At 40.6% G+C, this 72,089-nt stretch overlaps 2 protein-coding genes across 4 annotated transcripts in view; one reads left to right on the forward strand and one right to left on the reverse strand.

Annotated features, from left to right (window-relative positions):
• Nucleotides 1-12,027: 12,027 nt before the first annotated feature.
• Nucleotides 12,028-33,421, reverse strand: LOC147331931 (carbonic anhydrase-related protein-like). Of its 3 annotated transcripts, none has more exons than XM_086288264.1 (9): nt 33,094-33,421; nt 25,448-25,633; nt 25,071-25,195; nt 23,819-23,914; nt 22,354-22,416; nt 22,197-22,245; nt 21,845-21,957; nt 18,173-18,367; nt 12,028-13,998 (listed from the first exon to the last, which is right to left on the reverse strand). In XM_086288264.1, exons 1-8 carry the CDS (start codon nt 33,164-33,166, stop codon nt 18,233-18,235), a joined length of 840 nt encoding a protein of 279 aa, XP_086144390.1. In that variant the 5' UTR covers nt 33,167-33,421; the 3' UTR covers nt 12,028-13,998; nt 18,173-18,232. The 3 variants fall into 3 exon arrangements, with proteins under 3 accessions (XP_086144390.1, XP_086144389.1, XP_086144387.1); XM_086288263.1 differs by having other exon boundaries at nt 18,159-18,367; nt 25,448-25,639; XM_086288261.1 differs by having other exon boundaries at nt 25,448-25,639; nt 33,094-33,420.
• Nucleotides 33,422-47,265: 13,844 nt separating this feature from the next.
• LOC147331932 (ras-related protein Rab-2A) overlaps nt 47,266-72,089 on the forward strand; it is a 32,239-nt gene continuing 7,415 nt past the window's right edge. The window contains exons 1-7 of the mRNA XM_086288265.1: nt 47,266-47,462; nt 58,777-58,848; nt 60,470-60,537; nt 62,242-62,324; nt 64,283-64,375; nt 65,721-65,832; nt 71,860-71,928. Of these exons, the coding sequence (XP_086144391.1) occupies nt 47,417-47,462; nt 58,777-58,848; nt 60,470-60,537; nt 62,242-62,324; nt 64,283-64,375; nt 65,721-65,832; nt 71,860-71,928 (543 nt within the window). The 5' untranslated portion in view covers nt 47,266-47,416. The remainder of the gene's footprint in view (nt 47,463-58,776; nt 58,849-60,469; nt 60,538-62,241; nt 62,325-64,282; nt 64,376-65,720; nt 65,833-71,859; nt 71,929-72,089) is intronic.

The following is a 72,089-nucleotide window of genomic DNA, read 5'->3' on the forward strand; positions in this document are numbered from 1 at the left end:
GGCAGAGTGGACATACCTGGGCACACAGCTGAACAGAATCAGACTGTCAAAATAAAACAGGAAGTAACATGCACATAATGAGATTCAGATTAAGACACCTGGGCTTGATACCTGGACTGGGGATAAACAGACATGGAGACATGACCAGGGAGACTGAAGAAAAAAAATACGGAGAGGAGACTAGGACAGGCATGAACATACCAAAAACTATAATTACAAACACAGAGGGTGTGGAAAGTAACATGCTCAGGAACTAGAATATAATTAACTTATACTTTCTAAGAAGTTAATAACAAGTCCAAAACAAAACTCACAAACTGAGTCTGTCAGGACCATGACAGAGCATGCATCGTGATACTCTCCAAAACACATTTCTTTGCCCTTATAAACATGAAGTATGTGCATTTTAAAACAAAAAAATATTCAAATGTCACCAAAATGAACTTCTGTTTAAAAAACAGTCAGTATTTATTTATTTTTTTTGCAGTTTTGACTATACAAAGCGATCGTGGCTCAAGAGTTGGCAGTTTGTCTTGTATTTAGAAGGTTGCCAGTTCGAGCCCCAGCTCCGACAGTCTCGGTTGTTGTGTCCTTGGGCAAGACACTTCACCCATTGCCTACTGGTGGTGATCAGAGGGCCCGGTAGCGTCAGTGTCCGGCAGCCTCGCCTCTGTCAGTGCAGCTGTGGCTGCAATGTAGCATGCCATCACCAGTCTGTGGATGGGTGGATGACTGAATGTAGTGTAAAGTGCTATACAAATACAGGCCATTTAAATACATCATTTTAATTTGCCTGGTATTAATGGCATAGAAACAGGATTGCTTTGTTCTAAACCTCCTGTTCAGTGGAGCTGCATTGTATCCTACACAGATTATTATTACTAATTTAATCAAAATAATATATTCAAGGTTACATGATATTAGACTGTGATCAGCACCAGCTGGAGCCTTGATAACAGAACATGTAAAGCAAGTGGAAAGCTGGTGAATCAAACAAATTCCGCAGCATTCCATGTGCAGCAGACTGAACTACAAAATACTAAAATGCCTTGATGGATGACATTTAGCTAAGTTTAGGATGATGGGGGGACTCTGTCTTTCTCTTACTGTCTCTATCTATCTGGCTGTCTCTCTGCATTTTCTGGGTCTTTGCTCTGACACAATTACAGTTCAGCTCCTATCAACTCCCTGGATGCACCACTGCACTGCAGGAATGGATGGACACGCACACACACTCTTTTTGCTAGACATACTAGGGTGCAATTTACAGTTGATTTTTTAAACATTATATTCTTAAGCCTGAAAATGACATAAAATAAACGTAGGAAAGCTTAAATCATTTAAAAAATCTATTTTTATAGTATTTGTCAAATACGTACGAAGCAATGAATCCTTTCTGAATAACTACCTTCAGCATTTAAATTTATACCCCAGGCTGCTGTCTTCAAGACAAGACACATCGGGTTCATGAGTATGGTATTTAGACCCAATAACCAAATAGCACCCATATAAATATAAATGGGTGCTTGTTTTCTTTTTCCAAATTTCAGTGCTAGCAACTTCTTATAATACCATTAGTTGCCTTTACCTAACCAGTCCTCTAACTGCAGCAGATCTGAAAAGCTCTCATGATGAAAGAGCCAAATGAAACCAGTGAAAATGCTGTTCAAATACCCATTTTTATAAAGAACTTGTTCTTGCACATATATATGTATCTATATGTAAGCTGGCTGATTCAGATAACAGTTCAAGTAAAAAACACCAGCTAGTAGCATTGCTAATTGCCTTCAGTTTTCAGGCCCCTCTTCTGTGGAACCAGCTTCCAGTTTGGATTCGGGAGACAGACACTATCTCTACTTTTAAGATTAGGCTTAAAACTTTCCTTTTTTCTAAAGCATATAGTTAGGGCTGGACCAGGTGACCCTGAATCCTCCCTTTGTTATGCTGCAATAGATGTAGGCTGCCGGGGGATTCCCATGATGCATTGAGTTTTTCCTTTCCAGTCACCTTTCTCACTCACTATGTATTAATAGACCTCTCTGCATTGAATCATATCTGTTATTAACCTCTGTCTCTCTTCCACAGCATGTCTTTATCCTGTCTTCCTTCTCTCACCCCAACCGGTCGCAGCAGATGGCCGCCCCTCCCTGAGCCTGGTTCTGCCGGAGGTTTCTTCCTGTTAAAAGGGAGTTTTTCCTTCCCACTGTCGCCAAAGTGCTTGCTCATAGGGGGTCATATGATTGTTGGGTTTTTCTCTGTATCTATGAAGCGCCTTGAGGCGACTTTTGTTGTGATTTGGCGCTATATAAATAAAATTGAATTGAATTGAATTGAATAATGATAACCTAGACCCGCAACCCAAAATGTGTAGCCTATGAAACTTTTTCAGTAATAAAATGTTGGATGAAAGCATTTGGAATTTCAAGTTCAAATGTGCAATTCCAGTTGAACTTTCATTTCCCTGTTTTCCCCATATACATTAAAAGCGTGGCATGCAGGTACTTGTACAGAAAGGATAGCTGAGACTATAGCTCCCCCACCCAGCAACCTCCAAAAAAGACGAGCTTAAACTTCTAAAATAAAGTATTTATTCTTTAGAGAAATATTCCTCAATAGTGTTATGTGGTTCAAAGTAGTACTAACATTGATGGATAATGTTGAGCTTATTTTAAACACTTTATATCTTGTGTAATTTACAGTGATTTATCATAGTCTATAAAATCATATCTTTGTAGTTCAAGTTCAAGTTCAAATTTTATTTGCCACATGCAGTGGCAGGTTGCCCTGCAGTGGAATGAACCCGCCCCCCATACACACACAACACAGACATCGCATGGGGATACAAGTCAGAGAACAGTTGCATTACAGAAAAAACACTGAAATGTACACTACAATGGGAAAGTACAAGAGGAAAAAAAGAGACCTCTACTCATGCTGGGCTATAGGAGGACAGCATGAGAACAGGAAACAAAAAAAACTCCTCTGCACAGAAAGCACATAAATGTCCACAGTACAACATTATACAGCACGTGACCAGGGTTGGGTAGGGGATGAGGAGTAATCCCAGGCAACACAGCAGCCATCCTGCCACTGCGCCGACTCTCCAGCGCGGGCCGAGACCCGCCTCGTGTTCCCAGGAGGCAACAAGCATCGAAGGCATTGGAAGGGGAGGGGGGATGTGTGAGTGCTTATCAGTGTAAGTGTATGTGTGTGCGTGTCCATAGTTCAGCTGAGACGGTGTCCTCCGCCCTATCAGGCTAAGTAAACAGTCTACCAGCCAACCCAGGTGGCCTTGCATAGAGTGAATAGTGGATGTCCTGTGAGGACCACAACAGCTGCTGCCCTCTGGGCATGACAAGCCATTGTTAACAGGATAGTGACACGGCCATGAAAATGCTTGCTCATACAGATCCAGTGGCTCCACTGTCAAGCTGCGTTAATTCTGCTTCCAGAGACAATAGCTAACTGCAACCACTAGATGGCAGTGAAGTAAAGGATGGATGCAAGACAGATCGTTTTTATGACAGACTGGTGTTTGAGATGAAAGGTGAGAGATGACTTTACTTTGTATATTTTAATTGATGTCTGTTTTTATTTATGCAATCACTACCTTGCTTCCCCTTAAACAATTTCACTGATTATGAAACAATATAAACAATAATAAACGGGCCAGATCTAAGCCTGTGCTACACTGGCTGAATCTGTCATGTATTAGTATAGAGGACAAGAGTCCTAAAAGCAATTAATTTGTCATTCTACTTCTGTGCACTTAAATAGGGAATGTGACCTGGGTTTAAACCATTGTGAGAAAGGTTAGTTTTACCCCGCTGATGATGATGGCAAGGACTCCAGACCATCACAGACTACAGGACCACCAAACCCTCCCCCGCATCCTCTGATGTCTCCTTCCTCAACGAGCTCAACAACTTTTATGCTCGTTTTGAGCGAGGGAACCCCACAACCACAACCAAAGCAGACGTGACGCCAGACCACCAACCTCTGACTCTCTCCCCCACCGATGTAGGAGCGGTGCTGAGCAGGATCAATGTCCACAAGGCTGCAGGTCCTGATGGCATCCCCGGGCGTGTTCTCAGAGCGTGTTCTGGGGAGCTTGCAGGAGTGCTCACAGACATATTCAACCTGTCCTTGGCCCACGCTGTGGTACCGGCCTGCTTCAAATCCACCTCCATCGTCCCGATACTCAAAAACTCCAACCCATCTTGCCTCAATGACTACCGCCCAGTAGCACTCACCCCCATTATCACTAAGTGCTTAGAGCAGCTGGTCCTAGCACACTTCAAATCCTGTCTCCCCCCCACCCTGGACCCCCACCAATTCGCATACCGCCAGAACAGGAGCACAGAGGATGCGGTCTCCATCGCACTGCACTCTGTCCTCTCACACCTGGACAACGACACCACCTACGCCAGAATGCTGTTTATAGACTTCAGTTCAGCATTCAATACAATCCACCCCTCACAACTCATCAGGAAACTGACAGACCTGGGCATCAGTTCCCTCATCTGCAAATGGTTACTGGACTTCCTGACCAACCGCCCCCAACATGTCCGGCTGGATAACCACTGCTCATCTACCATCACAATGAACACCGGTGTACCACAAGGCTGTGTGATGAGCCCTTTCCTCTACTCCCTCTTCACCCACGACTGCAGACCTGCTGATGGTTCCAACACCATCATTAAGTTTGCAGATGACACCACGGTGATTGGCCTCATCAGTGACAACGATGAGGCCGCCTACAGGGAGGAGGTGGATCGTCTGGCTGAGTGGTGCGACACAAACAACCTGCTGCTTAACACCGAGAAGACCAAGGAGCTCATCGTGGACTACAGGAGGAATGCTGACCCACATCCACCCATCCACATTAAGGGGACGGCTGTGGAGCGTGTGAGCAGCTTCAAGTTCCTGGGAGTCCACATCTCCGAGGATCTCACCTGGACGACCAACTGCTCCAAGCTGGTCAAGAAGGCTCACCAGCGCCTCTTCTTCTTGAGGACTCTGAGGAAGAACCACCTGTCCTCAGACATCCTGGTGAACGTCTATCGTTGCACCATCGAGAGCATCCGGACCAACTGTACAACAGTCTGGTACGGGAACTGCTCTGCCTCGGACCGGAAGGCGTTGCAGAGGGTCGTGAAAACTGCCCAGCGCATCGCCGGAGCACCACTTCCTGCCATAAAAGACATCTACAGGAAGCGGTGTCTGAAAAGGGCTGGGAAAATCATCAGAAACCCCAGTCACCCATCACATGGACTCTTCACCCTCCTGCCCTCTGGGAGGCGCTACAGGAGCCTCCGGACTAAGACCACCAGGTACCGGAACAGCTTCTTCCCCACAGCTGTCAGACTCCTGAACTCTGCCTCCTGATATCTGACCCACGTTAACACATGGACTGAACATACACACACCCACAATGGACAACTGTACCCTCAAACACAATAATAACATGGACTGAACCGCCACTCACAACCACTAGCACTTTATATAGCCTCTGTAGAAATTATCCACATATCTCACTTATCTTAACTGCACTACTGTATAGCTCTGTAAATAATCATTCTGTACATACGATAATTTTTAACCCCACAACTGTTTACAACTTGCATAGTTCCCATTTCTGTATAGCTGTATATCTCAGATTTCTGTAAAGTTATTTATTTCATATTCTGTATAGTTTTTCATATTTATATCCTGTTCATATCCTGTACATAGCTTGTACTCACTACAGCCTGTACATACCTATAGTTATTGTCACGGCGAGTGAAAAGAGCCGTGTAGAAAAGGAAAAGGAGGATCCAAACGCAGGCAGTCGTGAAGGTGTAAAGGTGATTTATTGAACACAAAAAGAGAGGCAAACAGCAAAACGGAGAACTAAACTATACTGGGACAACTAAACTACTGAGCCCGAACACGAACCTGAACATAAAGGAAGGAAGACAATGGTACATGATGATGACGGCAGGGAACACACGGATGAAACATGGTGGATACGCAGACGGACCAGCAACTACAATGACAGAGGACATGACTTAAATACACACAGAGAAACACAGGGGAATTACACACAGGTGGTGGACACAGCTGGGAATAATCAACAAGACGAGACAGAGGTAAAACTGAACACACTCACATGAGACACAGACCTTCACAATAAAACAGGAACAAGAAACCATCACACTAAGACGCAGACTCGACATAGAGAGACAGACAGAAAATGACACATGAAACTAAACCCACACAAAACATGAGGGCACAAATCTTAAACCCAAATAAACAGAAACATGGAACTCTAACAATAATAATAACTGCATAACTGAGAGTTGACTGTTAAATTACTTCATATTTTTCATTACTTTTGTAATTTATGCCGTTTCAAGCACAAAAAACAGTTTGAAACTGATAAACCTATAACATCACATATCAGTTTGTTTTCTACTGTTTTCCTGCAAAAGCATCCTACCAGTGGCTCAGAAACCTGCCTGTACATTTGGACTGGATCCATCTCTAGGACAAAACTTGTTAAAAGTTTTAAAAATAAGATCAAATTATGATCATTATCACTCCATGTGATTACATGGTGTGTCTCTTGTTTCTAAAAGTCCCTCCCCTCTTGTCTATTCCAACACATCTCCAGTTCCTCTCCCTCCGCATCCATCCTTATCTGTTATGCTTTGGTGTAATGGTTTGTTCTAATGTGATCTAGGCCATAGTAACAACAACAACACACACACACACAGACACACAGATAAACACACGCACGGATAGTATCAGTAGTGCAAAGGTCAGACAGATGGTCAAGCTAACAAACAGCAGGGGAACAACAATGTGTAAATGCCATACACACAATATGCACATTACACTGAGATGATTAATGAATATCTCTCACAGTGTTCCTATTGTATTTCTTGTACAATAAATGTCATTCTTTGGCATCCTTGAGTATTTTACCACAATTTTAATCCACTGTCTTCTTCCTGGAATCTTTTTACAGTATTGCAAGTAGTCTTCACTGATAGAGTTTGCGCTTTCATCATTCAAATCACGTTATCATTTTATCACTTGAGATCATGTCAGCTCCAGAACACTGTGAAGTGGATGATTTTATGCATTGTTCTTTGCACTTTGATGGGTGGCTGTAGCTCAGGTGGTAGAGCAGGTCAGCTGCTAACCAGAAGGTTGGTGGTTTGATCCCAGTCTGCATGCCAAATTTTCTTGGGCAAGATACTAACCCCATGTTGCTCTCCAATGTGTATGAATGCTAGATAGAGCACTTAAGAGCTTAGAAGAAGTGAATGGGTAAGCGCTTTAAGTGCTCAGACAGAGTAGAAGAGAGCTATATAAGATTATTTTATTTATTTGTATTTATTATTACTCTTAATTGGTTCTGTGAAGGACTTTGGCATACCTCTGGTTTTTATATGTGCTATATAAATAGGACTGTATTGTATTGTATTTTTATACTCCTATTCATGAAAGCCAAAGCAGTGGTATAAGAGACTTTCATCAAATAACCTAGAATCAGTTTGAGGACATTAACAGAAAAAGAAATGACAAATGACTCAACAAAAGTTATGTCATTTTCTGACATTACAAGCAGGGTTTGTTCCACACACTACGCTGAACAGCATGTTTTCCATCCAAATTCAACCCCAATCATAAATCTAAACAATACTGTCCAGGAGCAGAAGAAGGTCTCACTCTGACAAATCAGAGGACAGGAAACTGACTCCTCAGCAATTTTTGTTAGCTGAACTTTGTCTTCAGTTTTCAAACCCTTTCAAAATGCAGAGACGTTTCTCTCCTCACAACCCTGCAGCTCTACGCAATTCTCTTACGTCATTACAGAGCCCCCTGCTGTCCACCACGGGAACTGCTACTGGCTGCACACACTGACAGGAGACTATTCACTCACATTATAGTGCTTTAAATGGTTACCTCGTGTGGTATCGCAATTCATAAAGTCTGCTAACCAAAGAAGAATGAAAAGAAAGAGTAATTATGTGTGAAATTAGTGAATATATGCTTGAATATATTTTGGTCTGAAAATAAACATAAAAATATGCCATCATCTCCAAAATCAACGATAGACTCTAAAAATGACATATAACATATAAACTGATAAATTCACAGTGTGGGTCTTTAAAAGTGAACCTCGAATGGCAGTGATGTGAAAACAACGCGAGCTTTATTTAATCAAGAAACATTTGAAGACAAATGTTTCTTGATTAAGAAACAACCCACCCACGGTGGGTTGTGATGCCTCTTTCTAACAGGAGGGGGCAGGAGAGTTTCATATTGATCCTTTAAGTCAACTCTCAAGCCTCAAGACTGTTCATTAAAAACCTGTTCAGTTTTGACACCCCGTTTAAAATCACTCACAGGCATTTAAAATGACATTGTTATATAATGAATTTATGTTACGTTTTAATTGAATGTTAATACTACAGATAGAAGAAAATCAATTATTTCACTTTTATGAGATTTTCAAGGTTTTAAAAGAAAGTCAATTCAAGTCAAAGTCTATTTATGTAGGGGGGAAAACTATTCCAGTATATATGATTTTAAAATAAATAAATAAATAATCCCTGAATCCCCAAATGAACAAAGAACGTACTGCCAACATTGTTCAAGGTTTTTCTCCTGTTATACTGCAAACTTTAAAAAAAAAAAGTTTTACAGTTTTTGTCCAGTGCACTCTTTTCTTGGACACTATCTTTCACAGTGCCCAAGTCTTGATAGATAACCCTCGTGAAAAGTCAGAGGAAGAGTACTGTATGTTTTTTTTTCAATGCAAGGTTGTGTAAACAGTAACATAGGGTTAGGGTCTTATCATTTATCAAGGGCATCCGTTATTGATGTTTCACGTTGTTGATGGTCTGACTCTTCCACGAAGTCCTAACTGCAGCTGCAGCCATGTTTCAGCTTACACACAGTAGCACTTCATTTTTTGCTAAAGACCTTCAGTTTGGTTTCTTACTTGTTCAGGTAGTTCCTTACATTTGTAACCATGTTACACTGGACACAAGCCGGGCCAAAACTTTTCACCCAAATTGCATGAAAACGCTGTACAAGATAAACAGGAACTTAATCAGTTTTAAACATTTTTATGGAAGATGATTAAGCCTTGAGGATTAACAACTACTAGTGTTGCTACACTCAGGAGTAGGTGTAGCAACACTAGTAGCTGCTACTGAAGTCTGATGAATTTCCCAAAGTGATATCAACTGAGTTTGCATCAGTTTAAGTTTCAGAGAAATATATGTATTTAAACTACATGGTCACAACTAATGTTGGATGGCCTCCAGTCAACACTGCACTAAAAACAACATGACAAAATCACAGCGTGGGCTCAGGAACAATACACAAATCCAAATTTACATTTTAGCATGCTATAAATATAAATGAGATTCAGAAATGGTGTTGGTTTCTCATTTAACATGTGGTGTCACTGTGTCTTCTGGGCTAAAGAGGATTGTATTTCTGTGAAACAACACCAGATCACATTCTACTCATATTCTGACGACATGGCTCCACAGGTAAAGAGTCCAGATACTAATATTGTCTGCCTGCAGTTCATACTTGTCATCAGCGGAAAATATTTTCCAATGTGAAACCAAAAATAAAGGATACAGAGGTTCCAAATCTGTTGTGTAGTCAAATTCAAAATGAGTGGATTTTTTTTTAACAAGTATTAAAAAATTGTAGTATTGTAACAAAAGCTTGGGTCCTCTACCAGAATCCTGGAAGCTTGAAGGTCCTGTGTAGTATTGTTCTTGTTCTTAGGACTGCACCCTTCTGAACTTCTGATCTTCTCAGATTAGGTTCCTGGGATCTTGCCACTTGCCCAGCTCGAGGGTCACTGCCTCGAGTGTTCCGATTAACACTGGGGCCATTGTTGTCTTCAAACTCCACATCTTCTCCAGCTCTTTTCTCAGCCCTTGGTATTTCTCGAGCCTGATGTTGCTATCAGTTGGTATAGCTACATCTATCTGCTTGTCCACCACTACAATGTCTGGTTGGTTAGCCATCACCAGTTTGTCCGTCTGTATCTGGAAGTCCCAAAGGATCTTAGCTCGGTCATTCTCAACTGCCCTTTGACCTCGGGACTTCTAGGCCATATTCGGCACAGATGTTCCTGTATACGATGGATGCCACTTGGTTATGTCGCTCCATGTATACCCTGCCTGCTAGCATCTTGCACCCTGCTGTTACGTGATGGATTGTCTCAGGGGCATCTTTACACAGCCTGCACCTGGGGTCTTGCCTGGTGTGATAGACCCCAGCCTCTACTGATCTTATACTTAGAGCTTGTTCCTTTGCTGCCATGATTAGTGCCTTTTCTTTGAGTCCAGCTTTGTCCAGCCACTGGTAGGATTTTTTGATGTCAGCCACTTCTATCATGCAGGGGCCTATCCTACCTTGATGGTTCCTCTTCTTGCTGCTCTTCCTTCTTTCTAAAATAGCCCTGTAAGCTGTGCCTCTCCATGGTGTGACCATCTTGCACTTAACTGAGCAGACACAGCTGGCTGAACAGAATGCATATTCAAATCTGTCAATGCTCTACAGTATATTTACTCAAAGGATAAGGTATGGCTGATTTAGTTTTGCTTGTTCTTTTAAGCACACCATGAAAGGACCAAGTCAACCGTGTGCTAATCCACGTGTCAATGCTTGCAAACTTCACTATCATGAAATTTGATTTGCTTTTGGACCATTTGTGATTTAAGCAGGATGGTTGGTGCTAGCTATACAATGTGTATTTAGGGTGAAAAGAAATGCACTGCCCAGAGAAATAGTGTGGCTCTTTGATGTGTTTTTGGACAACAAAGGAAGAAAAAAAGACAAAAATTGACATTATAGATACCACTGGATAATGAATTAAAGGGAAAACTACACAAAACACTTAAGAGCAGCTTCGGTGTCTGGAGCTCTGAATAGAACACCATTCATTTAAAAGGTATTCCCTAATTTAGTGTTTTGATGTTGGTGACCTAACACGTCTGTATAAACTCTCCCATAGCTGATGGGATGTGAAGTTAAAAACAGATGATTCGTATCATATGCATGGGACTATTGTAATCTTAAATAAAACCAGTCATGTCAGGACAGAGATTCCTCATTGTGGGATTAAGGCGGTCATTCTGAATAGTTTTAATTAGCACTCTTAGCCACCTGAATGATCACAACATGCTCAGCATCAGAATCATGAAATCTGATGATCACAAAAATTGGTGGTTGTCTTTTGACTGCAGGAAATATTTTTGCATCCACCAACTGATTGTAACCAGTCACATCAACCAACTGTTGGCCCAGAGGTTAAGCATCCGACACCTTCAACCTTTGCTTGGCTTTTTTTTTTGATTGCACAACGTGACCTGTCTCCAGGCAGGAGTTTGCAAATGACTGCTATCTAATTTATAGAGACAGACAGATTCAAGCAGACTGAAATTTCCGAGTGGGTATATGCTGATGGGCGCAACTCATCTGTGTCTCTTTACGATAAGGGACTCAACTGGTTCACAGTGGTTCTGGTTGTATTCCTATATCAGAGCACAGTTTCTTAAAGCCTACATCATATTTTCTGTGCACATTTACATTTCTGTAAATGTTTGCAAAAGATTAACACAGTTAATTGTTGTATTATCACAAACAGATTATATGTAATTGCCAGCTTGACCCTATTTAACTGCAAACTGATAGCAAGCTCATAGCAGACTTACTCTTATTGCCACCTTATCACTATCATGGCGTGCCAAAGTTGCTATGGCGGTGACAACTGACTGCACGATCAGTTCCAGTCTGCAAAGCAACCATTCCAGAAGCAACAGGTTCATAGTACACAGTTGCAATAATTGTCTCCGTATTTCTTAAGGTTCTTTCCTAAAATAATTAATTAATCTTTATATCATACTGGATACACAAACCGTGTTTATTTTCCTTGTTTGATTTGTCTTTTTTTCATGACGCTTGGTTAGATATGGCTCATTGTCAAGAAAAACACAGTTTCCATTTCAGAGTTTTAGTAAGTCAGCGTGTCAGGTTTATTGTTGCTTTACAGTAATAGTCATCAGTTCTCACAGTTTATGCCAGATCAGTTAGTCACATACAGTGAGGCCAGGCATTCAAACACACAAATACACTGACACATACACAAATTTAAAAAAAAAAACAGTGCTAGTAACACATAAGTTGTGGTAGTGGCTGCAGTGTCCCACTGATGAATGGGATTTGAAAGTTCAGTAGGAACACTGATATCCAGTATTAAAGCTGTTGATTGTGTGAAGACATCCAGCATAATACTGTTTTATTCAGAATTGCTGGTTCATGATGGGCTGTATAGTTTTTTAGTTTGTGTTAGTTTGGTCAGAAATGTATCTAAACGATAAGGTGGACTGACTGTGCTTTGCCCTGGTTTTCAGGAACATAGTCTCAATGCTGGACATTCATATTAAGGTTCAAATAATGAGGTCAGTGTATGTACAAGTAACCCCTGTGAGTTCAGGCATCAAACATTTTTTTAACTCTAAACTTTTTATGATGTCAGAGAGAGAGAATATCCCTAATATGGTCATCTCAGGCACCTAGTTTCACCCACCTGCTGTTCAAACCTGTTTGTCGAGAGAGGTGGTCAAAAATACAAAACAAAATACAAGCTGAGATGCTCGCCTTGCAGTGCGTTGGCTCACCGCCCACATCTGTGCACACAGCATCGTTGCATCATGTTTATGCTTTGCAGGGAGTAATCCAGGTCATAAGCGAAGATGACTTGACTATAGGCTCAATGACATTAACATAAATTGCTTTGCCAAAATAAAAAGTTGATGGTGCCGTTTTGATGCTCAAAAAGTTAATCAACTCATTTTTTTTTTATTTTACTTACTTTACTTGTCATGTAAAAATGCACAAGAATATAAATTTGCGCAAATTAATTTTTTCCCTTGTTATTAGGATGTTCTGGATATTATTTGTTAGCCTCAGAAATATTGAGAATTTTCAGGATGCATGTAAAAATTGATGTTTTACCCTTAAACATAGTTGTTTCACTAACTGGTGCAGCATTGTGGTAGTGGCATGGAGAGCAACACCTTGTAAATATGGATTATTTTGAACCTTTAAACAATGTTAGTCCCAGAATTCAAATATTGAGTTGGAAAATAAGCAAAATACACTGGATTGAAGGGTTAACCTACAAAATGAGCCCAACCTCCAGAGTGCGGATGTGAAAATGCATCAGGTACAGGAAGCTGATGGAAATAATGGAAAATTATTCAGTTCAAAGATTCCTTCAGTGCTTAATTTCCAATAATATTCAGCCAGTACACCTGCCTTCACCTGTCTCTCTCCAGCCCTTTGGGGGACATTTAATAAAGAAATACTAACAATGGAGATTTGCTAAAAAGATTCAAACAGAGGCTGTATAGAAACATGATTTCTTTTAAGATCTTGCTGGATGCTTGATTTAATACACGTGTATATTTTCTTTGTGTGACTTCATTTGAAATTTAGCTTCAAATAAGCTCATAAACTTTGTGTAAAATGTGTACAGTCTTGCATAATTAACGTCCTGTATTCACGTAATGTACAAAGGATGTGTGTGTGTGTGTGTGTGTGTGTGTGTGTGTGTGTGTGTGTGTGTGTACGCGCACGGATGTGTCTAGGTACCACATCTGTGGTTCAAGCTTCCTTTTGTTTTGACAGCAGAGATTGGCTGATTATAAGCCTCCTGTCACCAGGACAGACACAGCAGATTAACACAATACCACACTACAGTACACAAACAGAGGGGGATTTTACATATGTTAAAAGGGAGGGGCAGGAGGGTGTAGAGACTACACTTAAGCACACACACACACACGCACACTGTAAAGGGGTGTAATCAATAGCTTCTTTGTCCACCTTCACTCTTAATCTGCGGCTGATCTAGAACCACATCCTTGCACTGCTGCTACTCTCTTCACGCCTCTTCTTTCTTCTCTCCTGTAAGAAAAGACAAATATGGATGTGATTAGGAGAATGAGAAAAACCAGATGTGTCCAGCAGCTAAACTGTAACACACAGATGGAAATGCTAGGTTTGTACTTTTACAACCAATTACTTTAAACTGGAGAAAGAAACTCCAGCAAAACTGAGGTGTTTTAGAAGGAGGTGTTAAAAAGCCTCTGTAAAAGTTCATTATTTTTTCCTTCGAAGGTACCACATAAAGTCACATATATGTGAGCTGAGCTAGTGAGCCAAAAAGAGGCACATGTTGCAGCAGGGTGGGAAGAAAGTACATTGCCAAAGAGAATTCAGAACAACTTCATAGTGTTGGTCAAAAAAGAAAGAAATCTGGCTGCTAAAAGAGAACAAACAAACAAAATCATCTCTTGGTAGTCGAACATCAGTTTCAGAATGATATGAAATCGGTTGTTTGGTAGCGGATATGTACTATTGTCTTAACTCAGCTCCAGGGTTGCTTTGTTTTCACTGTTCTGACAAATGAAGTCAACTCAGAAGTTTGAAAATAATATTGTTCATGTCGCCCCAAAATCAGTTCAATTAAATTTTATCTACATAGCACCAAATCACAACAACAGCTGCCTCAAGGCGCTTCATATTTCAAGGTAACGACTGTACTGTTATTATTTAGTCTGATCCCCTACTATTTTCCTAAGATAGACAGGCTGCAAGGCAGGATCTTTATTTGCTCAACTAAATCTATTAAATACTTACTCCCATGCTGGTTCAGCATTGGTCTCTGTTTGCGTAGCTCTTTGATCACACAACTGAACAAAAATAACACAAACACAAAGAAGAGGAGGAATTCTGGCCCACTCGTTTTTGCAGAATTGTTTTGATTCTGCCACCTTGGAGCGTTTTTAGCATTGAAGGCCTGCTTAAAGTCATGCCAAAGTATCTCAATCTGGTGTGAGTCTGAACTTGACCGCAGAATTCCAAAACCTTCCTTTTTAGGCTCCTATATGACTCTCAGACCTGTCCAAGTATCCACTCCCTTGTGTTTATTTTACCTTTACCTGTCTCTGTCAAGCTGGTCTGGCTGATTCAAATTTTCACCCTCCGGACCTAACGGGCGATCGTGGCTCAAGAGTTGGGCGTTCGCCTTGTAATCGGAAGGTTGCCGGTTCGAGCCCCGGCTTGGACAGTCTCGGTCGTTGTGTCCTTGGGCAAGACACTTCACCCGTTGCCTACTGGTGGTGGTCAGAGGGCCCGGTGGCGCCAGTGTCCGGCAGCCTCGCCTCTGTCAGTGCACCCCAGGGTGGCTGTGGCTACAATGTAGCTTGCCATCACCAGTGTGTGAATGTGTGTGTGAATGGGTGGATGACTGGATATGTAAAGCGCTTTGGGGTCCTTAGGGACTAGTAAAGCGCTATATAAATACAGGCCATTTACCATTTACCTGCCTGCTCAGCCTCCCATTGATCAAATTTGAACAGCTCTGACCATTGGCTCCCCCACAGTTTGCTCGTCAACTCACAGCTGAAGAAATTACAACTCAATTGTAAATCAAAAACTCAAATCACCACTGCGCCACTCATCCATGCACCCATACTAAATTCCCTTGGAGAAACCTCCCTTTGTAACAATAAAACCTGTCAACTTTGAGCCGTTGTATCCCGTGAGCTTCTTTGGAGTCTGTTTCATGCTTACAGCTGTCATGGTGATAACAGAAGCACAATGACCACAGCTTCTGCACCAAAAATGCTGTTCCAGATGGTTCAGACCAACTCTAACCTCAACGCATACTCCTATGAATTATGCATGCATATGCATATGTTTTAGCCTCTTTCCTCTCTTTGCTTGTCGATGCTTAAAGACACATAGTGACATGAAACACAATGAACTTGAAGAAAGAAGCCTGTTTTGAGTACAGATATTTGTGTAGTAAAAATGCATAGATTAAAAGCAAAAAGTCATCAAAAAAATAAAAACCCAAGTACAGATACCTGAAAATCCTACTTACGTATAACACTTCATACAAATATTTTTTTAACTCCACCTCTGAGGCTCTATTTCCCCCAGGGGTTGTCTTTCCCATAGTCTGAACTCTTGTCTTAGGTGTGTTTTGCTGGTGGGACCAGATCAGTATCTGTTTACACCATAGACAATAGTCCTCTGTTGTTTCTTTCCATTTTCTTCCCTCTGCTCGCTCACTCCTCTTTCATCCCTCTGGCATTTTTACCTCCTTTCACCAAGTTACCCCTCTACTTCCTCGCTCTCAACAAGCCCTCACTTTTTTGTCCTCTGCTTCAGTTTTTACTCCGTCTGTTACTCTCGTCTGTGTCCTTTGACTTTGGCCTAAGTGGACGTCAGTTCAGATCTTCCACAGCATTCTATGGTATCACAGGGCTATAAGAGTTATATGACCCTGAAGAGCTCTACCGTGTAGCCTTCAGAGCGTAAACACTAGCTGGGAGTTCACTGTTAAGCTGTTACATCTGCAAAAATAGCTGTTTTGGGCAAAATGACTCAGTTCAAATGAAACCAGTAAACTGACAGTTTTACTCATTATGTGATCACAATTCCCAAAACACCATGACTACATGGAAACACTCAGTTTTCCTCTGGACATTTAACGTGACACACCACTGATTTTACAGGTTAGCTCATGTAGAACTCTCTGTAGTATCATTCCATGTGGTTCTGCAGAAGGTTTTTCTGGCATTTCTTGGCTCGGCTTACAGGCTTTCTGTAAGCTGAGCCAAGCCCGGGACGTGGGCATGAGTCTTATCCATTCATGTAGGACTAACAAAAGTTGGAAGCTATTTAGCGGCATTATAATGTGGCACGCATGTGGCAAAGCATTACCCAGACTATGAACTCAAATTCAGCATGTTTTACTTTCTGATTTAAAAAGTTACAGACGCTACATCGATGTCAGATGAGATAATTTACTGCAAGGCAGACACTGTGTTCCTGTCCCTGACATTATGTTGCAAAAGGCTAACTGATAGTGTAGAGATGTGAGAAAAGGTTACTGCTTCTGCCCACCGTTGCTCATTTGTATTTAACACGAGGCACTTGTGCTCTTACCTTTAACACTGAGCCAGAATGAGGTCTGAAAAGCTACAAATATTCCTCTTTCTTCTTCTTCACAACTTCAAAACAGCGTAGAAACACCATAAGAATGAAGGAATGCAGACTCATAACCAATAACGCAAAAATGTTTATCTTCGAAAGTGAAGCATTTGTTTTGATCTAAACAGTACTAGGTGACCTCATCTGTAATTATGCAATGTTTGGGGAAAGTGACGTACCTGCTTAATATTCGTGTTTATTTCACATCAGCACATAAAAAATAGTAAACAAGGTTGTTTGTTTTAGCCTTACATTTTTACAGTCGTCGCATTTTTAAGCGTCCTGCTCTGTTCTGATGTCCTAAAGTTCTGCCCTGCCTTCCTCCTGCAGTGCTGCTGAGCTAAATCTGGGATCTCTCCATGCACTTTGTGCTGTATATAGGTTGGTCCCACATTAGTAACTAAACTGGGTTAGTTCTTCCAGGGCCTGATCTATTATGTGCCATGGATTCTGAGGGCCCAAATACCTCAGGGACAGTATGCCTAGTTCATTAAAATTCTGTCCCTCATGAGGAAATGTGCTGAACTGACTAAAAATACAAAGTGTTTGGTGGTAAGTAGAGCAAGTGATAGTTACTTTTTCAAATATCAGTCATCACATCTACAGATAATTATTGATTCCCCATCTACAGTGAGCTAAACAGCATTTTAGAGCTGTTCAGCTCACTGTTTCTGAGTTTAGTTACATCAGATTTGCTGTTGTAGTTTGATCTCACTGAGGGCATCAACAGCTGTTTGTCAGGGTTTTTTTACAGCAGTAGGGAGTTGTCAGAAAAATTCACTGTACAACAACACGCTCAGAGGCTCAGAGTTACAATGAGCGTAAATATCATCTTAAACCATCTTGATTAAAAAAAATTCCTAATAATACTTTGTATTTGCTATTGTACTGTCACTGTTTCCTAACAAACTGCTATTATCTGTCTTGAACCCTCTGCAAGAAAGGTGTACGATACCAGGCATGCGTTCCATTAATAGGTTTGACCTTATATGAAAAGACAAACCCTTTTCCTCAAAGTAGGACGTGACCACCTCAGAACACTGTATTGAAGTGTAACTCACTGTGACAATGCTACCTTCTTTGATTGTATCTGTAGATCCCACAGTTTGTCTGAGATGGCGGTGGAAAGTGGGAGTCACTGGAAGGCAGCGCGAACTGTCCGGTCACTGAGCGGCTGGGTGGGACGGAAGTTGTCCCCCAGCATCCCATCATTCCCTTCTGGCAGCTCCGCACCTTTGACGTGGGACCGTAGTCTCCGAAACTCCTCAATCTGCAATGACAAAGATGTTTACACAGAAACTGAGGGAGTCTGTTGAGGTCTTGGAGACGCAGGGCTACTTTTTCACCAGAAAATCCTCCTTTCTGAATTTTAGAATTATCATTATTTACTTTAATTTAATTTAAAATGTTCTGATGTCTTACCCTGTAGTAGAATAGCAATCTTCTTTTTTTTCCTTCTTTTTACCACAACAAGAGGAGCACTGTGGTGATTGTGGGTTTAGGTTCCACTGTGCCTTCACTTTATATTGCATTGTGTCGCTGCAGGTATTTATTCATGTCTAAGGAAAAGAATCTGACAAACTGTCAGCTGTATAAAGTCTTCAGAGCCTCACTTTCACCTTCCTAAAAACAAGCTTGTGGGTATAAAAAGGAAGGACTAAAGTTATGTGTGATTCCTCATAACAGAGAAAGTGGAGGGGTTATTTCTGGTGATTTCACTATTTGCTTTGGTTTAGCATGTCAGATGGACAAACGAACCATTTTTACTCATCTCTGAATATAAAAGCTCGACAGGTCATCTACAAAAAAGAGCATTCTGGGCTTTTTATAATTCTCAGATCAGAATAATCTTTCACCTGACTTCCTGTTCATGAGAAAATGCTGCAAGTGCAGATATGATCTACACACACATACTGTGCAGGGGGTAGCAATATCAGGCAAAACAAATATGAGGCTTTTTATGCAGCCGTGCAGCTGTGTCACAGAGGAAAGCTTTATAGCACGCTGTCAAAGTGCATTACAACATACTAACAACATAGTAGGCATAGTAACTGCCTGATATGTATACACATTCACTGAGCACACACACACACACGCACGCACGCACGCACGCACGCACACACACACACACACACACACACACACACACACAGAGTCAATAATAGCCGGATGTTTGAGGTGTGTATTCTAGGTAAGAAGGACCTGCTGTTTTAAAATACTTGCTGTGGTTACAGAACATGTTACAGAAAGAAGAACAGTAAAGTGCAGCACAGTACATGAGTAGGCATAAAAAACAGCATACAGGTCAGTGTGCTGGAGTTAACTGTGTTTTTTTACACTTTGCTTTTTTACTTTAAAGGGATGTAGAGAGAAGTGTAATGGAAAGGGTGGCAGGCAGAAGGTCGCATGTATAGCATTGTTAAAGGACTATATTATTCTAGTGTAACCCACTGCTTGGGCCTGCTTATCAACTGGTGAGAAACTAGAGCTGCTGTCTGAACTGCCTAACACTTGGCAGGTTTTATACTTACGCCCCTCATAAAACCAGAACCCAACTGAAGATTTTTCTGTTTTAGTGTTTGCTTTTAGGACTTCTATTTGTACGCTGCAAACAAGAAGCACTAATAGTTGCGGAAGGAGCCATAAAAATGGCTTAACTTAAAACTTTAAACACATACTATATACCACCTGTTTGCAGGATTGGCTTTGTTATCATCTAAAAATAAGAAAATTTATCATCTTTAACCCATTGATACTTTCCAGCTTTTATTATTCACAATAGGGCATGGCCTGAGGGAGCCTGAAGTCATCCTTTCTGTTGGCATTTCTGCAGGTTCAATGGAGCAGAAAGCAGGGAACATGAAAGCCTGAATTAAATGTCAGATGGTTACTGTCATCATCCTTTACATCAGGCTGCTGGAGTAAAGCATGAGAGACCCAAAGGCTAAATTCAAATAAAAATGTATCAAAAGAAACTCGACAGACTTATTGATTGGTAGTGAGTGTAAAGGTTTCCTGTACTGTGAGTAACTGCTAGAGAGCTGTGGACTAGCATTACTGTGCAATTTAAAAATACATACAGGGCTGACATATTGATCATATAAGACAGGATGTAGAAAATGAGAAACCCCCTCAAACATGAACAATACAGACACTGAACGCAGTAGAAGAGCCACGCCAGTAAAAGCAATGTAACTGATTGGCTTACACTTGCCATGGGTAGCCGTTACCATGTATGATTCATGGCCTATAATTTTGCTGATGTCTACTTTATTTTACTGCTGCAGCAGATATCTACAAGTTGTTTCATAAGAGAAATAAAATGTGTTTTGCCAATAAACAGACTATTCACTAGTAACAGAAATTTTGTATATCAGTGTTAGGCTAATATTCTTAATATTCACCACTTAATAGATCTTGATGCATGTTCAGCCATCCAGGTAAGGAAATACTAACAAGTTGATTCTGTTTATCTAGATGTGAAATTTTCAGTGAAAAATAAAAAATAAAAAAAAAAGACAGGTTAGCCTTGTTAGACTGTGAGATTTCCATCAGTAATGGGGGACATTTAAAAGTTGGTGTGTACCGTAAACCTACGAATACAGATCAGTATTTAAGGTTTCATCATCCACTGCTGCACAAACTGGGTGTCATCAGGACGCTGCAACATAGAGGGAACACCATCCCAACAGACTCAGCAGCCAGCGAAGCAGAAGAACAGCGCTTCAAGAAGGCCCTGAGTAAATGTGGTTATCCCAGCTGGACATTTGTTAGAGCACCTAAAGAAAGCTCCAGCTGATCCAGGAGAGAAGGGCAACCGCTGCTTAAGCGAAAACCTGTGGTCATCCTGTATGTGTCAGGAGTATCGGAACAGCTGAGACGCATTTTCTCTAAACACTGCATCCGTGGCTTTTAAACCCCAAAACACGCTGAGCCAAAAATTGGTCCACCCCAAGGATCAGGTCCCCTGACACAAACAGAGTAATATACTGTACGCTGTTAAGGAGGATTGCCAGGATTTATACATTGGAGAAGCCAAACAACCTCTGGCTAAGATGGCACAACACAGAATAAGTAACTCGTCAGGCAAGGTCATTGATCAGTGGTTGTTGATCAATGGTCATGACAATTTGCTTACTAATGATCAAGAAACAGACCTCACAGCCCATTGTTCATTCAGTGGTGCTAGTTTAAGTCATTATGCAAATCTACTGTATATAAGGTTGGAAACCTGCAGTCAGCTGAGACTGAAGAAGTCACTTGGATCAGTGGCGAAACATTTCTCTCACTGAAAACGCTACGTCCAGATGACCAGAATCAACTTTTTGGGACCACTTTATAAAGTTCCTGAAATGCTTTTATTGTGAAATAGCAGCAGGGTTTTGCGGTTTTGCAGCTTTCTGCATCTAGGGTTTTTTTTCTTTTCTTCTTATTATGAAAGATTGACAATTATACATTAACCCTTTACTGTATTCACCATTATATTCTCCACTGATTTCTGGCAAAATATATCCGTCTCATCAGCAGCTAAACACTCCACTACCATCAGCAGCTGATGCTGTAGCTTCTTCTGAGAAAACAGCTGCCTGAGGACTTTGCCTGTCAGGAACCCAAAACACTGAGCTGAAAGGGCCTTTAAGGCTGAGATAATAATTCTGGGATTAAACAGAAGAAGAAAAATAAATAAAACAAAAAAAACCTTAAAAAGGCAGAGGATGCTTTACTTTGCCTGCTTTATTTGTTTTACCTGTAACTGTGAGATGGTGAGAGGGTAACGATAGAGAATCCAGGTCACATTCTCACTACAAGGTGGTGTAGTCAGAGATCCTTCATACACCCAGTAGTCTCTCAGTAATGGATCTGTGGGCAGGTTTTGTGGAAAAAGCAAACATCAGTTATAGTTTGATGATATTGTTTCAGCTCTCAAGGCTGAACAAAAAACAATTTCTTCATCCCATCATGCAGTTGACTTTCTGAAATGAGGACATGATCTGCATTTTTTTTTCAACTTTATCTCACACCCACACAAAAATCGTATGGGTGTTATCAGGAGGCAATAGCTACAAATCTGCATCGGTGCTCAAGACATCCTTGCTTACCCGGTAACAGAGTGTTGGGATTAAAGCAGGGGATTATCTTGCTCTTCCCCTGGTGGCATTAACACAAAGATAATTATTCTCATTGTACATGCATCCTACAAATCCAGCATTTTAAAATGCTTTCATCTGCTCAGATTTTTTTTTAATTCAGTCACACCTTGTACTGCAGGTCCTGGAGAACTTCAGTGATGGCCTTCAGTCCCAGATGCTCTTTACCAATCTGATAAAAAAGTAAGCATGTTTGGTTTCACAACTGACAAAGTAGTCCTTATTTCAGCTTGAACTAGTTGATAACGATAATGCTACCAGTGATTGTGTTTAAGCAGGACTTTTATACTTTTATGTCTGCAGGAAGTAAACAGGGAATGAAGTAAGAATTCTGTTGAGAACAGGATGTGTGTAGTGTTAGGTCTGAGGTCAGGAATGTTTTGGGTTGAAGAAAGAGTGAGATAGCCACTGTTTTTTGTCAAGGTTTTTGAGCAGGTTTCTCAGCAGACTAGCTTTTCAAGAGGTCTACTGAGAGTTCTTGAAAACCCGGTCTCATTTCATGAGCTGAGGATTATTCCTTATGGAGTGCATTAAGCATGTAAATCAGGGGAATTTCACAGGAACGTGGCAAACAATACATTCCAAACTGACTCATTCTCAGGCCACACCAAGCATATCTAGAATTTATCTGATCAGTCATTTAGGAAAACAGCTTTTACAATGCTAGGAAGGAAAGTACATTAGGGCTGATAAAAGCAAATGTTTATAAAAATGCATGTCAAGACTAGACTTAAAACGGGCATTGTGGCTCAGTCCCAGTTTAGGGAGCCAGCATATAACTTAGAACTCCACAGAAAGACAGCACCTTTTACTTTGTGTTTAACTGAGCATTCACAGGCTGCATAAGATGTCACCAAACACTCTGTAGCTGGATCATATACATGGAAAATGGGACAGCCTTCTTAAATGGCACTTCCCCTGAGCTGCACTTAACAGGGAGAAATGGTGTGTTTAAGTGTCTTTTTTTAAGCATGGAGAAAAAAATGCATCTGTTTTATGAAGAAATGTATTTAAATTTATGTTATTTTTTGGGGGGGGGGGGGGGGGTATCTGTATTTCTTTCTTTCTTTTAAAGTTCTTCAGTGGAAGCTTTACAGACATTTTCAAACATTTAAAAAATGCAATATATCAAGCAATAACTAGTTTTGACAATGTCTGTCACACTGGGGACAGTGTGATGATTTTCTGCTGGTAAGCCTCAGTTGCATTCATGTAGATGTTGCTTTGACCTGCCTAAACATTACTGCAGAACACGTATTTCTCTGTGGAGAAAGTATTCATTAATGCCACTGGTCTTTTTCAGTAGGATAATACACACAACACTTGACAAAGAGTTCAAAGTATTGGGCCCCCAGATTTCCCAGTTCACAATAACAAGTGTATGTGGAATGTGCAGGAAAAACAACTTCATTCCATGAATGCTCCACCTCCTAACTTCCAGGACTGAAAAGACACTGACTTTAACGATGTTTCTGACTGACATAGAAAATAGTTTCTTGGCTATGAATAAACAGACATTGTAAATCAATCCTTTATCAGGTCACTTTGCCAGCCTTCTGGCTCTGGATGCTTACCTGCACAAAAAGAGCTATGATAAGTACTCCATTCTTCTTCCCTAGAGCATCCTCCAATGTGTTAAACAGAGTGCTGTTCCAGTGAATCAGATGAAGCTGCACACAAAGAAACAACACATTACACATTACAACATTTGCTGTAGAGAGGACACGTTGTGAGTGAGTGAGAAACCATCAGCTTGTGGTGACTGAAGGCTTTTTGTAAGGGCTTTCACATAAACAAAGGGACGTGTACAAAGCTTCGACCCTGAAAGCAGTAAATACAAGACCAGACTGAAGTTACATACATGATAAGACTTACAGCTGCCATGCTATGTGTCTTATTATAACAGACAGTGGAAAAAACATTAATGTATAATATCTTTGTGATCTCTGAGCTGCCTGTTTCATTATCAATAGCCTTCTGCACTGAGAACTGATAATGTGTTTTGTAAAAGGAAACATAAGCTATCGTAAAAGGGTAGTTCTGCTGCTACAAACAGGAATGGAAAGAGACACTGAGCTATACTGAGAATAATATCTGCAGTAGATTGAGCTCAGTACAATCGGCACAGTAAACTGTATTTACCACTGTCTTCAAATAAGCCAAGCTCTCTTCACACAATTTTCCCTTGTTGACTACGGACAAACACTAAAAATGGGAAAATGGGACATTTGTAGACCAGCAAGTCCAATGTTCTGTTGTCAGATTCATATATTTTTGGTGTCCTAATAATTAGGAATTTATTAGGTATTTACCTTGAGGTCCAGTAAAATGCCAGATATTATATTGTGCAGGAACGTTATCTAAGAAAGTTCACCAGAATTTATAACATTAGTGTTTGAAGATGGAGTCCAGTTTTGGGAAATGCAAAGTTGTTGTAGATGACAAGATAAAAATGGGATTGACCTAACGTGGAGTAAAAACCAAAGTAGAAACAGCTCACACATTTGTAAACAAAAAAAAAAATGAAAATATAAATGTAGGTTTTTGGATGGAGTGGTACAGTTTCTTGATGAACTGTCAGAGAACGCACCGTAAAGATTTCACAGACACACGGAGTCACAGAATGTTTGATTATGACTGTGGAACAATGCTATTGATATCAAAGCAGATACTTTTCAAAGAAAAAAAAGATTTTGTCTTCAAGGACTCATCAAACTACAGTGTTAGCTGAAGACAAGTCTAAACAAATCAGTGCATTTCTTTGGTGTTTGGGGTGTGCTTCATGGTTATGGCCTTGCTTTTTTCTCTTTTTTCTCCTTGGTTTACCTCCATAGGGAAAGCCTTGAAGTTGACCGTGTGCTCCGATCCTCTTTGGTTCTCTTTGCCCCAGTGGAATCGAACCTCATGAAGCTCATACTCGTGATCGCTTGGCAGTGGACCTCCAGTAACCACTGTCACAGGAAACCAGAGGGTTTATGATCAAGCACGTACAGGAAGAAGGCTAAATAGGTCAGAATAATAGTCGGTGTGAGAGAAAGGGGTCATTTGTGATGCGATGCAACTTTTTTGCTTTTCCCTTGTGAGAAAAATATACATTAATCACCTCCTACCAAATCTCAAAAACTATTCATACATCCTGTTTCAAAGCAGTTTAGTCAACAATTTGTGTTTGCTGATATGATGTCATGGCTGCTGGGAGTTACCTGACTTGGACCTGAGAATAATACGGACAGTGTGTCCATCATTGATGACCTCGCAGTCTCGACACACCACGTAGTTTGGTGACAATCCAACATCCAGGAGTGACGGATCGTAGTGAGCCTCCCTGGAGTTTAGATTAATGGGAGACTGGTACTCGCCATTGGCTGCTGGGAAATGAAGTCCCCATTCTACACCTTTATGAGCAAAAATAGGCATAAAAATGCACATGAAATAGAGCATACATTCAGATTATTGTTGTAACATATAGGCTTACTAAGAACATGACCATTAAAAATGGTTGCACAGTTTTAAGTGTTCTGCCAAGTCACACTTAAAAGTAAAGGGAACTGTTGCACCAGCTGTTTCAAAGTTCAAACTTTGACTAGCTGTAATATGTTACCAAAGTCATCATCTACACTTAATTTAAACAATATACACCACATAAAACAGCTCTTATGAAGGGCTTGGTCATTGCTAAATAGGCGTCCATCCTGTGCCTCAAATCAAGTACTTCCCTAAGTACCATTTGAGGTAAATAATGGCTTTCACTGACAGCTTTATTCAGAGCAGTCATAAGCAGCATCAAATATTGTTTAAGGGTCAAAAAAATGAAAGCAGCATGGAAGTGGCTTAATCTGCATGCCATATGAAGGGTACGAGGTTGCAATAAGCCCTGCAACAGACTGGCGTCCAGGGTGTACCCTGCCTCTCAGATGAATGGATGGATGGATTGGATAGATATCTATGGTTACAAAAAGACTTCCGGTGAAGTCTAGAGGGAAAATCTGTAAAAACTTCCCAAATGAGTTCATGGAATCGGTCATAAAAATAGCAACACTATTTTTCTTCTTCGCTCAATGACATCAGTTTCTAACTTTCTGCAGTTTTGCTTCTGGATTTTTGGTGAAAGTTTGTACAATATGTGATCAGATGCTGACAGCAGGCAGAAATCCAATCACAGTCAAAGGTTTCAAATGCCATACTCACAACTCAGGTTTTAATTGGTGAACATGCAATCAGTCTAAATTCATGTAGGAAGGAAATATGTTGTGTACTTAATGTTGTGTGCCAGTAACACAAGTATCCAAATTAAGATACACCTTTAGAGATTTATTTTACCAACAGCTGGTCCAACCCAATCACTGACCCTGAAACTTAACCATCAATTCAGCTGTCATTCACTTTGGTCTTTTTCCCATACCAGAAAAAATCCCATTCATGTTGTTAGCCATGCTAACAAAGCTCACTTGCATGGCTAGTGCTTGCTCACTAGCCTCGCAAGTGAGCAAACATGTACTAGACAGGGAATTGTATGTTTAGAGTACAGTTACCAGTTAAGATTTCAACAAGTCATCCAACTTGACTGGTCATTTGCTCTTCCTACTGGAGGAACGTGGGGGGGGGCTGTTTTATATAAGAGGGGAGTCAGAAATGTTTTTTTATTAGCAAGTCTACAAGCAGTAAAGTCATAACCTGTAATTATTATAATAAATATGGCAATGGTAGCCTAGTAACAATGAAAGCACATTTTATGGTACCATAAGTGGCACAACACAGACAACTGTTTGATTAGTATGAAGATGGATGGATAGTTATTTACTGGAGTTTGCTGCTATATATATATATATATATATATATATATATATATATACTCCAACTACCGACCAATAACCTGCCTCAGTACTACATGGAAGCTCCTGTCAGGCATCATATCGGCTAAGATGAACAGGCACATGGGTCAATACATGAGCGGGACACAGAAAGGAATTGGCAAGAATACCAGAGGCGCAAAACACCAGCTACTGGTAGACAGAACATGAAGAGGCCGCTAGAAAAGCTGCAACCACCAAGTACCTGCAGAGGGTCAGGCAAGTCCTGAGGAGTCAGCTGAATGGTAAGAACAAGATCCGGGCCATCAACACGTACGCCCTGCCCGTGATCAGGTACCCTGCTGGGGTAATAGGCTGGCCAAAGGAGGAGATAGAAGCCACTGACATAAAGACAAGAAAGCTCCTTACCATGCATGGAGGGTTTCACCCCAAATCCAGCACCCTGAGGCTGTACGCTAAGCGGAAGGAAGGGGGCCGGGGACTGGTGAGTGTCAGCACCACAGTCCAGGATGAGACAACGAACATCCAAGAATACATTAGGAAGATGGCCCCAACTGACCGAGTGCTCAGTGAATACCTCAGGCAGCAGAAACCCAAGAAAGAGGAGGGAGACGAGGAACCATCATAGAAGGACAGGCCCCTGCACGGTATGTACCACCGGCAGATAGAGGAGGTGGCTGATATCCAGAAATCCTACCAGTGGCTGGACAAAGCTGGACTGAAAGACAGCACAGAGGCACTAATCATGGCAGCACAAGAACAAGCTCTGAGCACAAGATCCATAGAGGCTGGGGTCTATCACACCAGGCAAGACCCCAGGTGCAGGCTGTGTAAAGATGCCCCAGAGACAATCCAGCACATAACAGCAGGGTGCAAGATGCTAGCAGGCAAGGCATACATGGAACGCCATAACCAAGTGGCCGGCATAGTGTACAGGAACATCTGTGCCGAGTATAACCTGGAAGTCCCGAGGTCAAAATGGGAGATGCCCCCAAGGGTGGTGGAGAATGACCGAGCTAAGATCCTGTGGGACTTCCAGATACAGACGGACAAAATGGTGGTGGCTAACCAACCGGACATAGTGGTGGTAGACAAACAGAAGAAGATGGCCGTAGTGATCGATGTAGCGGTTCCGAATGACAGCAATATCAGGAAGAAGGAACACGAGAAGCTGGAGAAATACCAAGGGCTCAGAGAAGAGCTCGAGAGGATGTGGAGGGTGAAGGTAACGGTGGTCCCCGTGGTAATCGGAGCACTAGGTGCGGTGACTCCCAAGCTAGGCGAGTGGCTCCAGCAGATCCCAGGAACAACATCGGAGATCTCTGTCCAGAAGAGTGCAGTCCTGGGAACAGCTAAGATACTGCGCAGGACCCTCAAGCTCCCAGGCCTCTGGTAGAGGACCCGAGCTTGAAGGATAAACCGCCCGCAGGGGCGTGCTGGGTGTTTTTATTTATATATATATATATATATATATATATATATATATATATATATATATATATATATATATATATATATATATATATATCAAAGTCAAATGATATCCCCTGAAGTGATATAAACAGATCTGGGTGTGTGCTTGAGAGGAAAACGGTGGTTTCAGAGTACAGTTACTCTTAGTACCATTGATGTTAAGTTAGACTCTTTTTCTCTAATTGATCTTTCTGAGTTAACTTCAATAATTACTTCCTCCAAACCATCAACGTGTCTTTTAGACCCCATTCCTACAAAACTGCTCAAAGAAGTCCTGCCATTAATTAATTCTTTGATCTTAAATATGATCAACCTATCTCTAATAATCGGCTATGTACCACAGGCCTTCAAGCTGGCTGTAGTTAAACCTTTACTCAAAAAGCCATCTCTAGACCCAGCAGTCTTAGCTAATTATAGGCCAATCTCCAACCTTCCTTTCATATCAAAAATCCTTGAAAGAGTAGTTGTCAAACAGCTAACAGATCATCTGCAGAGGAATGGTTTATTTGAAGAGTTTCAGTCAGGTTTCAGAGCTCAGCACAGCACAGAAACAGCTTTAGTGAAGGTTACAAATGATCTTCTTATGGCCTCTGACAGTGGACTCATCTCTGTGCTTGTCCTGCTAGACCTCAGTGCAGCGTTCGATACTGTTGATCATAATATCCTATTAGAGCGATTAGAACATGCTGTAGGTATTACAGGTACTGCACTGCAGTGGTTTGTATCATATCTATCTAATAGACTCCAATTCGTGCATGTAAATGGAGAGTCCTCTTCACACACTGAGGTTAATTATGGAGTTCCACAGGGTTCAGTGCTAGGACCAATTCTGTTTACATTATACATGCTTCCCTTAGGCAGTATCATTAGAAGACATAGCATACATTTTCACTGCTATGCAGATGACACCCAGCTCTATCTGTCCATGAAGCCAGATAACACACACCAATTAGTTAAACTGCAGGAATGTCTTAAAGACATAAAGACCTGGATGGCCGCTAACTTTCTGCTTCTTAATTCAGATAAAACTGAGGTTATTGTACTCGGCCCTGAAAATCTTAGAAATATGGTATCTAATCAGATTCCTACTCTGGATGGCATTACCTTGGCCTCCAGTAACGCGGTGAGGAACCTTGGAGTCATTTTTGACCAGGACATGTCCTTCAATGCACATATTAAACAAATATGTAAGACTGCGTTCTTCCATTTGCGCAACATCTCTAAAGTTAGAAATATCCTGTCTCAGAGTGACGCTGAAAAACTAGTTCATGCATTTATTACTTCCAGGCTGGACTACTGTAATTCATTATTATCAGGATGTCCAAAAAACTCACTGAAAAGCCTTCAGCTAATCCAAAATGCTGCAGCAAGAGTCCTGACAGGGACTAGAAAGAGAGAGCATATTTCTCCTGTTTTGGCTTCCCTTCATTGGCTTCCTGTTAAATCCAGAATTGAATTCAAAATCCTGCTCCTCACATACAAGGTCTTAAATAATCAGGCCCCATCTTATCTTAATGACCTTGTAGTACCATATCACCCTATTAGAGCGCTCCGCTCTCGCTCTGCAGGCCTACTTGTTGTTCCTAGAGTATTTAAAAGTAGAATGGGAGGGAGAGCCTTCAGTTTTCAGGCCCCTCTTCTGTGGAACCAGCTTCCAGTTTGGATTCGGGAGACAGACACTATCTCTACTTTTAAGATTAGGCTTAAAACTTTCCTTTTTTCTAAAGCATATAGTTAGGGCTGGACCAGGTGACCCTGAATCCTCCCTTTGTTATGCTGCAATAGATGTAGGCTGCCGGGGGATTCCCATGATGCATTGAGTTTTTCCTTTCCAGTCACCTTTCTCACTCACTATGTATTAATAGACCTCTCTGCATTGAATCATATCTGTTATTAACCTCTGTCTCTCTTCCACAGCATGTCTTTTATCCTGTCTTCCTTCTCTCACCCCAACCGGTCGCAGCAGATGGCCGCCCCTCCCTGAGCCTGGTTTTGCCGGAGGTTTCTTCCTGTTAAAAGGGAGTTTTTCCTTCCCACTGTCGCCAAAGTGCTTGCTCATAGGGGGTCATATGATTGTTGGGTTTTTCTCTGTATCTATGAAGCGCCTTGAGGCGACTTTTGTTGTGATTTGGCGCTATATAAATAAAATTGAATTGAATTGAATTGAATTGAAAGTTTCAGAAGAACGTGTGGGGACACGAGACTGGCTAAAACTGGTCTTAAGTCCCTCTTCCTCTTTGCCTTGTCCTCATTCTGGTCCTGAGTTTCTTTCTGCTTCCTCTCAGTGTCTAGTAAACAGGACTTCTTGCAGTGAGTGTGACAATGAGATTACTGTTCATAAAAACAAAATTAAGCAGACTGCAGTTGTAAAAACAGGGCAAGTCTGTCCTAAATGAGACAGATCACCTGTTCACAGCACAACACTAGTAAGGCCTTTGCTATCAGTTTAATAGAGTGTGAAGATAAACAAGTGTAGAGAAAGTGATCCCACTGAAAGACAGAATTTGCTTCACTTTTCAGCTGACTGCAACAGTAAGAGATGTGTACAATGTGCACAACCTGCTGTGTTTTTAGAAAAAGGAAATACACACTGGCAGTATCGTGTTCATGGAAAGTCCAGTACACCCATCTGCCTCCAAGACAAGGAGCTCAGGCCTCACAGTGTGCCTTTCTGTTGGGACTGCAGATAGACGGTCCTCACTGGCTGACTACTCACACCATAGCAAAGAAGCATGGGGCAGTGGTCACATTCACACGCTTTCCTCAGCAACTAAAGCCTTAACAACAGTTTACTAAAGGCAGTGAGAATTTCAGTGGCACTACTAAATTGTGGATTGTTGCTTTAATGACCTCAAATTAAGGACTTAGCTTTGTGAGTAATTACGGTTTTTTTGCTTCAGCCATTGGAAAAGAATTTGGTGTTGTTAACTTTAGTGTTAGATGATATCATTCTTATGTGTAAGCTAATCAAGAAATGACTGTGCCAGCTTGTTAGCCACACAGGCGTTAGTTGGTGGCCATCTGATAGCCACCACTCAGCAGGGAAAATGTGCACCTTCAGTGGTTGTTGGAGGTTCTGGCAGGCTCTGTGAAACCAACTGATCAAATCGCAGACCAGTTAGTCAGTGACCTTGTAATTCACTGGTTGCAGCAGAAAGATGTGCTTTCTTTAACTGGTTGTGGGTGGTTGCTGGAAGTTGCTGGCTGTTGTTATCAAGAAAGTGTTTGCAAGCAGATGTAAAGTGGTACACCAAAACCCTTCTTTGAGAAACCCCCTTTGCTTTACTTGATAGCAGGCTGCCACCTTTGCAGCAGTTTATATGGAAGATGCTGAAATTTCTGTAAACACTTGCAAACTACTCACCAACTGTTAGTGAAACTAAGAGTGACGAAAATGAGAAATTGAGAGCAGTCAGAGTAAAAGTTAGGGTTAGCCCTAACCCTAACCCAATTTATACTGCACTTGTTCCACTTTGACTAAAGCTTGTGGCGTAAATGACAACTCGTTGTAGAAAAGTCTGTCTTCAATGCAAACTGCAGGTGACCAAAGCTATCACAAGCAGATTCTTGGTGTAGCTGATTTCACCTGGCAATAGCAGCAACAATTTGCCAGCAACATTTTTCCCTGGTGACCAGAGGTTGTCAGGGGGTCAACCAACCTCTAGGTCTATGTGACTGACACCTTAGCTAAGTCCTAAGAAAGGAAACTTTTGCTTATTACACAGCAGTGAGCTCTGTCAGCTCATGGCAAGGAAGTTCTGTACTTGTGCTTATAAATTAAGATGAAGAATTTCCTGTGGGAACCTCTCATCTCCTCTTAGCTAACCAGGTATTTGCATGTCAAATATTAGTGTCTTAGATATACATGGTATTCCATATAATTTAGTATACTTACAGTAAGAATTTCACAGTTCAGTGTGACAGTATATCCCTCGATGCTCAGTAAAAGCAGCATTAGCAGAAAGACAAAGTGAACACATAACTACATGACATACTGAAAGTATGACAGTAATGTTTGTAACCTATGTTCAAGTGTTTATGTGCTTTATTCAGTTTCTCTGTAGACAAAGATATATGAGTGATATATGAGTGACAGCTCTTAATGCCAAGTCATTTTGGAGTTTTATTGTATGAATTGTAGAGTCCAAGGAAATCTTTGCTCTGCTGTAAGTCTCTGACCAACAACTGTCTGTTGCAAGTCTCCTATACTTTTAGCAGTGCAGTGATAAACAGCTGTTTGCTGGCAACTTGATATTGTTGCCAGCAAAAAGTGATATTGTTCTTGTGATATTTTTCTATATGACTGACTGTAAATCATGCCGTTCGAGCAACCTACAGCATAGGAGATGAGAGAGTAAAACCATTAGTGGTGTTTTAAAAACATATTGGTCTGACAGATGTTGTACAGTGTATAACCCAAATCCAACTAAAGAATCAAATTGCATTTTTTTTAAATGTTTTGAAAAAGTGTAAAGTTTTGGGTTGTCCCCCTTAAAACTCCTCCTGATCCTTAGCTTTTCACACATCTCCAGCATCCCTTCACATGCTGAGAGAGCCCAGCCTACCTTCCTCATAGCCCCAGTCCAGCTCATCTTTCCCCGGAGTATAATCCGACTCCTCATTCACATTGTCAGCCATGGTGCTTTGCAGTCTACTCCCTGTGGCTAGAAACCAGTCTGTCCTCCCACTCACGGCTCCCCGTCACTCTGGTTTTAACTGGTTTTGGACACAAACTGAAGTCTGCTGGATGGATTCCCAGCTCAACAACAACTCTCTCTTTTCTTTGATGCAGTTTCTCTTTTCTTCCTTTTTTCCGTCTGTCTCTTCTTAACCCTCTTTCTTACTCTCTCTTGCTCTCGTCCTCCTAAAGAGACAAGCTGATGATGTGTGCAGACTGCTCTGCCTCTCTGAGCAGCTCTTTACTCTGTGTTGCTCCACCTCTTTTCTCTCGCTACTTTGCTCTACTCTTATCTCTCTCTCTTCCCCTCTCTCTCTCTTCCTTTCTGTGTCTCTGCAGGTGTACTTGCTCACCCTGCCATAAAATGTCAGAACAGTGTTTCTTTTTCATCTCCCTGCCCTGTATGCTCCCTGTGTTCAGAGGTGAAAATAAACTGTAAAGCATATCGGCTTTAATTATTTTTTCTTTCTTGATTTATTTGTTATGATCGTTTACCCTTTCTGCTGTTTTCGGAACCACAGTGGTTGTGTGTATGTGTGTGTGCTGGAATGCTGGCAGGAAGGTCGAGCTGGCGTTTCTGTTGGAGGTCACAGATCCACCCTTGGGTGAAGGAAACAGCAGTGGTTGAGAAAACATGCAAAAAGTAGCATGAGGGTGAAAGTGAAAGGCCAACTCTACTTCAGACTTGATGACTTCAAGATGGACAAAGAAAATGGCTCTCAAACACCCACAGAAACCTTTGGCTACAACTTCATGGCCTATCACAAATGAGTTTGAACACTGAACAGTGCTTTATATTTCACCCTGTTATACATTCTTTAATTACCAGTTGTTGTCATTTGTAAGTTAACTATATATTTTTCAATTTTACTGTATTTTGGGAGGTGGAGTCTCAAATGGGACAAATAATTCATAGTATTGACATTTTTTCCTTTGTTCATTCCCTGCTTTCCTAATCCATATCCTCCAGGCTGCTCTCGTTAATTACCCTACATTCTTTATCAGGAAACTGTCCTTGGAAACTGTCCTCAGAGCAAGCTAAATGAAGAAGAGCTCCCTTGATATGCAGGAGCATCAGCATTTAAAGAACAGCCAACAGGAGTGTCCTCCCGATCTGAAATTCCCAAAGTTACCAAATCATGGGATTTGCTAGATTTTCCAAGAGCCAAGAGGAAGTGCAGAAGTCTAATTTGCACTCAAATTTTTAAATTACACAACATATCATTTTACTTAAGTAACAAAACAAGTTGTTACCCTCTGACTCCCAAAAACCTTATAGGAGTTCATGCTGAAATGACATATGAGTGTTCTTAAACTGTAATAGTATCACCCAGGAAGAGCAACTGAATCCCTGTTTGGAGACGGAACGTGTGGTGGTTGTGTAATCAAACACAAGACCTTAAGCTATGAGCGGAGGTTTTTCTTTAGGTAGGAACACTGTTGCATACTACTTTGAGTTTTGTTTCCTTTACCTTTTATTAATAATTAAAGCAGTCAGTGGCTGCATGCCTTCCACCGCCTTGTAAGTCGGAAGATGAAGAACCCCTCTGATATATTCTACTTCAGATGTAAAGAAATGACGACAAACTAATCGAATGTAGAAATTTCATAGATTATAATCTATGTGATTACCGAACAAGTTTTAATCTCTATTCACCTTTGTGCTGCTAAAGGTTATAACAAAACTTTGATCTTGTTGTGCTTTACAAAGTTTTACCAAAAGAATTCACAGTCACTTTCTTGTGGTGATACTCAAATACAATGAAACTGCTGAGATATTACTCAAAACCAGCAGAATTTAGCCTATAATTATTCTATTTAATACTGGCATTTCAATCAACCTGATGGACTTACCTAGTGACACCTATTCACATCTTTATTGTATGTTCTTTATCAATGCCAATGTCTTCTCCTGTCCAGAGTGATTTCCTCCTGTTGTTTTCTGCCATCAAACACATCACATTCTGTCAGATTACTTTGCTCTGTAAGAAACAATTAGTTACTACAGCTCAGTATGTCAATAATGAGTATTTAATTAGCTTTTTGGAAAAATCTTTTCATGCTTTGCATTTACCTGCTTGCTTGCTGCCACCAAGTGGTATTGTGTTATATTTACCCACACAGCAAAGAAGATAGAGAGCCTTGGATCTTTTTTCTTTTTCTTTTCTCAGTTTTGCAAGTGTCATCATAGCTGTATCAAAAAAAGCAAATCCTCTGACATATGACAATGTTTGTTTTTTTTTTTTTATTAAAATAAGCTAACATTAACACTTTGAGCCTAGCGACAGTTAAAATTCAATATAGATTCAAAAAATTAAAAATGTATTTCTTGTCGTCAGTAGCAACAATCTGTGATTGTGCCAGAACATATTTTGAATCACCATCATGGGCATTTCAGATTCAGCACAGGTGGCTGATTGTTACACTCTGGAAATTGAATGAAGGTGAGTGTCATAACCCAATAAATCATAAAAAAAAACAACTACCTTTTGGTGAAAAACTTGGTCATGACAGTGCAGATTCCTGACATTTTGTAAGCATGTAACAGTTTGATTATTTTCTAACGCAAGAATGTGAAACTGAAATTAGAAAAACTGTATTTCCAACTGATCCACCTCATGTTGTGTAGTATTCTGGATTTTATATTTATTGAGCTACATCTTTATTTAATCAAAATGTACATTTTTTATGTAACGGAAATGTTTTATTATTTGGCCTAAAGCCAATAAGAAGGTTACTGACCATGTTTATATGAAACATGTGTATACTTACTGCATTTGGTGTATTTTAAGCATATCTAATAAATATTACAGAATGTAACACCTGCACATTGATTTTGCCACCCCATGGGATTTCCACCCTCACATCATCCCTAGGACTATTTCTCTAGATCCACCCCTGCACGTCAGGGCTTACTGGCTAGAACTGAAGGTAGATCCTATTCTATGTTTCTTTTTTACTCTGACTGGGGGCATAATAATATCATAAATGAGCACTGTGTTCTATTTATTAAAGCTTTACTTACAATCTTAAGTATAACTGAGGTTACAGATTAAAAAAGTGAAAGGCCATTTTCCTTACACTTATCTACAATTAGAGGAGTCGCCCTCTGCTGGCCCGGTGCTAAAAAGAATCCAGGTTTAAGGCACTACAAAGAGCCACTGCTCTTCTGTGCAGTGAATAATGGTCACAGAGTTTCCTTTCAGGCTTTTACATGGTTGAATATTTGTTTTCTACAATACAATGATCCATTTAAAGTTCAAGGACTAGGACATCACTGCTTTTAAAATGTCCACCTGTAACCGGTTGGTTTAACTCTTGAATACATGGTGTAAACACAGCTGTCTGTTGAGCTTGGAACTTAGATGTGGGCTGGAATCAAAGGTAACATTGTTTTCATTGTGTGACTTTAGTTTTTTGTTTGAGTCAAATTTATTTTCTGTGTCCCACTGTGAGGACATACTGTCATGGTCCTGGGCCATGCGGGCCCAGTATTCTCAGTTCCTTGTGTTTTTGTATTTCGTTCCTTATTTAGGTCATGTTTCCTGAGTTGTCCTGTTATGTTGTTCCTTATTTGACTTCCCCTTGTGACTCTTATCCCCTGTGTGCCCCTCTATGTATCTGTGAGCCCTCATCTCCCCTCGTGTTTCATTCCATGTTTCCCCAGCCCACTATGCCCGTGCTCTCTCTCTCTCCTCCTGTTTGCACCTCTGTGTACTTCCTGTTTTACTTTGACAGTCTCCCGTCAGTGTTGTTTACTCCTGCCATGTCTTGTTATGTTTATCTGTGTCAGCTGTGTTCCCATGTGTGGCCACTTCCCCTGATCATCCCTCTTGTGTATTTAGTCTCTGTGTTTCATGTAGTCTGTGTCGCGTCGTCTGTGTTCTCACCTCCATGTTTTCACGGTCAGTCCTTGCAGTGATCATCATAGTCTGAGTTTTCTTAGTTTGTCGCAGTATTAGTTTTCCCAGTTTAGTTATAGTCCAGTCACGCCATCCCTGCTTTGTTTGTGCACTTTGTCGTCAGCCATAATAAAGGCTCGCTTTCTGTTAAGTCCACTCCCGTCTACTCACTTGTGTATGCACCTGGGTCCATCACACACACCACCGCACGGCCTGTCTCTGCAGACCGTGACACATACAAAATGTCATGAGGGCAAAAGTAACTCTGAACATAAATTGTTACATTTTGGGATTACAAGTAGATAAAGACAGGTCTATCCAGAAAATGAATGTCCTAAAACATAACAGCTGTCAGCAGAATGGTGCACAATTTTGAGAGTCTGCAATTGAAATAAGGCTGGGTCTATTTTGTGGAAAATTGTGGCTTTTTGAATTTATTGAAAGAATAGCTGCATAAGATGATGCTTTTTATTTTCCAGCGGTTGCTTTTTACAAATGTGAAAAAATCACATTTGAATTAAAAAGAGATAACACTTTATTTCAAGATAATGTTAAATCAGAAAAATCCCATTTAAACTGATGTTAAAGCGTTGTAAAACTATTCAAGGAGTAATGGCAAAGTAAATGGTTTTCTTACAAATGGATGTTTTGGGTTTGTTTGGGGGGGTGTTAAACTTACTTACTGTCATATTATTTCCAAGCCTTTCAGGCTGGTTTTCTGAACATATTGATAATTCTGTCTGCACAGATTTATGTTGTTTTGCTTTCTTTAGATTTATTTTTGTACGGTCTAATATTTTGCACTGATTTACTGTAATAACCCCTCCATCCATCACCATCTAATCATGTTCCCAAGACCTGTGTTGTCGACAGAAACTTTTTCTGGTGGACCTCCCAACACAAAATGGTCTTCAGCGGTGGGTTAGATTAAGTGTCATTCAAATGAGCACTGAGTGGCCGAGCCTTAGCCCACTGGGCCAGGTCGGGCCTACCCAGAACAAGATTCATGCGTCCACCCTCCTGTGTGGGCAGAGAGAGCTATAATGGTCTGGTGCTTTGTAGATCAAGTAGCAGTCAGTGGCTTTGGCAGCCACATCCCCAGCTGCCCAAGTTGACTTCAGGAACATAGAGACGAGTGAGGAGCTTGTTCATCTAGGATGACTCAGAGTAGAACATCTGACGAGGATGGATCCTGCATGTGTAACTGGGAGAGAACGTGCTGGAGAGATGACGACTCTCACTTGCCTTGGGAAAGCATTGGTGAAAAACATTTCTGCTGGATAACCTAGAGGCTATAGCCAGGTAAGAAGTGGGTCTAAGCATCTTTTCTTAGTCTGCTGCCTCATAAATGTCAAAAAAAATGGCCCTGGTCCTGAGCAAGATTATACATGAAAGCCAGGTCAAAGAAATCTGACAGCAGTCTGGCTGGACTCGCCTAATTCCTCACAATCTTCTCAGAACAGCACTGAAGCACTATCACATCCCAAACCATATCAAGGGAATAATCAGCAGTTACCTGAGAGGGTTCAAGCGTCACTTCAAGGCCAAAGACTACCTACAGAAAGAGATGGTCACCATTCCTGTTCGCTATGAGCATTAACTTCAACGTAACGTCACTATCATTGGAGCAGTGGAAAACGTAAGACAACTGGCAATAAGGGGCTTCATACCTTACAGTCACAACATCTTCCAACATGCAGCCAAGATGATTTCTAGGTTCTAGGTTAACATCGCTGACAAGTGCAATCTGAGAAAGTGGTATGACAATTCACCAAGCGACAGAAACAACATCCACAACACAAGAAGCAGCACAAGCAGAGGGACCATTGAAGGACACTGATAAATCTGACTACCGGGGAGGCTTAAGGCATGACTGTACCAACACAGCCTGCTCCCGAGGTAGATGTGACTCATCATAATATATGAAGTCTCACAGTGGACAGAGAAGAACTGAGATAAGAAACCTGGAGGAGGAACAGAGGAAGTTAGAAATGGTGGAGGTTGGATCCAAGCCGTGACTGCTGACCTGCCAGCAGGAGACTGTTAGAGCATCAAAACACAATCGTGGCCTCAGTCATAACATTTCAACCACTGTGGGCCTCAAAGTGGCTGTCCACATCTTATTGCCATTTTTTTTGTTTAATGTCATGACATTGTCTGTTTCATGCTTTATTTCTAACTATAGAGATATTAACATATTTGACTTACTCATAAACGTTGTCGTCCCAAGTCAATACTTGTGTGATGAATGGCTCCCAGGGGTCCAGGCCCAGGTTACCCTGTCCTTTCAGCTGACATGGACCTTGGGGAGTCTGTAAATTCATATATATGTCTTTTTGAAACTAAAAAAAAGCTCATGAAGCATGGTCTCACTTGAAACTTGAAAGGCATTTGCTATGGGGCATAGGTGAATTAAAACTGTTTTTTGGGGCTGCTCAAGCAATTGGGCTTCAGTGTTTGTTTACAGTACAGCTCCAAATCCATATGCCTTTTATTCACTGTAACATTTAAGTTTTAAGACTGAGAGAGGACAGAGAGGGAGAGAAAGAGAGAGCGCAGGGTGAAGACAGCAAAGAGAGAGAGCAAAAAGAAACTGGTGAGAGTGGACATGTAGTCAAATTCACCAAAGATTATGTAGCTGTAGCTTTACCACATTTATTGACTGTCGCAACACTTTTCAACCTCACACTGGATACGAATAAAATTCCCTCAGTATGGAAATCAGCTTTTGTTATTCCACTATTAAAAGGGGGCGACCCAGCAGTGTTAACTAATTACAGACCAATATCTAATCTATCTGTGCTGACCAAAGTTCTTGAAGCTCTTGTGTGTGAGCAGTTAAAGGAGTTTTTACACACCAATGCCATTTTATCTGAATATCAATCAGGCTTTAGGAAGAATCACAGTACTATCACAGCTGCAATTAGAGTGGTAAATGATATTACTATTGCACTTGATAAAAAACAATACTGTGCATCCCTTTTTATTGATTTGGCAAAAGCATTTGACACTGTTGATCATTGTATTTTAAAACTTAGACTCTTCCAGTCAGGACTTTCTGAGAGAGCAGTGGCATGGTTCTCAAACTACCTCAGTAACAGGACTCGGTGCAATAAATCTGACAGTCTATGTTCTGACTTTGTTACAGTGCACAACGGAGTGCCACAGGGTTCTGTATTAGGTCCCCTTCTATTTATCATTTACGTAAACAATCTTAGTCTACATGTGCCAGATGCAAACTTGCACTTCTATGCTGACGATACAGTTATTTACAGCTGTGGTTCAACTCTTGTCCAAGCCATTGACTCCTTGCAGAAAGCCTTTTTTGCTGTCCAGCACTCATTATTTCAGCTTAAACTTGTTCTCAACGCAAACAAAGCAAAGATCATGTTGTTTTCTAAATCAAGGAGACGAGCCCAAACAATCCCATCAGTAACCACTCTTGAAGGTAATAAAATAGAGTTGGTTCACACCTATAAATATCTAGGAATCTTAATTGATGACTCGCTTACCTTCAAACCACATGTAGAGAATCTTGTGAAAAACCTGAAGTTAAAACTGAGATTTTATTTTCAAAATAAGTTGTGTTTCTCTTTTAATACAAAGAAGCGGCTTGTTGCTGCAACATTCTTGCCTGTGCTGGATTATGGTGATATTCTATATATGAATGCTTCTGCTCAATGTCTTCGAATGGTTGATTCTGTGTGTCGTGCTTCTCTGAGGTTCATCACTAACCGTAAATTTCAGGCTCACTGATTGAGAGACTGGAATAATGTTGTGCATGTTTCTCGTCTTCTCTGCTTTGCCACAAATAATTCAGAAACGTCTTTAATAACTGAGCCTTTGGCTTGAGTTTAATAACTAAAGGCTTCACACTAAAATGGTTCTTTCTCTCACCCTCTCTCTCTCTCGCACTTTTTTTTCGCTTCACTCCGCATGCCAGCCTTGTGCTTTGCGCTGGGAAGAGGGGGGAGGGGCGGTAGTTGCACAGAAACAGAGTGGGAGGGAGAGACAGAGAAAGAGAGCCAGGGACAACATTGTCACATTAGAAAGGTATAGTAATCATCCACAACTATTTTCAGTTGTGGATGATAAAGGACTCAGAAAGTTTATTCATGCATGTGACAGAGAAGGTGCATCTTCTTGGGGACGATCGTGGCTCAAGAGTTGGGAGTTCGCCTTGTAATCGGAAGGTTACAAGGCTTGGACAGTCTCGGTCGTTGTGTCCTTGGGCAAGACACTTCACCCGTTGCCTACTGGTGGTGGTCAGAGGGCCCGGTGGCGCCAGTGTCCGGCAGCCTCGCCTCTGTCAGTGCGCCCCAGGGCAGCTGTGGCTACAATGTAGCTTGCCATCACCAGTGTGTGAATGTGTCTGTGAATGGGTGGATGACTGGATATGTAAAGCGCTTTGGGGTCCTTGGGGACTAGTAAAGCGCTATATAAATACAGGCCATTTACCATTTCTTTTTGTTTTCATATTTTAATTTATATTTAATTGTGTTGTGGTTTGCAGTGTTTTGTGTTGTTTCACTTTAAATGTATTTAAAAGAAGAAGCTGAAAATTGAAATAGTTAAAAGTGGAACGTGAATAGTTTGTTTTTGTATTATATGAGTTATTTATTACATTTTATGTGGAGTGAATAAATAAAAGTATATTTACGGTGGTCCCTAGAGACAAAGCACATACAAACTTCAAAACAGGTACGAACTCTGAAGCACGTATAAACCAATGACTGTATAAAAGATGGTCGATGCGACAGCACCCCAAAAATGAAGCCAAAACGTCTCTATCGCCCCCTGGTGTCTGACTGCAGTATATGTCATAAACCCCGCCTCCTCTATGTTAGCGGATGGGACTAGGGTCAGAGTAAAATAAATTAATTCTCCTAAGATAAACTTTTTCCAAAGATTCTTTCTTTTGTTATCAATAGTTCTCACCACGCTGATTTATGTCCAAGGGGTCTCCTTTCCCATAAGTTTGATTCTAATTCCTACCGCGGTGATGTTAAATTGGGGTGTAACGTCATCATAACAGCTTTGACTGACAGCTGCAGTTACGGAGAAACTTGCGTATCTCTGTTCGGGAATAGCAGATAGAGCTTAGGCTCTGAGAGGACTGCCAGCGTTTACGTTACGAAAACACGCCTGATTGTTTTAACCTGACAGCCTGAGGTGTTTTTCAGTAAACTGGACTACCCGACCGACATAAGGACCCGAGGCCCCGCTGCACTTTTTCGGTAAGTTAAACGTGTTTGTAAGCTAATCCGTAACTACTAGTGATGGGCAGATGAAGCCCCATGAAGCACTGAAGCTTTTCATCCAATTGGTTCACCCCAACGCGAAGCTTCATGAAGCTTCATTTGCTCTAGCAGGACACCTACTGGACGTAAAAATAATAGCTGGCATGAATTTGAAGAGTGTGGCATTTTGCACACAGCCTGTAAATGTCAACAACAAAAGGAGTGTGTAAAACATGTATATTGTAGTGATGGCAGTATACTGTGTATATTTATAGTGGCAGTATGGGAAATGATTATTTGGAAATGCTTGAAATGGAAATGATCATTTACTGTGAGGTGAGGTGTGGTTGGGGTGTGGACAGTAGTTGTGCTTTTGTAACGTTGAGGTATGGACAGCTACACACTGAGGCTTTGAGCCTCAGTCCTGCCTGTTCACATTTTATTCTGTAAAAACTAAATTTTCACTGCTTTTATGACCTTTTTAGTGGGGAGAACATAGCTAGGATTTAATGATTTAACAAATCTTTTGAATCCTTTGTCCTCCACATTGCTAAATGGCTGGGAGTCCTCAATCACCATGCTGACCAGGTCTTCATCTATTTGAGATTGTTCTCCTGAGGAAAGACAATAAAGACAAAGCACAAATATAAATATCACACACGTAACTTATAACAGTTGTATAATATTGTTATATCATTTAGTAACATTACTGCATGCTATATTATCATTGCATTTGATGGCTCACCTGGTCCTGCTCCACAATCGGTGTTCCCCTTATTCACATGCAAAGCTCTGTAGTGCCTAAGCATGGATGAGGTGTTGTTGTTATATCCCAGCTCCCTGGCACATAGCAAACACTTCACCTTGTACAAAAGTCAAGACAGCTCAACATAAATTGTATTGCACCATCAGTATCATGAAAATACATCTTCTGTAGAAATTTACATACCTTGTTGGGAGGAATAAGATCAAAATGTTCCCACACAGGGGAGGACATCCTCCTCTTCTTAGCTGGCTCCATTCTCTCCTGACTTTCTCTCCTCACTCTCATAAACCTCCATACGGTCTCCAAACTCTCACTAACCGCAACTCTCCATCAAACACCCACATTTTTGAATGAAGTCTGAGGGGTTTATATCGCTGTCATATCTCGCGGCAAAGTTCGAACCACTTCATGAACCAGTCACGTGGTACAGCCGGGCAGCGAGGCTTCGGACGTCATCATTTTCAGCTCCTCCCATAAATGAAGCAAGCCTCGATACGCGCTTCGCGGAAACGCCCCCTCCATTACTCGACACACGCTCCGAAGCCTCGATACAGAACGTCCCATCACTAGTAACTACCGTCCTTAGCTAGGTCTCAGGACCTCGCTAGCTAAGATGAGCACTCGGCTGTCGGGGAAACTTGTTTTGTAAAGTTCGTTTAGCTAACCCGTGCAGGTGAATGAATTTACCCTGACTAAAGAAATCAAGAGAAACGTCAGTAACTAATTATCGTTACTGTACTTTCATTACAAGTGTTATACTGTAAAAGCAACAGGCTGCACTCTGCTTCAGCTCCTGTGCAGAGCTGATTATTAAATATGTGCAAACAACAGCATGTTTTCAGTCTCCACATGTGTAAAGACAGTAACACCATTTTTAAAAAAAATTTTAAGATTGTACCTCAGTAACTCCTCATTAATCTGTAACTGTGGATTAAACTGTAGAACTGAAAAAAAATGTAAGAGAAGAGCTAAAGATCCTGAGTGTGTGAGGACAGAAGGATCAGCTTTATTTCAGATTTAAGAGATAAATTTTATAATTCAGTTTGTGATGATTCTGTTCTATTTGTGATTACAGGAGCTGCCCTCAGATTCAGACCTCAGCACCACCCAATGACAGCAGACAGATCATCCAACATGTTCACATGTTAACTGCAAAATTAACTGATGAAAACAGTGCAAAGGTTAAAGTACCACATGTGCTGTAGTGAAAGCTGCAGCTGTTTTATTGATACATTTAAAGACAAAAAGTCAACAGGATTAATCACCCATGTAGCTGTGTCACTGTATATCAGCATTAACAGGACCTGTTTGGTGTTTCAGAGAGCTGCTGATCTCAGACCTGCACAGCTTCCATTTTAAACACTTTATGTACTCAGCTGCATGAAGAGCACGTTTGAGTTTCTCTGACACGATTAAATAAAACCTGATGAAGGTCAAAGGTCGTCACTTGTATGTTTAACTATAAACTTGTCATCTGGAATTCTTTCAGTTTTTTGCAGATAATGTGTTATTTACCATAAAGTGATTCAGAGTTATTCATACCAGAGTAATCAGAGAGGATAATATATTTTTAAATATATAACTTTCTACAGGACTGAATATAATATCTTTATGTAAAAGTCCGGAGACTCTGGAGAGTAACCGAGTATTTATAACGTTACACAAACCAAAGGTCTCCATCACAGTGTTCATGAAATGCTGGGTTTATCCATCTCCTGGGGCGGGCCTACAGAGGAGTGCTGACGATTTCCCTGTGAGGGAGCTGCTGGTGAAGATGATGAGTCCCGCTTGATCAATGCCATGAGCTTCGGTCTTCCTGGTGTTTCTTAAATGAAGACTCTCAGTTGGTCAACAGAATATCTGGCACAGGACAGCTGTGATGATGAAAGAAAGGAAAGACCTTTCTCCAAACCTCTGGTCCCAGAAACCCAGCTTAGTCCTCATGGTCTGCCTCACTAGTTTCTCTCCAGGGTGAATGTAGCTGTTGATATAATATAGACTCTATTATTAAATGAAAAGAACAAATTAGTTACTGAAATTACTGAAACCTTCTGCTGCTGTTTTTAGTTTCAATGTCACCTGACTGTAGACGGTTCTGAAGATTTAAACAGTTTTAGATCCATTACACTCATAGTCTTAAATGCTAAAATCTCAAAGGACAGCATTACATTTTTTTATATTAACAGTAACTCTGGGCCTCTGTGGAGTGTGTAGCTGATCTTATCGCTGTCTAAAAATGTATAACAAAACCTAAGGAGTGCTGAATCATTACATAATACAGACTAGAGTAACAGGTGTGTAGCATTGCTAACTACCCTGAAGCACGTACAAACTCCAAAATACGTAAAAACTGCAAAACACGTAAAAACTCCAAAACACCTACAAAAGACAACAAGAAGTGCTCCAGAATTCTAGGCACAGTGTTGAGCTTTTGTTACCTAGTGGCTACACAAGCCAGCAAGTACCAACGACTGGATTTGGTGTAGTAACAGGTAAATGAACTTTTTAAATTATTTGTATATATATGAGTGCTTGTGTATAAATACACAAACCATACAAGTATGCTTTCAATTGTGTAATTTAAGTGATCTAGGTAGCTGTGTTTTGGAGTTTGTACGTGCTTTGCCTCTAGGGGCCACCGTAAATATTTATATATAAACATATATAAATAAAACACTTTTTTTTTTTACATTTTTTACATTCCTTTTGTGCATAATTTTATATTATTGTTAATTAAATTAGCAGCGGGAATGAGGATCAGCACCTCCAAATCTGAGGCCATGGTTCTCAGCCGGAAAAGGGTGGAGTGCCCACTCCGGGTCGGGGATGAGTTCCTGCCCCAAGTGGAGGAGTTCAAGTATCTCGGGGTCTTGTTCGCGAGTGATGGGAGAAGGGAGCCGGAGATCGACAGACGGATTGGGGCTGCAGCTGCAGTAATGCGGACGCTGCACCGGTCCGTCGTGGTGAAGAGGGAGCTGAGTGTAAAAGCGAAGCTCTCAATTTACCGGTCGATCTACGTCCCTACCCTCACCTATGGCCACGAGCTGTGGGTAGTGACCGAAAGAACGAGATCGCGGATACAAGCGGCAGAAATGAGCTTCCTCCGAAGGGTGGCTGGCCTCTCCCTTAGAGATAGGGTGAGAAGTTCGGCCATCCGGGAGGGGCTCAGAGTAGAGCAGCTGCTGCTCCACATCAAAAGGAGCCAGCTGAGGTGGTTCGGGCATCTGACAAGGATGCCTCCTGGGCGCCTCCTGGGTGAGGTGTTCCAGGCATGTCCCACCGGGAGGAGGTCCCGGGGCAGACCCAGGACACACTGGAGAGATTATATCTCTCGGCTGGCCTGGGAACGCCTTGGTATTCCCCCAGATAAGCTGGGGAGAGGGAGGTCTGGGCCTCTTTGCTTAGGCTGCTGCCCCCGCGACCCGGCCCTGGACAAAGCGGATGAAGATGGATGGATGGATGGATGTTAATTAAATTAAATTAATTAAAGCAACAAAACAACCTGAAGAGCCGGTTCGGAGCCAAAAGAACCGGCTCTTTTTAATGATCCGAGCCGAAAGAGCCGGTTCTCTAAAAAGAGCCGGAAATCCCATCACTACTCTGAATTATTCTTTGACACTACAATTGATCATCCAATTATTAGGCTGCTTTTGAAGGTAAAATTGTAATGTTTATCCAGTCGAATAGAGGTTTGCAACTGTAAAAGGGGATTATTATATTTGTTGCAAACACCATATTCCATTAATACTAATTACACTGCACTGCATGCATGACATGATTGGGAGCTGAGTCCCCCTAAAGGTTTGAGCCTAGAATCGCCATTGCTATGTGGTACTGTTTATGGTATTATGCATACCGCTTCACGGTGTTGTTTCATTTACATTGTTTATCCTTGAATTTGTTTTATATGTTGTGAAGGTGGCAGCAGTGATCTCTGCTCCCTTTTTATTTCATTTTTTATTCATTTAATAACAAAGTGAAGTGATTCTAATACCTCCTGAAAAATTTGTTTGACTTTTTTTTTTTTAAAAAAAGGTGATTTTTCCCCCCATCATTTCCACTAAGAGTGGAAGTAGTGAAATGCATCGTAAATTTCCGAGCAGACCCTGAAGACCTCATTGTGTAGCGTGGCGAGGGCGGACCGTGTGACGTCGAGCCGAGGCTCTGGCTGTTTATTGTTCCTTCCTCAGCACGGACAGAGAGAAACGGGCTAACAGTCTGTCAGCCACTTTCTTCACACGGTAACGTTCGATTTTACGAAGGTGTAACAGGCTAGACAGCTAACTGCACAAACCAGGGGTCATGGCGTATGCGTACCTCTTCAAATACATCATCATCGGAGACACGGGTAAGTTACAACAAGTGCCAGTTAGACTGCCAATTAGCATTTACCTAGCTCTTAGCCGCTAGCTAGCGGCGTATTTCCGCAGTGTTGGATAGTTCAATGACGTGGTAAAAGCAGAGACAGAAGGGGTGGGATGACAGCTCCAATCCTTCTCTATTAACATATTTAGATAACAATAAGCGACCCCTGGCAGTGTTAAAAATCTACAGAGGAATCTTTACACAAGCTGCCTTGGAGTAGCTTGTGTCAAGGTTGATAGCGGCTGATAAATGTTTGGGCCTTTTGTCCCTTTGCGTCGAGGGTGGGGGTGTTAGCCACAGCTTGCCAGCCCAGCTAAGTAGCTTTTCCACCAAATATTTAGCAACCGACTGTCACGACATCCAAATAATGCTTCACTCACTGCAGCTACATACGACAGACAACCACACTACCAATTTCTGTTGTTGTTCATGTCTTATAATTACTAAACATTAGCTTAGCTTCTTGTCAGAGAAGGCCAAGACGCCAAGCTGCACCTCTAATATTCCCTGAAATGGCGTAGAGCAGATCTAATTTCTGGCTACATATATCCATGCGATTTGGAGTCGTTGCATGGTTCCATGTTTTGCGCTTCATTTACCAAAATATAGGTTTGTATATCTTGTGCTGGAAACCGCTCAATTAGCCGGCGGTGTTGTCATCTGTTTACTTTTAGCAGGCTGTACTGATGAGGGGTACCGCTGTGTAGTTGCAGGTACATTTCTATATTATACTGTTACAGCACCAGATTTAGAAAAGGCGGCAGGTCTTACTGTGAGGTACAACGAGAGCTTTAGTAAGATAAACTGCCAGCGATAGTAAGAGGCAGCTAGAAAATTTTCAGAGTAAATAGATATTGGGGAAAGACTCCCATTGTGCGGATATGTAGTTTTGTCTTAGATGATGTACACTGTGGTGGGTTTCATGTTTACTACACTGTTATTGCCAAGCAGGGTCACGTTCTGCCTGCTGCTGTTATGATTTCGTACAAGTATGTTGTTTATCTTCAGTAGTGAATGTTGAAAAGGTCCCAGCTTGATTACACAGATGTCTACACCAGAAATACTCCATCTGTGCGCCACTTACTTTTGCCTCAAGAGGCTTTTTTAAGCACACACGCGGGCATTGCAGTGCTAGCCTCGTTTTGTTTTTCAAGCATATTTCCAGGGGGAAATAGTATTTATTTTTTAACTAAAATATCTGGTGTCCAGGACATAACATGTAATTAATATTAGTGTCAAAAAAGCTGCTGGGCCAAATGTTCCATAGCTATCATCTTCTCATCATATGACATTACAAATTTAGCGTGGGGTGTTTGGGATCACTTTCAGGAATCCCTGGAAAGAAACCTAACATTAGTCTGCCAGGTGAAAATCTAATTGGCTCACTGATTTGTTGTTGTTGTGATCAGTAGAAAGGCTTCTAAATAGGTTTAGGGGCAGAGTAGTAGTAACTGTATACAACAGTAAATAATTGTAAAAACATCATTTTCTGCATGTAATATGTCATTTTAATACAACGTTACATAATCCCAATATATCTGACTGTTCTGTCTGGCTCAATTCATCTGGGGCTGAGAGATACATCAAGAGTGATTTTCAGAAGTAAAAACCTATCCAGCGATTGCTTGAGTAAAAAATATTTTCCAGCATTGTCAATGATGAGACTCAAAGGTGCAGGAGTCATGATGTTTACTTATACTAGGTCATGTGATTTCTGTCAACAGAAAGGTCAGCAGTTACACTTATGACAGGTCATTTTAAGTAAGAAACTAGCCTGCAATGTTGTTATCATACTATGATGCAAGTCAGACTGATCAGATCATCTTAAACTAAGGTGGGTTGGGGAGAAGGGATTTAATCTTGCAAACAATGTATGTAGCACTGTTCATAAGCTACAATGCTTATTGCTAATTATGTAGCAGTGACTGGGAACAGCGAAGCTGCTTACGAGTTGCTGCATGTAGATGCAGGGAGAGAGGGGAAGGAGACAGTGGGGAGTTTATCTCTTGCTTACCAGCATACCAGCAGGCACCCAATCATATTTATTCAATACAGAAATAAATGATTTAGCCTACCTTTATTAGTGAACATAAGTCAATAGATGTTAGCTGAACAGGTATAACAGTATGAAATATTTGTCTGGTTCTTTATTCCCTTGCTAAAATTGAAAATTTCTAGAGCTATATTTTATCTGTAAACAATGTTAATACCAGGCTATAGCTTAGGCAAAAAACAACAAAAAGCCCAGTGCAAGGCATGTAATTCAGTGGGTGAATCACTGGTATGAGTAGAACTTGCTAATTTTTGCCACCACCTAACTACTTAACTAACTAGTTAGACAACATCAGCTTGGCTTGTGGCAACTTTGTGGACAAAGTGTGGGGCGATTTGCCTGCCTTTGAATGTGAAAAGTGTGTCCGAAAGAGAAAGGGACATCTTCTGGAAGAACTCTTCTGTTTTCTGGAAGAACTCTTTTTGACTGTGATCGGTTTTTGTATTTTCATTAGGCGGTCAGTTTTTACACTTTTGTATGACTGTATTTAATAATTTTATTTTGGAATTATTTGTTTCTTCTATGTTTAATTTTATAGAATATAACACATCTTATCTTGGTCTTATCTTCACCCTAAAGGAGATATGATGGTTATTAAAATCTAAAACCAGTCATAGACTAGTAGTTGGACAAGTTTAACTTGGGTGTGTCATCTTGTTACCTTGTAACTGCTTTGCTGAGTCAAAGCAAATCCACAAGTTTAAACACCAGAAAAACCTCCGATCTCCAGGTTAATCAATGTTCAGTGAGGCTTTTATTGTGAAAAGTAATCATTAAGGCTTCCATCTTCCCCATGTGCCTAGTATGATGGTCAGTACCAGTAAGATTGGCAGTCTTTTAGTGCTGTAATCATTCATCTACACATGAAGACTGAGGAAGATGTATTTCCAGTCAGTGAGTTTTAGTTGGGTTTTAAGGTGTGATGCGTAGACATCATTTTAGTCTGAGGAAACATTCCCAGCTAATGTCTGTGAAGGTTCTCAGTCATCCAGGTCATCGTAGTCAAAGGAGCTTAGAACTGAAGAAGCTTCTCGGATGAGAGGTGAAACGTCTTCAAGCAACTTAAAGAAGTCCAGACGCTTTTCTTTGCAAGCTCCTTTGATTCCCAGCTAATACACTCATGCAGCTGGTGCTCTTAACCCCACCTGCCAGACATGTATTCAGAGTTGACACTTTTTTCCTTTGGTTGAACTCAATAGTTCAACTAGTTTCTCACAGAGATTTTTCTTTAAAATATTAACTATAATTAATACAGAAATACAGCTGCAGTGTATGACTTTCTAGGGGGAAAAACACACAGAGACAAGTCACTTTGTCCAGTGGCATCCTACCCTTTTTGGCATGTAGTATGTGTTTTGGTAGTTGTTCACCTTAGGTGTAGATTCATGGCCTGCTATTAATTTTCTTGACCTTTATCTAACTTGTCCATGTGTCATTTTAATTTGGCGTCTACCCATTGTTGCTCTAATGCCTGCATCCTTGCTGTGTTGCTGATGCTTTCTGAAATGTGACATTTGTCAAAACTTACCGAGGTGTTTTTTCTTTTATCAAACTGTTCTCCCACTAGGAGCTCAGTCTGAGTGGAGTTTTTTTTCTCCTCCTCTTACCTCATGTAGTGTATTTTCGTTGTTTTTTTCCTATCAGCCTACCTTCTGACATGTCTGCCCAATGTGATGTTTGTGTAAAGTTGGTCAGAAGGTTCCTTTGTGAGTGCGCATGCGCCATTAGCGTGCTGCCTGCTGTAACCCCTAATTTCCCTCGGGATGAATAAAGTATTCTGATTCTGATTCTGATATCATTCCAGGTGTCATCACCTCTCTCTCCTCTTATTTTCTCTCAACCCTTCGTGGAGTGTTTGAGAGGAGATGCTTTGCTTTATGACTTAAAGGAGTAGCAGGGACTTGCACAGGCGAATAATGATAAATTGGATTGACTATTCTGAGACATAGGAAAAGGTTAATTCAGTGTTCACTGTCTCTCTGACCCATGGCCAGGCTGTCCTCAGATATAGCTTGCAGAAGACAAACTGCATCTGAACAGAAATTATAGCTTCAGTACAGATTGAATGTCCAAAAATAGGCTCTGTCCTACTGAACACAGCCTGTAGATCTCCAGCTTTTCAAATTTTAGAGTTTGACCCCATTCAGAGAATTTGAGGTTCATTGTTTCACAGCAGTTTTCATTATGAAAAGCACAGACAGATTTCAATATGCACAGCTATAGTTCGTTGGGATTTTTTATGCAATAATATCCGGTCTTTGGCTAAAATGAACAAATCCTTCATTCATGGACCTTTTGTTAAGTCCTGCATGTGTATCTGCTTTGACTAAAGTTTTTTTTTACAGGTATCCTTGGGAACTTACAGTGGAGTTGTGGTAAATGTTTGTGTGTAGTTTTCCTGTCTAATAATTATGATTATTAGCTTTCCACAATTCACCCCCCCAACAAATGACGTCATTTTTTAAAACTCTTTAGATGTGTTCATGAGAAAGGCTGCAACTAACACATTTTCATTAGTTATTAATCACCTGAGTGTTTTGCTTCAAATATTTGGTCTATGAAACCTTTGATACCAAAGAAAATTGCTCAAGCAAACATTAGTAACATCTATGTTAGGTCATACAACCACCTAAAACTGTAACCAGGCAGAAACATAACTTAAACAGAAACTACCTGTCCTTGACTTGTTTTATCATTAATCTTTTTGCGGTATACAGAGTACGGTGTCCCATAAGCCCTAATTTAAAAGACCTCTTCGCAGTAATGACCAGACTGGAGTGTGAACTGAGCTAAAAAGTGTGTTATTCATAGTTGAGGTGGTTTTCTGATGACAGTAGTGTTTGAGGGATAACATTGCGTTCATGTGTGATTAAACTGGGTTAATGGGGGACCTATAACAGTAAATATTAACTGTGTGAAATCTGCCTTGTCAGGATTGTGGGACTGCAATTTGACCAGGTTTGATTAACAAATAGTCCCACAACTTGGGATCTAATAATTATTGTTGTATATAGGGTCCGTCATTCAGAATAGAATGCTGATTGAGTTTAAGTTTTAAGGATCTCTAAAACTATAACTTCAGCTATTTTATATTGTTCTCAACTTCTGAAATCCCCTGCCGACAGCCTATGGGGATGACAGCTTCAGATCACACTTGAATGCACTTGAGTAATACTTAATGTGCAAAAAACTGTTCCCGTGGACAGTTCCTGTCAAATTCCTCAGCAGGGATTGTGGTGCAGTCTGCTGACCTAGCCAAGCTTCAAGTTACTGCTGTAAATGAGCAGAGCAACATCTCACTGGCTTGCTGGACACTCCTAACACATCGGCACCAACCATGTGCAACAAGGTTGTGTATTGTGCCTGCTTAATGTCAGCGTTTTCTTGTCTCATTTCAGACGAAATAGTAATTTTTTCGCTTGTGTTATACTTTAATTCTCAGCCCACATCATCTCTTCATAAAACGTAATTGCTACATTTCTGAGTGCTAGAGATGAAATGGTATCAACATTTGACGTTTTTAGTGACCAGAATAACAGTATCAGGAATAAGTGAGTAGGGCTGGGCCATATCATACCGTTCACGGTAATACCGGTATAATGTTGGGCAATGATAAGAAAATGAAATATTGCAATAGAATATGGGTAAAACGCGCATGCGCAGTGCCTTTGTTTTCATATGCACATGGAGGAAAAAGCGTGCCGGCGACAGAGAATGAGAAGGGCGAAAGAATGAAACGGATGAACCAGAACTGGTTTGTAAAAATGCTGCAACTTCAGTGGTGTGGAACTGGTTTAGCTTTTGTCCATCAGATACACAACAAAGCACTATTTTTGGTAGCGCATGCTAGCGGGCCGTCGTTATTACTGTGTTTTTTGGAAAATACGGCGCGCTTAAAATCAATCCTTTGATTTTTCTGAAAATCAACAGCGCCCCTTATAATCCCGTGTGCCTTATGTATGAACTCTGGTTGTGTTTACTGACCTCGAAACGATTTTATGTGGTACACAGCGCTCGAAAATCTGTCAGACGTCTTTGCTAAGCTACGAAGCCGCACCGCTTGATGGATTGTCGGAGCATTACGGCTATCGTAGGCAGGAGCCTCGCAGAGTGATACGTACTGTGCTTCAGCATAATATTACCATATTGTGTGTGTATAAGCTCTTTTTAAGTTTTGTGGGTATTATACATGGTTATGCTGAGGACATGTCGGCCAATTTCCACTGGAAATGCCTTTTGGTTAAACTGTCAGCGAGGAATTTGCACTGTTAAATTTTTATATAACTTTAATGCACATAAAAAAACAGCTGCTTGTTTAAGTGAAAATACATTGATGGGTTTTTTTTCACTAATAAAGTTGTGGAGTTGTAAAGTATTTTGTCTAGTGTCAATTATATCGTCAGTTATATCGTTATTGCAAATTTTCAAATGTATATCGTGATAAATAGTTTTGGTCATATCGCCCTGCTCTATAAGTGAGCATATTTACACATTTTCATGTGTTAGAGCCTCGACTTATTTTTCAGCAGATGAGGCCTGGAAAGGGATGTAATGCTCAATTTGTCCTGCCGGATTAACAGTTTCAACGGTTTTTGTCTGGAATGGGTAAGCAAAGACTGCAGTCATACTACATGTACAGCAGCACAACAGCATCCAATGTTTTTACATGAACAGTCACACAGAAAACTTCAGTTGTGATTATTGATAAGCTGTGAGCAAAATAAAAGGGAAAAGTCATTACATTTGACATTTCTCTGCTCTCACTATAATATTGTTTGTGGTGCTCACAAATCAGCTCACTTTCTGCATCCTCAGTATAAAACATGAACACAGACATCATGACGTCACTCGCTGATTTGTGCCCTGTTAATGTCTGTTATGGTTTTGTGTTGGTTGTGTCAGAAGACCTGACGTCATCAATGCCTCCTCACCGTTTATACTGGCACTGAGGCCATGCAGTCCTCCCGTGGACAATAGGTGTCACCACTGAAGCAAAACGTCAACTTCAACATCAATACTGATATAGGACTAGAAGTTGAAAGAGGAAGCACAGTGATTGCAGTATTTTTGTTTTTGTCTTTTTCAACGTTTTCTCCAGAACGTCTTACTCTTCAAGCCGTCCAATATCTCCTTCTGTACAGTCCAAGACCTCTACACTTTAACTGGTGGTAAAAATGGACACAATCGTACACTCTTGTTTTCAACCTGGCCTCACCAACTGGCTGGGTTTACAAAAATTGAGTGGTGCGTGACTGGCTGAAACCACACCACAGCGTGGTTCATACTAGCAGACTTGTCAGTCACAAGTTGTTAGTCAGTGACCATCTTTTTAGCCAGCACTGTTTTTTCCCTCTTTTTACAGTTAAAATGAACAGAATTTACAAATGTGCTATTCATACCCAAAATGAATGACTGAGCCCATAAACCCATAATCCCATTAGGAAAGTATTTACAGAGATGGAGTTCAAAGGCAGTTTTCACACAAACATCTGTAGGAACTAGAGATGGACCGATCCGATATTACGTATCGGTATCGGTCCGATACTGACCTAAATTACTGGATCGGATATCGGAGAAAAATAAAAAATGTAATCCGATCCATTAAATATCACGAAAGCACCTCACAAAACTTGCAACACGCCGTAACTCACCTCAGAACGTTAGCACGTCAGAGCAATATGCATCACGTGATAGAGCGGCTGTGGCATGCGGGACCTGTCGGTGGTCTGGATAGCATTTGGAGCTTCGCTAGCAACCTGGCATTTCATCTCCGACAAAGTTATCCCCGAGAGAAGTAAAGCAAGTGTGTAAGTCCATCTCTGAATGTTTGTAAAGCATTCCCACGTTAAGCTTAACGAGTGACTGCCTCTCGCTCTCCGGCTGCTACTTCAATCGTGAAACTGCTTAAATGATCAGCTGATCGGCTTTTCTGTAGCGAGTCTCTCTTGTTTGTTTTTGGCCCACTTTGCACCAGAAAGAGGAAACCAGCGGCTGAACAACAGCAGCACGTTTAAGCTTGATAAGCTGTTGTTAGAATTTATTTAATATTACTTTCTACACCAGGATCGTTTTCTACGTAACAGACGCTGGTAACTGTGCAGGGGCGGATCTAGCAAAGTTTAGCCAGGGGGGCCGATAGGGCATTAACTGGGAAAAGGGGGCACAAAGACATACTTTTCTTTCTTATTCTCATTTAAAATGTCTAGCTTTTAATAAATAATTATCTGACACCCAAAGTTTTAATTTGATGTAAAACGAATAGAAGTCAATTACTGTATATAGTGACTATTAAGTCTAATATATATACCCTAGTAAGCTATAGTACTTTTTCCTTTGGGAAGGTACCATCTGTGCAGTCTGCAATTTTGTTGAAGAAAGATGTTGAATCTATTTAATATTTCTTGAAAAATAATTGATTTCTGTGCATTTTTTTTCACACTGCATCAAATTAAGGTTGATTACGTCGATTAAGCATCATGAGGTGGCGCGTGAGGGGTGGTTCCCTATTTTTTATTTATTTATTTTTGTTGTTGCTGGGAGTTGGAACCCTATTAGTTAGGTTGCTTAATATTTACGCTAAGTACTCTTTAAAATACCAGAATAGGGAGAATGGTGTAGGTCTAAGTTTATTAGATTGATCAGTATTGCTGAACTATGAAATATTTTTTTTGTATACAGGTATAACAGAATAGCTTTAGTGTAGTTGTTGTTTTAAACTTGAGTATGAACTTGCAGACTTGCAAAATGCAGCAAGATATTTTAAAAAACAGTTTTGTTGATTAAAAAACACTATATCGGATTCATATCGGTATCGGCAGATATCCAAATTTATGATATCGGTATCGGTATCGGACATAAAAAAGTGGTATCGTGCCATCTCTAGTAGGAACCAAAAGTCCTTTTGCAGTTGTCACCCCTGATGGCCATTAAAAAAAAGTATGTTGCATTATCCTCACTTTTCAAACCCTAAAGCGATGTCAGTCTTTTGTACTGTCTGGTTTTCAATCGATTTTGGTTGAAGTGTGTTAGCTGTGATTTATTGTAATTAAAAACAATTTGAAATAGGTATCAAATAAAGGTAAGAACTAGTTCAGTCTGGGAAATTGCCCCATGGTATGAGACAACTTGTGAGGTGCTCGGCCATGATGGACCTGTTACTATGACAACTGTTGAAGTGAGCTGGAAAAGGATACTTTTTTACAAGGTATCCTTGTCTAAAGAACAGGGCCGTGGTTTATGAATCATTTTGTCGAATGCATCCTATTTTTTTTTTTTTTTTAATGTTGCTAAAGGTCAAAGCTCCACTGTTCAGGCTTTTGTGAGAGATTTCCCATCAGTGTGTGAATGGGTGGATGGGTGGATGACAGGTTGTGTAAAGCGCTTTGGGGTCCTTAGGGACTAGAAAAGCGCTATACAAATACAGGCCATTTACCATTTACCATCATTAAAGATTTTGTTATTTGCCACAACTATGGGAGGTGGATATTTTTACTTGTTAGTGGATCACATTTGTTGAGTCATACTGGTGTTTGCTCAAAAAGCGCAATTTAATTATTCCACCTGTCAGTAATCCAGTCAACATGTTCCTTTTGTTGTCTGACAACCCAGCATGTATGTCCAAATTTTCCTCTGTGTGACGAGATCTGGTGAGAGCTAGACTGTTTGAAAGCACATTCACAGAAACCTATCACAGTCACTAATTATGACTCCAATTGTAGCCATGCTCTGCATTTAAAGACACAGCATGCTTTGATTCTAGGCCCCTGTAGACAGGTTGCTTTTGCTCTGTGTCACAGCCATCAAGCTGTTACCTCTTGTCAGAAATGAAAGGTTCTGCTATGTTAAAATGTATGTTAATTGCATTGTGGCTAATTAGAAAGATTGCTATTACTGTTTTGTTGCTTTAGTAGTGCAAGAGTGGCTATGAGCAGGTGTCTGTTGACTGACGGAGGTAACAATGACTTCACTGTTACACCTTTATTTAACTTTCTCGAGATCCCTCCATCCCTTACTAGCAACAGCGTCATCGCACAGGCCCTGCTTAGCAACTTGTGACCCGTGGAAACCATGGAAGAGGAAGACCATGTCGCACCTCCTTGAGTTTCTGCCAGCTACTGTCTCCTTAACGTTCTCTTTTATTCTCCTGTGGTCATCCCTCCCCCACTTCCTCCTCCTGTTTTTCTTCTTACACACACATATGTTCACACACTCCCAAACCCTTTGACTCCAAAGCCTTACTTACCATATTTGCTGAGTAAATCATTCTATACCAGCATTCTCCATTTTCTTGAATGTTCCTGACACTCTTGGTCTTTTTATAAAAGGGTTAAAATGGTATCAGGTTGAGTTAAAGTTTCTTTGCTTTCAAATGCATCTCTTCACCAATAGGCATCGATATTCTTAAGGGATTCCTCACCGTAGCATATTAGCCTTGGAGGTGGCAATGGGTTCAAGGTGGCAGGAATTACGGCTGTATTTATTTATTTTTTTCTTTTGTTTCCTTGCTTTCGTAACTGCTCTTCACTAAAGGAAATTTTCTTTTTACTACACACTTACACACTTACACACACACATCTCAGTGACAAGTGACTAACTTTTTTTAAATGTTGTAGAAGTACTGTGGCACCAAACCTGTTGAGTGTGTTTGTCATGCTTCTAGATATTTGTGTTGAGGAAATAACAGCTCGCACTCTCTCTGAGAATCTGCTCACCATTTCCATCTGTAGTTTGTAATGCAGTTAAGTTAATGTGTCTTTGATTTAATGATTGCATTTGCAAACACCTGTCATCTGACTTCCTAACTCGCTGTTTCGCTTTGGGGTTTTTTTTCCAGTTGAGAATAAATTACCTAAAACAGAATTATGAACAATGAAAGTGTTGCTTTTGTAAGTGTTTGTGTATCTGTGGGAGTTTGCCACATTCAGAGCTGAAGGTATGTGTGGATTGCCATTGAAAATAGGCACGCTCATTAGTGCCCTTTTGGCTACATAAAAATTAGCCACCTTTTATAGCTCAGTTAGCTTGCTAATAGTTAGTTAACTGGAGCAAAGCTGATGAAATGGTGTGCTCCCTGCTGGGTCATTTGAACATGATGTTGACTCCAGTTGTCTTATATTAAAAATATAAGAGTTGTAACTTGGTGTTTTGCCAACCTACAAACAGCAGTGGCTCTGACTTGTAGTATTTTATTGTCAGCATATGAATGAATCCCCTTTAATTCTGTTTGTGTACTTTTTCTTTTCAGGTGTGGGAAAGTCATGTCTATTACTACAGTTCACAGACAAGAGGTTTCAGCCAGTTCACGACCTCACCATCGGTAAGACCACCTGCATCATTTATAATAAAAACATAAAGCATAATTAGATGACTTTTACTAATTAAACTTGATAGACTAGGTCAGACTAAAGTAAAGTAAAAGCAATATAGCTGATGCTATGTTAACAACATAAAAAACTAAGTAAAAAGTAATTAGATGCTGAGTTAACCAAAACCCTTCTGATATTCAGATAATTCAGATTTTACTGTGTACAACTCCAGTAGATTTGACAGAGAGGAGTAACCTCTTACAATTGCATCCGTTACAGAAAATTGCTTAATTACTTTGTGCAGTATGAATGGCCATAAAGCCAGCTCTCAGCTTTGCAGCCTCCAATATTATTGAAATGCAGATGCTGCTCATTTTACGTTTTCGCTCGCTTCTTCATTTTTCCTCGACACACTTGTGTACCTGGTCTGTACCACCACAAAACGTCTGCCCCCTTCCTTCTTTCACACAGCCCTTCTTTGCATGTGATTGGCTGCACGGTGTGCCCATCAAAATAAAAACCCACCCCTGCCCTGTATGGATTCTCAGCAGTGCTGAGTTCCATAGTGCTGTTTAAATCCGAGTGGGTCAGCGGCCTAAGCCATATACTGGATCTCTTGCCAGCTCGTGTGATCTATGTACAATGAAAGAATGAGTTGGAAATCACATGCTTTGTAAAGCAGCTTCAGCCGCAACACCACCCCTGCTACAGGGGAGGAGCCACTGATAAATAAATAAATAAAATATAAAGCCAATATTTACATCCAATTTTAGCCTTTGGCCTAAGAGCAGATATGTGATTTCAACTTCAAATTTGATCTTAAGCACAATGCAATGTATACTTTTTTGTGTCTGTGGGGCAATTTATGTTGGGCTCAAAACACAGATGACCCAGTAATTATAGCAGCTATAATCCTTATCAAGTGTTATGTCATGTAGAAATTCAAACCTCAGATTACACACATTATGCATACCACTTGCGATCACTGGTTGTGTGACAAGAACAGCATGAAGCCATCACACAAGCCCCACAGCCTCCATCAGCATTATTTAAGATTGTAGATAAGATTGATTAAGGTTGTGTTTACATTGTGGTACTCTTCATGGTCTGTATAAAGGTGGATCTGGAGAGTATGAGATAAGTCCAAGTGGGTCCATCTCCTCAGCTTTGCTCATATTTAAAATAAAATGTCTGGCATCAGACCTCTCCACAAATCTCTCTTCCTGTGAACTAGGCTGAGGGATCTATACGCTTGTGCAGAAAGAAAAGCATAGCTGGGTTTGACTTCTCCAACAGAAATTATAAATGGATTTTCATCATCTCGGTTAAAATCAACAAATGGCCGATCTGCAAAGCTTTTGAGGTGTTTCAAGTGCTTACTTGTCAAACTGCAATTATGTTAAGGACATTATCCATATCCTGCACATTGCCTGCAGGCAGATGATAATGGATATTATATAGAATCGACCTCTAGCTTGAATACAGACGCATGTCTTTTTAAAAGCATTTGATTGCTATCAGAATCCATCAACAGATAATTAACAGTTAAGAAAAAAGTCTTCTGTGTAAGATCTGTGTAGCTTTTATTTAGAAAGGGTTATTCACCCATCTTCTGTGATTGTGTCTATGCAGGTGTGGAATTCGGCGCGAGGATGATCACTATAGATGGCAAACAGATCAAATTGCAAATCTGGGATACGGTAATACATATACTGTTTTTCTACCTTTTTCTTTTTCAAACAGAAAATATAACTTGAATTTGTTTCCTCAACTGTAAGTGTATTTAAGTCTTATAAATGAAGGTTTCAAGCTTGTTAGTATAATGTGGCAGGAATGTATTGAATTTTGTTTGGCTTTTATTTTTTCCAAAAACTGCAACATTATTATTCTTTTATTATTATTTAACTTATGTGCAGCACTGCAGAGCAAGGACCCTTTTCGTTTGTTTATCTAAAATGCATGCCTGCATTATGGGACAGTCCCAGAAAATGATGTAACATTGTGACTTTTGGATTGGTGGACTGTGATTTTTCACAGCTTGCACTTACAGCTTTAACCAACAGATGGCGTTAGAGCTCTTTGAATACCTGTTCTCTGATCTTAAGGAAGCAGTGTGAGAAAAGGGACCAGCATTTCAGTCCTGGTTCTCTGGTCCCAGGATAGTGCATTTTGGGGGGCCCACCAGTGAGATTATTGTCTTTACCTGGTTTTCTGGGTTTGGCCAAAGTGAAAATCTCAGCAACAAATTTGGATTTGTATAGTACATAATCTCCGAATAGTTAGAGAAGCCACTTGGGTTATTGTGCAGGCTGCACTTGCCACATGTATGCTTGTGTGTTTCTTTATGCACGCCTGTGTGCCAGATGGCAGACAGGCACAGCGTTCCCTCTCTTTCACCCTTATTTATCATTTATTCACTAATAGCATTACTGGCTGGTTGACTGCTCCTTGAACATCTCGCAGACTGCTCTAGTGACCAGCTAACTTGGTGTTTGCTGCACTGGCTGACCAAACTTCTGAATGGCTTTCTATCTGGCTAACTTACCCAGCTTGTTGGCTGTCCTCACTAGTTTTCTGACTCACAAACCAACTGCTTCGCTGGGTGAGACGTTGACAGCCTGGTCCCCTGACTGGCTGAATGATTCACCTCCCTGTCTTTCTGACTGTCTGGTGTTCAGATGAGGTCAGAGCAGCATGGGACTTGCAGCTGCTAGGATAGAGTGTCGTTTTGTTTTCTGCTCGGGCTTGGACGAACACAGGCGACATTGTTACTGTACATTGAATAGCAAGAGAACATGAATAGATATTGCACTGGGGGGGGGGGGGTTGTAAGAATACCGGATGATGAAAATAATGAAGGAAAGATGTCTTTCTTCGATCACTTAAAAGATGAGTGATCGAAGAAAGACATCGAAAAAGTGAGATAACGAGGGGATGATAATAATGTAGTGGGGTTCACTGAACAAGGTGACCCAGAGAGCCAGCTTGACTAGCAGAGCTAGTCCTTCTGTTCATCATAAATATGGAGAAACAGCAAGGTTAGACATACAAGCAGAGAGAAAGAAAGGGATTGTGAAAGATAGATGGAGAATGAAAGAGAACTCTATTGTATCCGATTACAGGCTATGCTCTGTCCTGTCCTCTCCCCAGCTGACTGAAAACCCAGAGCTGGACTCTGCTAGAGAATCAGGACTGATGTATAACATGTATTCGGACTAGACAACATGGGAGCTTGCAGAAGAGCTCAGCTGTTTGAATGAATTGCAGAGCTAAAAAAGCAGACCTGTGAAGCCAAAGTCTTTGTTGGGGCCCTTGAAAAACCGACAACTCTGCAGGTGTCTGCAGACATTTCAATTATTCAGCTTTCAATTTCTGTTTATTAATATATGCATGTGTTTCTCCAGGCTGGTCAGGAGTCGTTCCGGTCCATCACCAGGTCTTACTACAGAGGAGCGGCAGGAGCACTCCTAGTCTATGACATCACAAGGTAACAATCAGTCAGTCAATCATACACATGCTAGCTGAGTGTTTATAAGACACAATGCAATAGAGATGAACCGCAGTAGAACTACAGTCATGTTACAAGCATCCTTTCCTCACTATGGATAATCTCCACTTGTATGTTATGAGCATGTTGTGATATCATCGTAGACTCTATATAAATGTCTGGCGTCACCCATTAGTTGCTAGTGTTGAATGCTAACCATTGTCATCTGCTGGCTTACCAGCTATCCCTGAAAGTTAAATTACAGCACTGATAAATGGAAGTGACCTTAGCGAGCTAAGAAACTAGCAATGAGGCTAGATCAGATGTTGTTGAAAGAGGTATCCCTAATACTTAATTTATCCAAAAGTTATAAAGATACTAGTGTAAAAATCATCATGCTGCTGTTGAAAAAGAAAGGATGGCCAAAGTCAGTAGCGCATTTTAGCCGAGCTGTTTAAAACCCACCGGCAGTTCAACACTGTGAGCCATAGAAACATATATATTGTCATTTACTAGTTTAATTACCTTTAATTGTGATGATTGAGTTTCATATTCTTAAGGGGTTAAATGTTTTCTGTCCCATGACTTTTTGTCCAGGGTAATTCATTCAGGATTTCCACTCCACCAACTCATGATAATCCGTTTTCTTTGGAATATTTATGATCCCCAGTGGAAGAATCCTACCCTTCATAGCTCTGACATTCTATATGCAGTTGCAGTCAGTTGACTATGGAGTCAGCCCTTTTGTAGTCTTGAATTTTCTGTTACATAAACACATTTGCAATGGTAGACGCTCACATTAAACTGGCAAAAGTTTTGAGTAATGTTTGTGACAATATCCCTAATACACTCATCTCAGGCATATGTCCACCTGCTGTCCAAACCTAATGTTTACAAGGGTCAGTCAGAAAACAGTTGGCTTTAAGGGAGGGTGGCTGTAAAGGGGGAAGGGTTCAATGCTTGTTTTAGACAAAGAATGCACCAAGGCCTACTACAAGCTGAATAAGGATCATTTTGAATGTTGAGTCTCACAGAGTTGCTATAGTAGAGTGAAAAATAAAATGCTGGAAATGAGCAGAACAGATTTTGTTTTTCATTCAAGTATTATTAAGAACTGGGAAACTGGAGTCCACTGAAGAGACTTCAGACATCAGAGCTCGCAAAATCGCGAGCCCTGGAAATTATAGGATGAGCTGGGGAAAAAAGGCCAGTGTGGGGTCAGATATGTAATGACATCCTGTCAACTGTGATACGGTGATAAAGATTCATTATAGCAGTAGTTTATAGCTCACAGTCTTAGTGCCAGTTGTACTGTCTCGAAGTGTTTTTGTTTTTTTAAATCAGAACATTTTTATTATATATTAAGTTTTAATTCCAACCCTGTTGATTGCATGAATGAAATTTTCTGAAATTAAGAAAAGAAAATTCATTTATTAGGTGCACTGGTGTGTTTTAAAGGCCCTGACCATTAACTGCATTGTGTTTGAAACCAGCTGGCGAATCGAGCTTTGATGATCTGTCTCTCTTTCGTCTCTTGTTTCCTTTCATGTGTTTGCTGTAGATACTCTAATAAAAGCAGCAATCCTAGTGAATGACAATTCATCCGTTAGTGCTCAGGTATATGAAGAGTTGAAAACTGTCTGGAGATGTATTCCCATCACATTTGTCACCTGTAAGAAATTAAACTGAAGCAATAATTATTGCGATTAATGTGCATAAAGGAGTTACAGAGGTAGATGTATATTTTTCAGGATGAGGGAGTTTTCTGTTTAAATAGTTGGCATAATTGCAAGAGGAAGTGGCACACACATCAGTCACCAATTTAAAAGGAAACGGCAGATCTGTAAAATCAGTTATGTTTATGCGTCTGCGTGACAACAGCTGCTTTATCTGGCATGCTTTCAGTTTGATCTCAATGCAGTCATAGTGAAACCATCAATCTGTGCTCGTTTGAACAGAAGGGACACTTTCAACCACTTGACGACCTGGTTAGAGGATGCCCGCCAACATTCCAACTCCAATATGGTCATCATGCTCATTGGCAACAAGAGGTAACATGTTTTTTAGTTTGTTAGTTTGCCCCCCTCCCCCCTTCTACGGTGATGGCTGCCCACTGCCCTACATAACGCTGTACCATTAATAGTGTGTTTTACAACATGTTGCTGTGTAACGATGACTTGTCTGACTTTGTTTTTTATGGCTGAGGCTGGTCATAATTTTACACTGTCACTAAGTGTGTAATTCAGTCACTTCTGCTTTTCTCCCCCAGACACACTCTGTGCTCAAGCTTACATAACACACCACCATGTAAGAAACTTGTCACAACAAGTGACGTCCATTGCTAAATGTGCTTTAATATTTACAACTTACATGAGGAAGTTTCTTTCCACAGTTCTCTTCAGCTGGTATTGAACAAACTGCTTGCTCACTCATATTCTGTAAAATGACAGTTTCCAAAAAATGTAGCTTTTGATACAATTACAGACACATTGGCATTAACTCTGCCGTTTAAAAAGACATTTACTTTGTGTGATCTGAGGTGGAATTGTTGAATTTAGAAAACGGCAATCTACACTAAGCTAGCAGTAAGTTAGCCACCTAAAAGCAGAAGGCATTACTCTCTTACTCTCTGCTGCTAGACATTTCCCAGTCAAGACCTTAAAGTAGCTTCATGATATCATGAAGTAGCAATTCAATTCAATTTTATTTATATAGTCCCAAACCACAACATCAGTCACCTCAACGAGCTTGAGGATAAGTTTTCAAACAAGAAAATGTTAATTTGATATATGTTATATGTCCGGTTTTGCCGTGTGTTTAAAAAATAAAATAAAATCCTTCCAAAATGTCTTGGATCTTTATCCAGATCAACTCCAAAATCTAATCACTTCTGAGTTGTTGGGCTAATCCCAGTGTCTGGTAAAATGTTTGTGTAAATCCATCCATGACGTTCTAAATAATCCCACTAGTAAACAGACAAGCCAAATGTAGGTACAGATTTCTTGGGATTTACAAAGAGAGCATAAAATGTTTAATTTGTTTTTGTTTAATTTATATTTCTCATCATTTTGATGCAGAATGGAAATAATGGCTTTAATTTTTCTTAAATGAGTAGTTACCAGAAGTACACAAAATACAAGCCCCTGACAAGAATGGACCCAGAGAAAATTCAGTTGCACGCTATAGTTGTAATGAGTTTGGCTACAAGGGTGCTTCATTTTTAAAAAACATAGTTTAAAGTGATCTTCTGCAATTTCTACCAAAACTGCTTTTGTAAAATCAGTAATCCTGTAGCAAATAAGGATACACGTGACCAACACTGAACTGCCTAGCAATTTAGTTTGTAATTCATGGCTTGCTACATCATTTTATAATTGATTGTATCTATTGTTTTAGTGACCTGGAGTCAAGGAGAGAGGTGAAGAAAGAGGAAGGTGAAGCATTTGCCAGAGAACATGGACTCATATTCATGGAGACCTCAGCTAAGACTGCCTCTAATGTAGAGGAGGTAATTCCATACACGCAACCCTACCAGCTTTCACCACCTATTTATCTGAATTAGGAATTTGCCTTGGAGGTCAGCATTATATTTGAATATATTTTAGGAAGTCTTTCTAATCACAGTCAGCTGGTTGTGATGGTAGTTCATCTGAAGATGGTGATAGCCCTGCTAAATATCTGCTTATTGTGAGTATGTTATCACATAAGCGCTGCCATAGGGTCATAGACGAAACACATGGACTGTATATAAAAAATCAGCATAACTTGCTGGTGAGGCCAACATGGAGGGTCTTTAACTTGCTTTCTTTTTAATCGCCAGCAGGGGGAGAGTTCTTTCTTTCCTTTTTTTTTTTTTTTTTAAAGGAGTTTAGTTTTATAGAAATATATTTTTAAAAAATGGCCCCCAGCTTCCTCAATCTGGTCTAGATTCTGATCTTTTTGTGTACACCATACTTGTTGTTTTGTATCACATTTAGTTAAAAGGGAGAGGAAGGATATGATTTAGGGTGGACCTACCTTGTTACTGATTCTTGGGTGTGCTGTGTCCCTCAATTTCTGAGTCAGAACCCACCCTTTGCTCAGTGTCCAGACACCAAGACTTTAACTGCCAAAACACTCACATTGCAGCACTGCAACAGGACTAGCTACAGGATTGCAACGAATAGCTACAGCCATCTTGTATATACAGTCTATGCATTCAGCCCAGTTTGGGAATTTTCATGCATAATCATATATTCCTTTCTCAGATATATAAAATCTCCAAAGTAACAATATGGATGGAAAAATATTTTGTCCATTGAATTAGTAAGATTTGTAATTTATTAGCCAAGTTGCAGCTGTGTTTCTGAAGCAAACATACAGACAAAACAAATTTTCCTTCAGGTTTAATTTGTATTCAAAATTACTATTTAGGTCAGATAAATGCTGAAAACCAACCTATAAAGAATTCATAGACTTCATGCTGTTTGTGGAACACATTAATCAAGCACAATTCATCTTTGTCCTTTTATAGGTCCAAAGTACATTGTAAGTTTCTAACGTAAATCTTCTAGTTAAGTTAGTTTTTCCATTCTTACACAAACTGAATTTTAAATGCTTGTTATTTTTAAAAGATGTGCAAATATGTCTAAAAATATAACGGTACCCCTTCATTTTCTTACACGCCCCTGATATTCCTGTATTTACCATTCAGTGCATTAGCTTTAACAAATTACCTGTAAAAAGTTTTATTGGGGCTCAGAAACACAGTAACACAAAATCAACTTTGTGTCTAACTTGCAAACTCACACTCACAGTCTTCCTCGTCAGTTGGTTTCTGGCCTGAAAAGCCTCAACATTTGTAATGTTGCCACATTCATCGTCTGCAGCCAGAAAAGACCATATTTTGACAGTAGGGCCAAATGCAAAGTTATCAGCTAACAATGGCAATCTTGGTTAGAGAACTGCATACAAAAACTGTATGGATGCAACATGTAGACACAGAAACCTGATCAACAAAATGTACAGAAACTGGAGTACAAGATGTTTGAATGTCTCAAGCGGCAGGCCTGAGGATTTGTCTGATAATTCGCCACCAGAGGTCATGACTAATAGACCACAATCAGGTGGCTGTGTTGCCACAACTCTAACTTTAAAGCTTAAAAAACATGTAAGATACTTTTTAGCGATTGCGAGATTGTTTATAAAATAGAAAACTGGAACTGCCTATAAAAAGTTTTCGGCAGTTCCACGATAGCTTAATTTACCAGCCCTGGATTTGGCGACTTGTTTACTGCCAATAGCCTTAAACACTACATAACTTTTTTTTTTTTTAATGACCAGCAATAACTGTTGTTCCAATAAGACTTGTGGTTTTATAGAAGTCTGTCAGAAAACAACCCTCTGCTCTGACCTTCACAAACCCTTTCCTTCATAGTCTCAGTCATCCAAGCCCATGGTGTAAGTGTGAAGTATTTTAAAAGTTAGACAAGAGAAGATTGTCCAGGATGTTATCATTGTGATTGAAAAGTTGTTACCCAAATAGCGTGGTTTCTCAGTTAGACACACCCCTGGCTCGTCACATCTGGCTTCAGGACACCAAAAAAACACCATGTAAATGATTTTCCACTCTCTGTGAAGAAGACGCTCAGTCGAGGCTTCAAACCTGCACTTTACAATCCATTGGGTGACATCCATCTTTCATATACCTGTCTATGCCAACAACACATGTATTTCAGAATCAGAATACTTTATTGATCCCTGGGGGAAATTATTTATTTTTTTGTTACAGTGCTCCATTATAAACAAACATTGACAAGACAGACAATAGGCTAACTAAGAATAGTACAATATATATATTTCACTTATTAATAAATAGCTGAAAAGAAACATGTGTAGTTGTAGCAGCAAACAGTGTGTTAAGTGGATGGATTGTACAGGGAGATGGCCACAGGCAGGAAAGATTTCCTGTGTCGTTCAGTGGTGCTTTTCGGTACTCTGTCTCTCACTGAACGTGCTCCTGTGACTGACCAGCATGTCATGGAGTGGGTGGGAGGTGTTATCCAACATTGTCTTTATTTTGGACAACATCCGCCTCTCCGACACCACCTTGAGGGAGTCCAGCTCCATCCCCACAACATTACTGGCCTTACGGATTGGTTTATTGAGTCTGTTGGCATTTGTTTTTACATGTTCCATGATAAACAAGTCTGTGCACATTTTGGATCAGTAGTAAAAGTCAACACACATTTTATTTCTTGTTATAATGTTCTGTGTCACAGATTTAACATTTGACTAAATTCCACATCAGACTCAAACCTCCTGATTAACCAGCAGTGTCAAGGATCACAATGGTGGTGTATAACCTTACCAGCCTCACAGTAGTATCACAAACTCCAGTTGGCACACTGAGCATCCTTCTCCACCCCTGAGAGAGAGACACCCCTGGTGATGTTGTGTGTAATGAATGCATGGCGTCGTCTTCTGGGACCCCTCTCTCACTTATCCAATCACATAAATCCTATCCTACACAGTGCAGCATGCAAGCTAGGAGCACGGCGCTGTATGTTCATGTGTGGGTGGGTGTCAGTGGTGATTTGGTTTTGGGGTTTTTTGGGTGTGTGTCTTGTTTTGCTTTTATTTCCCCCCAATCTCTCCTTCATACCGTCTTACGCCTGGCCTATATCATGCAAACACATACACCAACACCACTGATGAGTCGAGTCCTTTCTTGGGTTAAGATAAGGGGGAGGTGTGCGTGTGCGTGCATGCGCGCGTGTGTGGTATGATTAATTTGTCTCATTAGTGTCCTCTGAATCCTCCTGATACCACTCCTCTCCACCCTTCCCTTCATCTCTCCTCGCTCCATCCCTCCTCATCCCTTGACGTCCATCATTTGCTCTTTAGCTCTCCTCCTTTACCTCCCCCATCCTGCTCCACGATTCCTTTCTTCCTCCCCCCTCCTCCAACGTGTCTTCCTGCCCTTTTTTATTCATTTTATCCTCCCCCAATTCCCTCCTCTCCTGCTCTTCAACCCATCGCCTCCCCTCCTCTCTCGAGCAGTATATCAACCGGTTATAGTTCATACATATTCATAACCTCCACCCCGCCTCCCCTCACAGCGACATTCAGCAGCCAATCAGCATGCTGGGTTTGTCGTCAGGGTCTGTGGGTGGACATTGAGGCTGATAGGATGGTCCTTACAGATAGATGGAGAGAAATTGCTGTAAGCACCTTTTCATCATCTCTTCTGCCCACCCTTCCTTCACTAAGATCCTAACCTTAACCTCTGCTCGCTTCTGTTCTTGTTCACCAGTCTTTCTTCTTATATTTCTTCACCTCTGCTGGTTTTTTTTTTTTTTTTTGCCCACTGATTAATTGCTTGTTTACTGTATTTAATTTTTTTTTAAATATTTTTTCCCAGTATTCTGTTATCAGCCATGTAATGGTTTTTCACTCTCTATTCTTTGCCCTATCACCATCTATAAATCTTCTGTAGTCACCTCAGTTTTCTCCCTCTTGTTTTCACTTTCTACACATATCTGCAGGTCCATTAGTTTAACTCAAAAAAAGAAAGTCTAAGTACATTTGATGGTAAAGAGGGTGCAGTGATGAGTTGAAGAAGGGAAAGAGGACAGCATGAGGAGGACAGAGTACACTAGAGTGCACCCTTGGGCTCAGTCTATTTCCGACAGGGTGTCAGATAGAAGTTCAGGACATATTTTCAGTTCTTGAACATTCCTTTTTTTCTGATGAGGCTTAGTTTTGACTGCCATTACTTATATGAGCCGGCATTGTTAGATCATTTCTACATAGAGTGAAGGTTATGACATCTGAGCTGGTGTCGCATTTCTAGTTATCCCAGCTGCTCTTGAGCTCGGACCCTTGAGACAGAAAGACTCCCCCTGGAGACGAATGCATCGATACCGTAGTCATAGGCCGGTCGCTCAGGGAGATTAATTCTACTTTATTCAATCATCTTTGATCCTTGCTGTGCTCTTAGTAAGCCCAAAGTAAGTGTGTGTGTGTGTGTGTGTGTGTGTGTGTGTGTGTGTGTGTGTGTGTGTGTGTGTGTGTGTGTGTGTGTGTGAGTGTGTGTGAGAGAGACAAACTTTGTATTGTCTGCTTGTGTGTTCTGCTCAGATCTCTCTTGCTGATCTGCTCAAAAGGGCAACTGCATCTTCTAACAAGGTCTTACGCCATATCGCCTTAACTTCTCAAAGCTGGCTTGAAGTGCTTGGATAGTATTTGCAGAACAATCATACTTCTCAGTAGTAGTGTACATCATAAGCTCTTTAAGCCTTAACAAAACACAATTTTGAGAACATCTTCCAAAGAGCTCAGGGGTGCCAAAAGCCCCAATTTTACTCTTCTTTCTTTCTGTCTATATAATTTGGTAAATTGCAAGTTATGATAAATGTGTAGCTCTGAAGTCAAATATGAGATATCTTTAACATGTTTGAGCTAATTTGTTCAAAGAATCAAAACACAAAAACACCAGACATAACTCCCGCTGAATTTACATGTGAGAAGCATAGACTGAATATAAAAGATGGACCTACATGCCTTCTAATGAGCTGTTAGAGGCTGCAGAGTTATACAACTGTGTGCTTACATGTTAGAAACATAGCTTGCAGAAGAAGCCTTTTAAACTTAAGTTTTGTTTCTTTTTCTGAGGGTTTATTTTATTAGATTGTCATTTTCTACATGCAGCTTTTATGTCGCATGCAGCATGATGTCACCTTTTTTTTTTTTTTTTTTTTTAAATCTTTCTTTAGGTTGACATTTTTTTTCTTTACTAATTTTAGGGTTAACTTAGCATGCAAATACTTAACATTATTTTAGAAGCATGACTAATCATACAACACTTTATGAAATGCATTTACTTAAGACTGATATTATCTGCTTGTGGATTCATTGGTGTTAGTGTGTTTGTTGTCCAATAAGTAACTTAAAGGTTTGAAAGGATTTGTTTGTGCTTTAAATAGAGAGCTGAAGTCAAGGTACGTCTGACCTAGCCTAGCAGTTAGCATTTTTTCCAGAGTAAGCACAGCTGCGCAGACATTTTATGCCTTTATCATGTGGAGACTGCACCATCGAACACAGATTTTTTTGGTGACCGTTTTTGGTTATCATTTGCCTGCCAGGTGTGTTTTTCCACTCACACAAACTTGTGAATTTATTTGTGTTCAGCAGCCAATAATTAAATATAGATCGTCTGACTTTGTTACTTGCACTTGACACACCTATATGGAATATTTAACAGATCAGTTCATGCTTTGTGTCACTGATGTGAGAGAGGGCATAAAACTGGGAGTGGTAAGTTCACTGTGATGTCAAGTTTCAAAGTTCTGTGAGGTGTTTTTGAGCTGTGACGGGAAGCTCGGGCTGCAGCTGAACAGTAAATGGCTGAAAGTCAGAGCCTGGTTATGTTACTGAAACTTGAATTTGCTTTGCATTCCTAATGACATGAGGCTCATTTATAGGAGTCAGCATAAAAAGATGGTTTTAACCTTCCTGTCCTCTCTGTCTGTTTCACTTCCTGTCTCTACGGCAGGCTTTCATCAACACAGCCAAGGAGATCTATGAGAAGATCCAGGAGGGAGTGTTTGATATCAACAATGAGGTGAGATACTGTGTTCCTCCTGTGTTGGGTTTTTTTTCCTCCCTGAGCCGCCTTCTCTCTTCTTTGTTCTTCTCTTTCCTTCCCCTCTTCTTCCTCAGTGTGGTTTTGCAGCAGTGTGTGTGTGGTTTGCCATGCTCCCTCTCTTTCAAAAAGAAGGGGAA

Source organism: Aulonocara sp. 'chitande type north' Nkhata Bay, linkage group LG4, assembly GCF_057382095.1.
Source record: "Aulonocara sp. 'chitande type north' Nkhata Bay isolate Kocher_YH1m ecotype deep benthic linkage group LG4, A_spYH_male_GT1.1, whole genome shotgun sequence".
NCBI classification, from domain to species: domain Eukaryota; kingdom Metazoa; phylum Chordata; class Actinopteri; order Cichliformes; family Cichlidae; genus Aulonocara; species Aulonocara sp. 'chitande type north' Nkhata Bay.

Bases quoted from the DNA above. Each gene is read 5' to 3' on its own strand.
- LOC147331931 (XM_086288263.1), bottom strand. From the start codon at position 33,166: ATGGCTGACAATGTGAATGAGGAGTCGGATTATACTCCGGGGAAAGAT. The intron at 25,640-33,093 runs GTAGGCTGGGCT...TTGCTCATAAAG, and splicing joins GGACTGGGGCTATGAGGAAG to GTGTAGAATGGGGACTTCAT. The intron at 22,417-23,818 runs GTAAGCATCCAG...CTTTTTTATCAG, and splicing joins TCATAGCTCTTTTTGTGCAG to ATTGGTAAAGAGCATCTGGG.